Raw genomic sequence first — 71702 nt, 5'->3', positions numbered from 1 at the left:
TTAGGAGTCTCTATGTTCTGTCTCCCTTTGTGATATTTCCCACATATTTCAGATTAAGGGATTTCTTGGGCATCATGAAGCAAAGAAACTTTCACATTATTGTGGTCCCAGATGGAGAAGAGAGGGCAGAAAACATAGTTGAAGAAATATTCTATGAAAACTTCTTTCACAGACATCCAGATTCAGGAAGAATGAAGAGCTCAAAAAAAGCAATCCAAAGAGACCCACACCTGACAAAATAATGAAAATGTCAAAAGTTAAGGATAAAATAGACTTAGAAATAGCAAGAGACAAAACAACAAGTGCTATGTAAGGGAAATGCCTTCCGGCCATCAGTTGCATTTTTCAGGAGAAACCTTGCAGCCCAGAACAGAGTAGCAAAGGAAAAATCCTACAGCCGAGACTACTCCACTCAACAAGTTGATCATTCAGAATTGATGGAATTGAAGAGTTTCCCGGACAAACAGGACTCAAAGGAGATTATCGCCCCTAAAATGGCACTACAAGAAATGCGAAGGGACTTCTTTTATGTGGAAAAGAAAAGGTCATCACAGACTTAAGAATATTAGGAATATCTTTTAAAAAGGAGAAAAAATGAGTGGGAAATATCAGAAAGGGAGACAGATTATGAAAGACTCCTAACTCTGGGAAACGAACTAGGGGTGGTGGAAGGGGAGGTGGGCAGGGGGTGGGGGTGACTGGGTGACAGGCACTGAACTGGGCACTTGACGGGATGAGCACTGGGTGTTATTCTATATGTTGGCAAATTGAAAATTATTTTTCCTCCCTGCCACACTCCAGGCACTTGGCTGGTTACCTCTCTAGAATAATCGCAGCCCTGGTCAGCTTTTGATTCATTTCCTCCTCCTCATTTCCCCATGTATCATTGGCTCCAAACTCTTTCATGATCCCTCTTCTCCCTCAAACCTGTCTTGCTCTCCAGTCAACTCTCTGCCTCCTTCATCACTGGATTCCACGGATTCCATGTGCCAACCATCTGTTATTCCCTCTTGTAGCCTTGATCATCAACCCCTGCTACACCTTCATCCAGGATACTGCTGCATCTAGTCTCTTTCAAGAACCATACTGCACATTCCCACTTCACCTACAGAATATCTGTATTTGAGGTAAACAAACAAATATGTAGAGGATTCCCACTCAGCAAAGTTGTGAGAACAAACTAGCTCACTATGTATTTCCTCTACTGAAGTCCATTGCAATACTGAGCTTCTGTTCACATGAGTGAGGTTGGTGCATTACAGATTTTGAAATATGCCACTTAATATTTTCTTCTACATGCCAACTTGCAAAACAGTACAATATGATGGCATCTCATTTGTGTAAAGATGGCATACACATGGTCAGATAGGGGTACAATGATTGAAGGAAACAAAGACTGAAAACAACCCTGTAGAAAACTGCTTATATAGCTAACAGGATTAGCAGGGACATTAACTTTGCTTTAAATGTTGCATATATATCAGTGTTTTTTGGATTCATTGCTTCATAATCTAGATTGCTTACATTTTACGTACTACCTGCACTCAGGTCAGAAATATTTAACAACAGAAGAAAAATATAGAGAATCAACTGAGACCCTATAGTTGTTCACAGGACTTTACCACTGGAATGAAAATCTACATAATTTATCTGCATCTGAGAACTTCACTACTGACTAACATCATTAATTAGAGTATCATGACTAAAGAAATGAAATTAAAAGTGAAAATATTTTATGCAGTGAGAATCACACTTTTCCTTACATTTAAACGATGATGTCCAAATAAAAGATTTCACAGAATGGCAAGACATATCAAGGGCAAAGTCTCAGAACATGTAGCTCAAGGCAGAAATTAAGAATGAGGGAGAGAACCAGGATCCAACAAGTTTGATGGATGCCTTTTCTATTAGCGATTTTAGTTTTTAGCTTCACTGCAGAATAATATATGTGCCAATGCTGCACATTGAATATGTACATATTTAGGAGCGAGAACATAACACACTCTGATGCGCGAGTGGAGAAAGCAGTTTCTCCACAGACCAACGGTTAACGTAGGCAGACATTGGGATATAAACATTCTGTAAGGCTGATCTAAATGTGTCCACTTCACCAACAGCTCGTAATAGTAGAGGCAGGAGTCCAACCCACCTTGGCCTTCCACTAGGCCCTCATCCAAAGGGCTATATGTCCTGCACCACAGACTTTGGAGGGCTAGCATGGCTGGCGAGAAGCTTTAAGACTTTATATCCATGAGGCAGGATAAATACTGGCTTGTGATTTCTTGGATGTTCCTCCCATTGAGAGGTGGGGATACGCACTTCGCTGTAATCAAAGAGGAAATTGGCGCTTACTTGCCACTGCAAGGTCCCCTGGACACAACATGGTGTAACATTCAAGTTTATGCTGCAAAAGCTCATCGTTTCCATTGGCCACTTGGGTCACTGCCCTGAGGAGCCCTCAGCCATCAAGTTAGAGGTTGGCTTGCTCTGAAGAAGCCCTGACAGTGGCAGGGCTCCTGTAGGCCTTCTAGCCAAATGCAGCCTCAACGACAGACATGGAGGGAGTCACCTCCAGAGGATTCCAACCCATAGCCAGAGAGTCTTCCTTACTGAGACTCCCCCAAATCATAGAACAGAAATCATGCATTCCCAAACTATGCCCTGTTTGATTTCCTCACCATGACCAGAGTAAAGTGGGTGTCTCATGCCACCAATTGGAAGGGGGGATACGTTAAAGCACACTTTTTATAATAAGGTCGACAAAAATAACACACATCTAGAAAATATAAATGCTATCATAGACCATACACTGACATCACAGTTTCCCTTCTGCTCCTCTCTGCTGCCTTCCAGGTTCTCCTGCTGGAAGCAACAACCATTGCCCTTCTGGACATCCCTCCAGATGTATGAATTCAGAAATTAGTAGCTATGACACCACAACAAGTATTACCTAAAAGCCTCTGCTTCATTGCGACTGTTCCCCCCAAATGAGAGTAGAGTCTGAACATTTTTTCATTGCTCTTTTAATGCTGCTCCTCTGGTCAGATGATTACACTTTCTTAAGTTTCCTGTAATTGATTTTCGTTTATTCCCTCAAGTTCTCTACACAGGCACACACTTTTTGATCTAGCTGAAGATCATATAAACTCCCTCATTCCTTTCTTTCATTCATTTATCTTTTCAGTCATTTATAAAGAATTTCAGGTAGTCCTAAAAATATTCTAGCACTATGAGTCATATAATAGATGCAGAGTATATATATTCCATGATATAACCAATTGGAATTGAGTTAATTCCTCGCATTACCTAACTGGAAGTTTGCTCATCTGATAGTACTTCAGATGGCAGTGTGGCTGCGCTTGCCCTTACTCCTGTGTCCCGCTGCCACCCTTTGTCCTTCACTCAGATCCGTATGCCTGGCTCAGTTGTCATGAGATCGTCCTTAGAGGGCACTTGCAATATCGAATCCAGCTATGGGAACTTGGGCAGATTGCCTGTGGAGAAAGAAAAATGCCCTATTCTGGATTCTCCTACCACATGTGGCTGCCACAGTGGATTTTACCATCGACACCCCGATACAAGAGTGGTTTGTGTGTGTGTGTTTGTTGCCCCTGTTCTGGCTCTTGTGTCACATTTACTCCATTCCCAGAGACCAGCACAGGGTCTGCCTAGGGCACATTAGCAGATGGGTTTTCAGTGAGTGATTCATACTATCCTCATGTGGAATACAATGTAAGCACAGCATTCCTTCTGCCATACATGGGATACTATTTGGAACCAATTTTGCGACTTACTGGCAGCTATGAAGAACCACGTCTCCTACAATAGGTCAGTTCAAGCTCCTATCGGCCCATGCATCTTGGCTCTTTGGCTGGGGACCAGGCACTGCCCAATGCTGCCACTCCGTTGGATGGGTGGGGAAAAATCAAAAGACTTGAGGCCGTGGCATCATCAGGTATTAGGTACAGAGAAGCTCCCTTGCAAATTTTAAAAAAGAAAACCGTATCTGGGGGCATCACAATGCCAGATTTCAAGTTGTACTACAAAGCTGTGGTCATCAAGACAGTGTGGTCCTGGCACAAAAACAGACACATAGATAAATGGAATAGAATAGAGAACCCAGAAGTGGACCCTCAACTTTATGGCGAACTAATATACGACAAAGGAGGAAAGACTATCCATTGGAAGAAAGACAGTCTCTTCAATAAATGGTGCTGGGAAAATTGGACATCCACATGCAGAAGAATGAAACTAGACCACTCCCTTGCACCATACACAAAGATAAACTCAAAATGGATGAAAGATCTAAATGTGAGACAAGATTCCACCAAAATCCTTGAGGAGAACACAGGCAACACCCTTTTTGAGCTCGGCCACCTTAACTTCTTGCAAGATACATCCACGAAGGCAAAAGAAACAAAAGCAAAAATGATCTATTGGGACTTCATCAAGATAAGAAGCTTTTGCACAGCAAAGGATACAGTCCACAAAACTCAAAAACAACCTACAGAATGGGAGAAGATATTTGCAAATGACGTATCAGATAAAGGGCTAGTTTCCAAGATCTATAAAGAACTTCTTAAACTCAACACCAAAGAAACAAACAATCCAATCATGAAACGGGCAAAAGACATGAAGAGAAATCTCACAGAGGAAGACATAGACATGGCCAACACGCACATGAGAAAATGCTCTGCATCACTTGCCATCAGGGAAATACAAATCAAAACCACAATGAGATACCACCTCACACCAGTGAGAATGGGGAAAATTAACAAGGCAGGAAACCACAAATGTTGGAGAGGATGTGGAGAAAAGGGAACCCTCTTACACTGTTGGTGGGAATGTGAACTGGTGCACTGTTGGTGGGAAAGGGAACTTGTGCCGCCACTCTGGAAAACTGTGTGGTGGTTCCTCAAAGAGTTAAAAATAGACCTGTCCAAGACCCAGCAATTGAACTGTTGGGGATTTACCCCAAAGATTCAGATGCAATGAAACACCGGGACACCTGCACCCGATGTTTCTAGCAGCAATGTCCACAATAGCCGAACTGTGGAAGGAGCCTCGGTGTCCATCGAAAGATGGATGGATAAAGAAGATGTGGTTTATGTATACAATGGAATATTACTCAGCCATTAGAAATGACAAATACCCACCATTTGCTTCAATGTGGATGGAACTAGAGGGTATTATGCTGAGTGAAGTAAGTCAATCAGAGAAGGACAAACAATGTATGTTCTCATTCATGTGGGGAATATAAATAATAGTGAAAAGGATTATAAGGGAAGGGAGAAGAAATGTGTGGGAAATATCAGAAAGGGAGACAGATCATAAAGACTCCTAACTCTGGAAAATGAACTAGGGGTGGTGGAAGGGGAGGAGGGCAGGGGGTGGGTGTGAATGTGTGACGGGCACTGAGGGGGGCACTTGTCGGGTTGAGCACTGGGTGTTATTATGTATGTTGGTAAATTGAACACCAATAAAAATTATTTTATTAAAAAAATAGAAAGATGAATGGAAAAAAAATAAAATTCTATGTTTAGAACAATGTCCTATTACCTGCTCTTTCCCACCCAATCACCCCTCAATGAGGTAATTGTTAGAGAAAATAGAGAGCCATGAGTACTAATGCAATTTTCTGTGTACTTCCTAAATGACCCAATGATTCCTTAGTTCTAGATGCTTGGAATGAATCTGCAATGTCAGAGATTTGTCTCATAGCATTCTGTAGTGTCGTGTATCTCCTTCATTTTAAATTATGGCAACTCCCTCGGTGTATGCTGCAATGTTCACTTCTTCTATTTTTTGGGCACTGGTCACTTACATCTGTATGGCGGGGACTTGTGACCACAACACGAGGATGGGGTTACTTTCTGATGCATGATGAGTGTGAACACAAAGATAACCCTAGAGTTTCGTTAGCTAACATGCTTCGATGAAAGAAAGGACTGACCCTGTGTTTTCATGGAACCCTCCAGTGAGGCTATTTGGAGTCTCGTTTTCTTACTCGCTCAGTGAATAGTAGGTCATCAATAGGCATAGCACCAGGGAAATACTCAAGCAATTCATAGCGATTGAGATAACTAAGTGTACAAGTTAAGTTACATACTAAGGAAAAGGATAAAACTTAATAGAATAGGGGACTTTATCTAATTTGATAATTATGTGTTGAGAGGGAGAAAATGGCTTTTTAGGTTTTGAAATTCATTTATTGATTTATAATTCAAAATTTATTTTAAATTCTAGTTAGTTAATGTATATATAGTGTAATATTGCTTTCAATTGTAGAATTTAGTGATTCATCACTTAGATTTATCACGTAGGACTCATCAAATGGAAAGGATTTTAAAAACTCAATTCAAATTACTGTTCTCTATTGCTCTTACAGCAAATGTTAATGTTGTCTCTAAAAGTGTCTGATAACTGAGGAATAGCAGATATGGGAGGAAGGAGGATTTCTAATCAAGAAAGGAACCTCTTTTGATACCTAATATGATTGATCCCTCTTGACCTTGCAAGTTTTTACTGTCACCTCTATTAGAGTGTGGGTCACTTTCTCTGCTATCATTGTTCTCACAAACAGGGAACAGGGTGTTGGCCACCTTCCATTTTTGAGAAAAGACATGTCCTCTTAATGCCACACTTGGTCTGTGAGGATACCACTGGGCCAGACAGCAGCATCTGGAGCAGCACGTGCAGACCTGCCTTCACTCTGAAAGTTCTATCATGACCCATCACCACGGTGATGTGATGATGCTCACCTTTAATTCCAACTGTCACTCTCTGAGCCAATCAAGTGCAGTTTTGTAGCAGGTGAGACGCTCCCTACAATGGGAAATCTGAAATGCTGTTTTAAAGGTATGTTCATTCTGATTTTCTGAATTCTGTTCTCTCAAGTTGGCTTGCTGACTGGTTCAGAAACTCTTCTTCTTCTTCTTCTTTTTTTTTTTTTTTGCATTTTCATTTCCACTGTCCCATTTGTCCACATTGTAAGATGAATGTATTTTTCTGGTTTTCCTGCATTACTTAATTTTGATTGTTTGATGAAGCTGGCTTCCTTATATATCTTCTACATTTAAAAGAATGTCTACTTCTATATGTCAACTTTGTCCATATTCTTATAAAGAACACACTCAGGAAACACACCACACTGCTCTTATGGATCACCTGGCAACATATGACGGGGAAAGGTCAGCTCTTCTCAGTGTAGATGTCAAAATCTGAAAGCAAATGTGAGCAGTCTAAATCCAGACATCTTCAGATGGAAGGAAACTGGGATTCCCTGTGGTATTTTCAGGGGTTGATGTGGATGCTTTCAGTGGCTGTCTGAGCAATGCCTTGGAGTGAATGAGAAGGGACCTGGCCATCGGGGAGGTGGAGTGAACATCTGTAGGCGAGTCATGGATGGTTGGATGGTCCTCAAAGAGAGTCCTGGGATGGAGTCTCGAGGCCGTGCATAGGCAGGGGACTGTCTAAGAGGAGACAGGAGCCTGTCCCCTGCCCTGACAGGGTCTAGAGAGGATGAAGAGAGCTGGGAGTAGAGAGAAGGTGTGAAGGAGGGAAGAAGGAAGGAGCAGGGAGGCACTCCCTCCAGCCAGGGTAGCTACATTTACCCTTGGACAGGCTTTATTCCAGGTCCCTAGACCATACCTTAGATCAAATGCAGAACAGTCAGCATCATGAGTTTAATTCCTGTCCATGATCCATCACACAACAGTGTGGCCACTCTGGAAAGTTCCCTCATTTCCCTATCTATCAAAGCCTACATTGTAAACCATGAGTTATCCCCCTGCTTCCCCTCCTGATGGTGCTACTATGGGCATTCCAGCAGCGGGTTGTCACGTGGCCTCCATGAGCTCTAGAGCGTCATTTCCATATGAAGGCTAAAGAGGGAACTTCCATCCTTCCATGCTGTGGAGCCATCTGAGTCCCCTGTCTAGATCCACCCAAGACCAGACCTCTAACTCATTCTGTAGCCATTTGAGTGCTGCATACCTACAAAGCAATTGTGAAGCATCCAACCTTCACTGTGCCCAGGGCTCTACTTGCAGTCAATCCCATTTCGCCTCCTAACAGCACTCCAGTGAGTAGGTGGTATGGACACTTCCACATCTCAGAACAGGGAACCGAGGCACATTGGGCTTTCTGGAACTCTGTCAGGTACGTGCACCTTCTAAGTAGGATGAGAACCCAGGACATAAGGCCTGCTCATGGTGCTTTGCTGCGTTGCTTTTTTGTTTTTTTAAACTTTTATTTATTTATGATAGTCACACACACACACAGAGAGGCAGAGACACAGGCAGAGGGAGAAGCCGGCTCCATGCACCGGAAGCCGGACGTGGGATTCGATCCTGGATCCCCAGGATCGCACCCTGGGCCAAAGGCAGGCGCTAAACCGCTGCGCCACCCAGGGATCCCTGCTGCGTTGCTTTAATGTCTCTGATAAATCGGGGTATTTGCCCACAAAACCTGTCTATGGGGGTGGTTCAGTGCACACCTCAATGCAAAGTCTTCCTAAGTCCAAGTTGGAGGCATGACACTCCATGGGGCAACAGTTGTGTAGGGGGAATAGAAGGCTGAAACAAGAGTCAATTTGGACTAATTCCCCATGGACTTCTGCCCACAAGATGCCAACACTGCTTTCTATTGCTATGCATTTCCCAGGAACCTGTGGGGAGGATGAGACAGAAGCTGCCCAGTCCACTTCGAGAAAGAAGAGATTTAAGAAAGTGCGCTTCTCTCTGCACAACTGGGTATACCCGATCAGTGACACAGAAGAAGGTATTGTGAGAATTTACTCATTAAGTGGATTTAAGAATAATTCTTTCACTAGTGACATACAAATAGCAGAACAGTACAAAATGCAGTGACACATTTTTCCATGACTTCAAATGTACAAATTTAACTGTTTCAAGTCGATCACCTTACTATAACCATGGAAGTCAACATGCATTTCCAAGTGTAATCTGGGCACCCATGTTCGCGACAGCAGTCTTCCTAAGAGCTAGAGATAGGCACAACCCCCCAATCCAGCATGGGATGAAAGGACACCTAAAATGTGATATGCACACAGGACAGAATGTAACTCAGCCATAAAAAATCCCCAAATGGCTCAATATGCTACAAAACGGATAGATCTTGAATAACCAATATGCTGTTTGAAAGAAGGCATAGGGAGAAAGAAGTAAATTACTTGACCCCACTTAAGGGATCAAATTACAGTAGGCAAACCCATAGACCCAGAAAATCGACACTCGGATGGCTGGAGGCAGGAGGTGAGGGGAGGAGGAACATTCATCTCTTTATGGGGACAGAGATTCCTTAGGATGGAAAGGTTTGGATGTAGATCAGATGGCAGTGCTAAGTACACAGCACCATGACTGTAAACAGGGCTGCGGAGCATTACTTACTTATTAATAATAGCATCAACAACGTCTATTTCATCACACAAAAATAACCATCCAAAGGAATAGAGGACACGTACGTAGCAGTATGTGTGAAGGCATGGAAGCTGAACTGGTCCTCTGACAGGTGAAGAAGTGGGAAGGTGGCTGGCCTTTACAGTGGGAAGGATGACTCAGGGGACACAGTCATGAAATGCAGAATGCATCGAATGTTTTGCATTTTGAGACTGACAATTGCTCACTATATAGATCCATTAAGCTTGAAAGCAAAGTCCAGATTCCTTTTCCTTCTTGCTCATCTGCTCTTCATTTCTTTGTCCATCGAGGAAGTTAGCCCAACAGCAGGTCGGGTCTTGCTTGCTCACTGTTCACACCTGAGCACCGTGTCCCCGTGTTCACCTCAAGCAAAACTCCCTAGGCCATTCCTGGGCAGCAAAACCTATTTCCTGACAGATACCCTGTGTCCTTAGATCCCACGGAGGGACCAGCCGAGGACCTTCCCACGGACGAGGCAGAGGAACGTGCCTCATCTCTCCCTGAGGTAAGCTTGCCTCTCTTTCTCTGAGAAGGAAGGTTGCTTCATTGGTTTCTACTTCAAGGAACACAGGACCAAATTTGGATAATACACCTGAGGGATGAGACAAGCAATCTCCTTTGTGGGGAGAATGGTGAATGAAAGACTATTGCCAATGACAGCAGACACAAAAAGGGGGGTATAACAGGGCAGCCTGCCTTACAAATTCTGTGGCATACAGCACCCTCAACAGCAGAAAGTACTTCCCTCTCAAAAAGAATTTTGGATCAGTTGATCAGATTGGATTTCAGAGATCTGTTATTGAAAGCTCAAGCATCTTTAACAGGGTCCTCTTTCACCGGAGCGGGGGAACACTGACCCAACCTTTGTGCTCCACCCAGTCTCCTTCAGTTCTCACCAAACAAAAGAGCTCTGCAAACAGGGTACATGATGGTGTGATCCTCACTGTTTTTCTCTTTTCTCCAATCGCAGGTGGATGCTGAGACTATCCAAAACTGTATGTATTTTAAAGTAACATTTTTGGCAGTGAAATCTCGTGTCAATAGAAGTGTGGCCTCTGATCCCGGATTCCTCCTGGGAATGAGGGTCCGGGTGTGGTGAGAGAAAACTGTCCACTAAAGCTGTGAGACCATGTTGTACAGGGCCTGGAGGAACTATGGCATGTAGGAGGTGATGGTTTGTGTGCATGTGTGTCAAAGGGCGTCTGTGTCCACACTAGCGAGTATGTGTGTGTCTGTGTATCTATGTGGTATGTGAACGTGAGTGTGTGATTTCCCAGGAGGTATTCCCACACTTGCAGCACAATCGAGGGGTCAGCTTTCCAAAGTCATCTCATCACTGTGACACCCCTTACATGCTCATCCCTCCCTCACCACAGCTATATCTGGAGGATGCTTCCATTTACTTTCCTGAGAAGGAGATGGGGCAGAGATGAATGACCCAAACCCTTGACCCCCCCCACGTTGACAGCCAAGGTGGGGGAACCCAGGGGTTGGTCCGAATGTGGCTCTGGGCTATTGATGCTCACTAATCACTCAGTCATGGTGTCATTAGCTCTCAAAGTAGGCAGCAAAGGAGATCCAGCAACTGGGTCCTTCTCTCAAAACACCGATTCTACCAAAGCCCCCTACACGGCCCAACATTACCCAGAGGCCTCCATGGTCATGTAAACAAGGGCAGCTATAGGTGTACATATCAATGATTTGGGCCTGTCACTGGTGTTGAGTGCATATAGGAAAGGCCACATATTCCTGGAGAGCCCACAGATCCTGGACAGGGTGAGGCCCCATAGAGGGGAGCGCAGTCCGTACTTCCTAGCCACCCACATGCACACACTTGACTCCTGTCCTCATCCTTCCAAACTCCCTGACAAGTTCCCAGGCAGCCCCTCCAGCATCCTCACGCTGGCTCTGTGTCCTCCTAGCTCCAGTTGAGTCCCTGACTCAGGAAATTCCCAACTCAGAGGCGGAAGAAGAAACCTCAGCTCTCTCAGGTAAAGTCATTTTCTGCATAGGAAATGCAATTGATGCTTTCTTTCCATTTCCAAGGAATTAATTTCCTTGGCACTGCCAGTTAGTCCCGAGTTTCAATCACCCCCTGATACCAAATTTAGAGGGGCTTTTAGAACCATCACCATTGGTTACACAACAAATGGCATCAAGCATTTTCTAGGAGTTGCTTTTCCTTCATGTCACATAGCTTGTTTGCTGAACAAAATGGAGCTATGAGATCTGACATTCAAATTTGGAGCCTTTCCTGCAGGTCACATTTACTACTTTTTTGTGATCTTTGACTCGAGGACTGTACTCCAAGTCACTTGCTAATGTCACCAAGAGAACAAAAGTCATGTGCAGATGTGCACAGAGGGATGTGATCCTCATAGTGTTTCCCTTTCACTAACTGCAGGAGGAGGGAGACCAAGATGGTTTCTTTATCAGACACTTCTCGAGGAGGAATGTGACTGATGCACAAGGTGGGTCTTTCCCCTCTGCTTTGGCCTGGAGAGCCTCCCTGATCCTGGGTTCCTACTGCGATGGAGGGTGGGGTGGTGGGAAAAAATGACTGTCCAGTAAAAAAAAAGGTTGACTATGTTCTACAGACTCTGGAAGCAAGCAGGTCATTTAGGTATTGTGGCTTGTGTGTATGACGGCTGGGGGTTGGTCCTATGTGAGTGGATGGGACGTGACTGTGCCGGTCAGTGCGTTGAGTGTGTGTGTTCCTTCACGAGACATTTCCCAATTATGCAAATCAACCCTAGTGTCCAGTGATCAAAAGTAAACCTCACCCCCACCGGGCACACTGCTTAGGATGCCACATTCCTCCCTCACCACAGCTGCACCTGGAGGTTTGCTTAGTATTCCCTTTCCTCAGAGGGGGATGAGTCAGTAACAAAGGGCACAACATCAGTCCTAGCTGGGGATGTGTCTCATGCAGGGTCCAAGCAGAGAAGATTCAGGAAGATATTTCAGAGTATTTCCTAAGAGCTTCGTTATCCTTAAAAATAATGCTTTCAACTTATAAGCCCACACTGAAGTGTGAGGGGCAAATAGGAGCTCAAAGTAAAGCTTTGTCATTAACTTGGTGCCCAACACCAAGTTGTTGCAAATCGCCTACATGGCCTGGGCCAGGGCCAGGTAAAAGTACGCCAGTGCTCATGACAGGTGCCCCCACACCCAGTCACACACTTGCCACTGGCTGGGTGGCTCCTGAGTGAAGGGATCCCCAGTGACCTGAAGGACACCGGCATTTTGCAGAGAAAAGGACTGGAAAGAAATAGGATGTAGGCCTTGTTAAAATGCAGGGATGTCGGTTGGTTGAAAGCTTATATACTTAATTTTCCTTATGATGAATGATTAATGAACAATTATAAAACTCAGCGGAGGTTTCCTTGGATTGAATGAGCCTGCAGCAAAGTGTCTTTGAATCAATTCCCATCTTATGGATGAGCTGAGATGCAGGTAGGAACGGTGCCTGTTGAACCGGAGCAAAGCAACGGTCTTGAAGAGGTCCGCAACGCAGTGGAGCTTTGCTGAACTTCAAAGCGGCGCCGGGCTCACAGGACTCTGTCCGTAACAGGCCCTGTGCGTTTGGGGTGTACCCTCTTTCAGACAGACTATTTCATAAGGATTCGATTCCCTGTAGGAAGGAGTCAGAGGCAGTGTTTCTACGCACTTTCCTGCTCGTTTCCTCGGACCTCCTTCCTCCAGCAAAGATCGCCTGGCATCAGCTCGGTCCATCTTGATGACCTCCCTGCCTAATAACATACAAAGCCTCAAATTATCTACATCCTCAGGAGCATTGCTGTGGGGTTCACTTTCGGGATGCCTTTTCATTCTGTTCCCTGTTGAAGAGGGTATCCTTTACCCATCCTGTGGTCTCCTCAAGGATTAACAAGGCATGAACGAGTGAATTTATTCTGGAACTCTCTATTCTGCTGCAGTGTGTCCCTACTTTTATGCCAGCACCGTGCTGCTTGCCTAGTACAGCTGTCTCAGGTACTTTGAAATCTGCAATAACCAAGCCACCACCTTCTTCTTGTTTCTCAACAACGTTTTGGCTATTTGTGTTCCTTTGTGGTCACATTTGCATTTTAGCAGGTTTTCCATTTTTTTTAACGTGACATTGTGACTGAAGGCTGTGACATCGCCTCTGGGGGCCATTTATCCTAGAAACGAGGTGTTCACCTCAGCCTTTTAGTGTTCAGTGGGCTCACATAGTGCCTGGCACCTGTGTGTGTGACCAGGACAACCTACACGTGGATGTTGCTAACGGGCCAGCAGTTAAAGCAGGAGGAATGAGCAGGGGTTATGTCTTGCTCGTTGTTGGACGCTAGTGCTCTGCAGTCCAAGGGGAGTCTGTCTATACTCCATCTGTCACAATCATTACCTCGATAACTACATGAAAACGATTACAGAAAATAAACCCTCCAATGCTCACTCACCCTAGCCACATGTCAGGGGTCTCCATAACTGGTGGAATTTCACATGCCACATTTGGAGGGGAACAGTGTAAAGGGCGAGTAGAATGGACATGATGAAGTGGATTCCACAGCTGCTTGGTCTCACTGCAAAATTCGAAACTGTGATCTCTGCCCCGTTGAAGGTCTCTGACTCCCCTAAGCACAGTGCACATCTGAGAACACACCAGAAAGGTCAGGCAGGTAGATGCCGCATGACCCGCAGAGAACTCAACTAGAGTAGGATGAATGGGTGAGCCCCTCCCTCCAATAACAGGATTGCTCATGCTTGTGTTCCTACAGATTTGTGTCTGGAGAGCATAGACGGCTCCAGCAGTGGGGAGGAAGACTCGGCAGGTAGGGAACAGGGCTCAGGTAGGGAACAGTGGCAGAGGGCTCCTGGGAACCTGGGGTTGCATCTCCTACTCTGGAGAATGCAGAGGGTGGGCAAGAAATCAAAAATGAAAGGGAAATACTGGCTAGCAATCTGATTCGTTCATCTCCTATTTTACTGACGTCATAGGACCAGAAATTGTGTCCAGGGGCCTTCGGTGTGTGCCGCATTTCTAATCCCCCTCCCTGGGTTTGCTGTCTTATGATCTATCCCATACAATGTGCACTTCCCACCCTTCTCTGCTGCCAAACGTCAAAGCTTGGTTTTGTTGCCCAGCACCACTCAGCAGTCGTGTGGCAGAGATTGGGTATCGTTCTTGTCATTGCCCTATGATGGACATGACCTGGGTGCCAGAGCAACCCTCTCCCAAATCTGAGAACCAGGAAACTAAGTTGTCATGTGAGCTCAGAGGTGGATGAGAAGGAAACTCTGTCCCGTGTAAGATACATGACGTGTAATGGACCTTCATGCTCCTGACCCATTTCCCATACCTTAAAGTCGACTCCCAGAGTTGGAGATGTTAAGGGGCATCTCCCCTATGGTCACTACATACATGCCTGGGTTGCTTAGGTCATGCCAGCTTCACCACACAAACCAGTCTGTCATAAACATGCTTCCATGAGTGAGAGGCCACATACTGAAGACCTGGAGATGCTCCTTGGCCACAAGGCACCTACCGGCCTGTGTGAAGGTGTGGCTGGGCCCGCTTCTCTCTCTCTCTCTCTCTCTCTCTCACACACACACACACACACACACACACACACACACACACACAGTCTTTCCCAAGCATCCCTCGGACCTGTCACCGAGAACGGCCGAGGCTGAGGACAGAACATATGCTAGCAGGGCTACAGGGTCACTGTTCTTCTCACCATCCAATTCTCCAGCCTCACAGCATAGGCCTTGTCCCCCTACACCCTCCTGATGCCCACCCCGTCACCTGTCCTCAGACCTGCACCAGGGCCCTACCACCCTACCCTCCCTGTAAGGTTCAGCGCCAGGCCTGGCTGGCACCATGTGTTCAGTGGGCTACCCTATTGGATATTTTCCAGCACTTCACTTGAAAATTCAGGGGGAATTTTGAAAATTGACTACCCTCTCATTTCCACTTCTGCTCTATAACACTTCTGGGAACAGATGAGGTTGCTTAAGGCGGGCTCGTGTGCCAAGAAAGACCATCTTGTCCCAAGAGCAAACACTGGATATGTGGACACGTGTGGCACCGTCTCATTCAAGTTCCCCAGCCATCCCAGACCAAGATAGTTTCTCCTCACACAGAGGGTTCAGGGGATTGACTGAGTGGGTGCCAGTATATCTCCTGCCAGTCCTTGGCTACCAATATTTAAGAACAATATGATTGTTGGAGGATGGAAAGGGGAAGGAAATGGAGAGTTGTTAGGAAAGGAGGAAGGGGAGTAGGGAGAGAGAAAGGTCATGTCCTGGTCACACTGTCACAGGGACAGTACCTCCCAGAGGAGGGACAGGATGACACACACATCATTCCTAGGCATGGAGAGAACCTACGGGTGGGACACGCAGCTGGGAGACGAGAGACCCACTTCCACCCTGTAGACATGAAGGGACTAAGTGCAGGGAGGCCCCAGGGCTGAGGATCCATCATCTTGAGGTCAGAGTCCCTCATCCCAAGGGGAGCAAGCCATGGGTTCTCACCCCTGCTAAGTTTCCATTTCCTTTCCCATGGCCATGCCAACCTCATTGCTGCCCTGCGCACTGGAAGACAACTCCACGGATACCGGGGATTCACGTGAAAGGAGCAACACTGTGCCTGTAATTAATTCTTCTCCTCCACTCTCTCTTTCACCTCCTCGCTCTGCTGCTCATAAGCACTTGTTCCTAGCTCTTCCCCAGCTCCCACCTTGATGATGCCCACCCTGAAGACCATTGTCTGCTGCAGGCATTGGGTCTTGGCACCTGCTCCGTCTATGGAATGATGCTACAGCCCTCTTTACCCCTCTTTCAGCATCACACTGACCCTTCACCACTGAGTCTGGGGATCAGACCTGAACAGCCCAGCAGGGAGTGGGGCTGGGGTCAGCAGGATGGAGTCCACCCTGTAGGAGAAGCCTAGGGAAGGGTACCTGCTGGGTGACCCCACTCAGTGTCCCCACTCCCTGCTTGGTTATGTGGTCATGCCCGATTCTGCCTCCCTTTCAGCTCTCAAGAAGCATCCCTTCCACGGACATCAGGGAAGCAGCGAGGGAAGAAATATTTAAGTTGGAAGAAAAGGAGGAACTAGGAACAAGGTGAGTTTGGCAGAAATAGAGGAAGCAACACAGGCACATGTTCTCTATCACCTCCCTGACCTACTTGTTGGCACCTCAGGAAAACCACCCAAAAAGCCTGGGTGCTGCCCTTCTGGGCTGAGCAATAAGAGGAGACAAGAGGAAGGCCATGATCCCTACAGGCGCTGAAGGATGACCTGAGTACATCTTACAGGGAATGGGACTCAACCCATAGAGGCCCTGAGGGGGCTGAGCCATGACCAGCAGAAGCTGCTGAACCTGGAGGGACAGGACTCAAGAATGTCTGTGCACTGCACCCCTGTAGCAGAGGGCCCCCAGAGTTGTGCACCCCCTTGTTGTGCAGGACCCAGCCCTGCCCTTCCTACTGCTAATGGCAGCAGACAGGTTGCCCCAGAACATCATTAGTTGGGGTGGTGGCCTGATCCCACACTTCAGGTGTCTGAGGAATGAGTGAACATCACACAGAGCCCCAGGGCCATGCGAGCAGCACAACTCAACTCGACTAGGGGTGCATCCCTGGGGCACAGAGCAGACCCGGGCATCAAGCAGGGACATGTGGATTGCCACTCAATTGGGAGCTGCCCATCTCCCGGGGTCTCCTGAGCCTCAGCGAAGCCTTGGAGGATGTTGGGGGGTCACCTCATGCACCATTTCACCATGTGAGTGTGAGGCTCTATCGATTGTTCTCAATCTGCAGGCGGCCATCGGGGTGAAGGACCCGCCGTCCACTCCCAATTTCACCCATGTCCATCCCTCAGTGTGAGCACCGTGCAAAGTCACTTCCTGTGCGAGACCAGAGCACATCATCCCTGCCAGGCTGCCTGCAATGCTCATGGGCACAAAGTCTCCTCCACGAAATGGGCAGGTTGAGGGCTCCCCAAGACAGTGGGAAAGGCACAGCTAAGCAGGAGGAGGACCCGGCAGTCACAGTGGGCCACAGTCAGGGAAGGGGCCCCCGGGACACTGGGGATATAGCCTTCATTTAGCCCCGGGGGCCTGGAGGCTTCACTTTGCTCATGCCACACATGCGTCTTGCAGGCAACCTCCACCCCCAAATCCTCAGAAGGCAGGTCCAACAAGAAACCCTAGACTCCTAGGTAGAGCTGCCCCAAACAGCACAGCACTCCATCTCCTACAACTGCCCCTGATGTTTCCCGCAGCAGCACAGCAGGACAGTCTGACCTCATCCCAGAAGCTCCAGATTCGCCTGAGGTCCTCAGAGACGGCGAGCCACGAGATGCCTCGGCCTAGGTATGCAGCTTCGGTGGGGACTCAGAGGCTGGAAAGGCGTGAACTGGATGCACCTGGACAGAAGGAGAAGAAACACGCCTGGAGGATCTGTTCCCCTGGACGTGACATGGCAGGCCTCCACAACAAAAGACCTTTGTGCTTCTCACAAGCAGAATGGATCCCAGAGGACATGACAAAGGGACCCTCGGAGATGGACACCACACCCAGAGCGGGGGGTCCTCATCACTGCTGATGATGGACACTCTGAAAAGGAAGCAATGATACAGGCTGTCAGGCATGCATTTTTGGGGTGAGACTGGCCACCTGGAACTGCGTTCAGCAAGCAGCCCTCCTGGCTTTCCGCCTGTCTGCTGGAGGGGCTGTTCCTCCTCCAGCTCTCCGGTCCTCCCCTGGGGGGACCTGTCCTCGCAGTGAGCGGCGGCCTGGCTCCCATGGTCGAGGGCCAACCTGTTTGCAGGGTGGCCACTAAACGCCTCCCGTCTGGGACACATGTCTGCCTGCCTTGATTCCAGAGGCTGTCCCAGGATCCTTCTCATAACCATCACTTACCTATCCCGATACAAGCTGGTATTTTGGCAACTAGTAAAAAAGATCACTGGCTAACTCATCGGTTGGGGAAAGAGCGTGCAATACAGTGGAAGCTGCTGGACAACAAGTCTTGTCTGACCCCACACCCCCGTTGGAAAGTCCCGAGTCTCTGACAGTTTGGGTAACTCCTCACCCTTACTTTCCTTATTTTCTTTGACAATGTCACAGCAGGGAAAATACTATCATTTTCAATGTTTATTAATGTATTCCTCACACAATTTTAATGATTATTAATAGAACTATGAGTTAATATACTTGATTAATGTGATTGTTTCTGCTTTTATTTGTAAGGCCTTTTAAATAATAAGAATATCCCAAATTGCAAAAAAAAAAAAAAGGCGGCAGGTGGGGGTGACTGGGTGGCGGTCAGTGAGGTGGGCACTTGGGATGAGCACTGCGTGTTATTCTGTATGTTGGCAAATTGGACACCAATAAAAAATAAATTTATTATGAAAAAAATAAAAAAAATAAAACCCTTAAAATAAATAGATAGATAAAACTCAAGCAAGCAAACGAAAAGCTGATTGGGAGGAGAAAAAAAGTAAACAATCTTGTGGAGCCAAAGACTTATTAATGTACATGGAAAGAGGACAAAGATTTAGTTTCTAACTCCAAGTATCAAAATACCTTCTCCATGAGGCAGTCCTGAAATTTTATTTTATAATCTTGATCTTTGTGGTATTTCAAGAGATGACATCTCTTAACTTTAAGAATGTCACAGAAGATTAATCCCATTTACACAAGATGAGTACTTCTCTGAGCAGTCGGTTTTCAACCTCAAGTCTTTTGGGTAGCTGAACCAACCCATAATTAAAGCGGTCTTTTCTCTGACATCGTAACTTTAGTTTTCACATGAATAATCCCATAAAGTTGCTTAGCTCCACTTGGGGGGACAGACACCGTAGAAAAGCCAAACTCAATGCCAGATACCATCCTTGTTACATTGGACTATTTTGAAGGTTAGAGTTATCAGTACTGGTAGGAGAGAGGACTAGGAGTAGGGTTGGGCTGTCCATTGGGGTGTAAGGAGCCCTGGGGCCAATTTCACTTAGTGACCACCCCAGAGAGGGGTGATGTAGAGAAGGCTCGTTCAAATTATCCTTGAAGTGATAAAGATTGGGGATGTCACAAGAAGACTAAAATTATCCTAGGGGATGGACTTTGAGGGTAGTATACAACTCTCTCAGCTTCTATTTGAAGCAAAATGGTCTGCCCCTGGCCCCCAACAATAGAGAACCAGTGCCTTGGTGTGTTGGTACAGTGCAGCTTTGAGCAGCACACATGCGCATTATACATTTAGGGAAGAGCATGCTAACTACCTTGGATGTTTCGGGAGATGCCAGCACTATGTGCTCAGCCCACTGGATCTCATGCCACTAGACACCAGGGGTGGGATCTACATGTCTCACAGGGTCAGGGGACAAGGTGCTAGTCCAACTAGCAGACTCCTTTCAGCTCCAAATGAAAATTATGGAACTGAGATACTGTTTCAATTCTGCTGTTTCAATTCACATTTCTCTTTAGAGATCACTCTAATGACTTTAAGATGCCTTGAAAGCCTAGAGCAGTATATTCTTAAATTGAGGGGTTATGAGACGTTGATTGGTCTTTTGTCCGAGTTTAAGTCCCAGTGTGCAGCCAGTCCTCTAGGGATTCCAGTTCTGGTAATGGGTGTAGTGCATCTGTAGGTGGGCTCTGAAAAATATGCTGCTAAGAACGGACTGTCTACCCTGAACTGATTCATTTCATATGTTTTTAAAGATACTATTTGTTTGAGACAGAGAACAAGAGAGAGAGAGAGAGACCTTGAGCACAGAGGGGGAGAGAGAAGTAGACTCCCCACTGAGCAGGAAGCCTGACTCAGGGCTTGATGACCCATGATATTATGACCGGAGCCACCCAGGCTCCTCTAGTTTCAGATCTTTACCAACAGGTAATCTCATTATCATTAAAAGCCAGCTGCGTCCTTGATCATGTGGTATGGGAGATGAAAGCCCGTCCCCTCCTAATTCTAACCAATGTGTCATTCTCACGATTTAGGTGGTCAAGAGAAGAAAGGGAACGAACTTTTTCTGAGTGTCCACTAAGAGCCCATCTCTGTGCCAGGAATGTTATATATGATACCTTGTTCCACCTAATTTAATTATCGTGATTTTTAACCATAGTCCACATATAAGAAAACAGAGGCTCAGAGATATTAAGTAAATCATATAGAGTCATAGTGGGCAGGTGACAACAACAGGATTTGAAACCATGTTTGGCTGACTCCAAGACCATGACTTTATGGATAAATAGCAATGACTTCTCAGGAGTCCCTAGCAAATGCTACCAAGGAATTATAAGAAGGGGTCCTAGCTTTGCTAACTGAGAGGACCAATGAGAAAAACAACAGGCTTTTAGCATCTCTTAGCATCATTCTTGGCTCCCGTGCCCGACTGATACTGTTGGTGCCTTTTGTTGTTTCAGTGGTGTTGTTTCCACGATCCATTTGAGCCACCCGGGCACCCCAGGATATTTTTCTTTAACCCAGTGTACCTCGGTGCCAAATTCCCAACTTACCTCACTGACCATATATCCTTTACGTCTTTAGCGTGTTTCAGGGCTTTGGTCTGTTTCCCAGCATGATGGTGGGGTCTCTCTTTGGTGGCAAGTTCAACATAAAGATACTAAATGATCAGAGAATAGGGATCAGATGTTATAGAGACAAAACATTTGTTATTTAGTATTCAGTCATTTTCATTCACTTCTAACCCTTAAATGGGAGTGTCTACTTGTTTTCGTCCTGATGTTTTCACGTATGATATGCATTTCTTTTCATTTGTTTCCCTCTGTTTCACATTCGGAAACACATACACACACATCCGAGTCACCTAATACCCTTACTGTTGAGTGTGGCCTGATCTAAATCCATGTGATAAAGAATGCCGATGGAAGAATGAGAGGATTCTAACAAAGCTCTCAACACATTCTCCCCCCATTTTGTCTGAATGCATAAAAGTGGTCACGAACAATAGATGGGTCCTACAGAAGGAATCAAGCAGTTCGGTCCACAGACCGTTCATCCACCCAATGACGAAAGTTGTACACGATTTAGAAAGACAGACGTGGTATTGCTTGCTTAGGTAAAACACAGCCACAGTTATGATGGCCCCAAAGAGAACTGCTTGAAGTTAAGGGCCACGAGGCTGCATCAAGGACAACCCAGTGTGACAATCTGTTGCTGGGCTGCAGTGGGCAAGTATACATAACCACCCACTGTGACGCCAGCGCTGCAGGTTTGTGAGGCTCTGCTTATGAATCTCGCCTGACTCTGAAGCTTCTGCCCTCGCTTGGCTCTTCAAAGATCAGGAGTATCAGGAACTGAGGTGAAGACTGACTTCTGCTTTTTGCCTGCAGCCCTGTACAATACCTGGACATAAAATAGTCATTATCATTATTTCTGCTTTATTTGCATGTTATGGTCTCTGCTGAGAGATGCCTTTACTGCTTACTTCATAGAGAAATCGGGGATTGTCCTACTGTCCTACTGCAACAATCTTGGTTGCTGCTCAAAAAACCAATAATATATTTACCTCCTTAGCCCTCCCTTTCTTTTATCCTTTTTTTTCTTTTCTTTTCTCCTTTGTGTCAAACGAAGACACATTCTGTAGCTTGCCCATGATTCAAGCCTCCTACTGTGTTCTTGGGTCCTGCTCTCCCCTGTCCCATTCTAGGAGCCTCTGCCAGCAATTATCCGCTTCCCCTCTATATCTTCTCTATATCTTCGACCTTCCTGTTTCTTCAGTCCTTCATCTGCAAACAAAGTTTGCTCCCTTCCTTCACTAAGCCTTTTCCAATCTCTACCAATGATTTTGTTTCTTTCTACCTTTCACAGCCAAGCCGACTACGTATTTCTTCTTTTTCTCCTTAATTAATTTCTCAAGGTAACAGTATGGCTTCCGTGCAACCACACCAAGGTAGTCACTGTCCTTAGGACCGCCAAAAACTTCACAACGACCAAATGCAAGAAAGGTTCTCTGTAGCAACTGAAACTGCTCAGCTGTTTCATTCCTGAAAATGTTCTTCCCTGCTCCCCATCCTGGTGCTCTCTCCTAAGTGGCCTTCCTAGGAACTCCTCCATCTATGGTTCTGCCCTTCCCCAAGGTTGCCACTAGCTGGAGTCAGGGTTGGCTTCTTTTACCGGATACGTTCCCCTTGGGTAATCTCGTCTGTTCCTGTGACTTCAATCATTAATGTGAGATGGAGGATTTCCAAATGGATATATCCAGTGTTTCTCCTAAGTCAGGCCCAAATTTTCTTTTCTTTTCTTTTTTTTTTATTGGTGTTCAATTTACTAACATACAGAATAACCCCCAGTGCCCGTCACCCATTCACTCCCACCCCCCGCCCTCCTCCCCTTCTACCACCCCTAGTTCGTTTCCCAGAGTTAGCAGTCTTTACGTTCTGTCTCCCTTTCTGATATTTCCCACACATTTCTTCTCCCTTCCCTTATATTCCCTTTCACTATTATTTATATTCCCCAAATGAATGAGAACATATAATGTTTGTCCTTCTCCAACTAACTTACTTCACTCAGCATAATACCCTCCAGTTCCATCCACGTTGAAGCAAATGGTGGGTATTTGTCATTTCTAATAGCTGAGTAATATTCCATTGTATACATAAACCACATCTTCTTTATCCATTCATCTTTCGTTGGACACCGAGGCTCCTTCCACAGTTTGGCTATCGTAGGCCCAAATTTTCAAAAATGTTCTGAACTTAACCATGTTCAATGCAGAATTTTTTATATTATCTCCATCTCCAGCCCAATTTGCTTCCTTATCTATTTTCTCTACCTTGCTAAAAGACTCCTTGATCTCCCCGTCATGCAGACCAGACACTTGGGGGAGTCATCCTAGACTTTTCCCTCATTCCCACAACAAATGATCACGAGTTCGGGGCTCCTAACTTTGTGACAGCCTTTAAGTCTGACCCACCTTCTCCTTTTTCACAGATACAGCCCTAGTTCGGCCTCTTATATCATTTCTTCTCAACACATCTTCAAAAGCCTCCCAAAACACCTCCTCCGTTGGACCACTCATTCATCTTTCACAAGTCTGAGAAGGAGATTTTCTTAAGGCTCTGATCTAATCATATCTTAATGCTCAGAAAGAATTCTTTTTTAATTAATTAATTAATTAATTAATTTATGATAGTCACACACACACACACACAGAGAGAGGCAGAGACATAGGCAGAGGGAGAAGCAGGCTCCATGCACCAGGAGCCCGACGTGGGATTCGATCCCGGGTCTCCAGGATCGCGCCCTGGGCCAAAGGCAGGCGCCAAACCACTGTGCCACCCAGGGATCCCGCTCAGAAAGAATTCTAATTCCACATATGAGAAAGGTCATATGATATTCGTCTTTTTCTGTCTGCATAGTTCACATTGCTTATGGCCTTGAGGTCCATTCAAGTTGTCACAAAGGGCAAACTTTCATTCATTCTGATATTTGTAGCTGCCTCCTACAGGACACCTCTTAGTCACTTGGCTCTGAAGGTCAAGGAAGCTTGTGCTCTTGATCCCATGAAACTCTTATAACAAAGAACACCCAGAAAGGAGCTCATAGCCCTGTCTGGGGTCTGATTTTTAAAACTGTAACCAGGAGACACCCCTCTAAGATCTAGGTCTGGTGGCTGGTATGGCTTACTCTTGTGGGTCCCCTAGGACTGTAACCAATGGAGAAAGAGTTCTTCAATAGCAACCACCCCCCAGGGCATAGCTAGAGAAAACAGAGTCAGGAGCTCAGTCTTCCTGTAAAGGAGGCGTGTTAGCTAATCGTTGTGACTGCAGCTTGAGGGGCAGGCTTCTAATTAAAAATGCATCTTGGGGCGGACTATAATCCTTTTCAGAGAATTTAGAGGACATATTCTATCATCGTCTTTAACCCTCTGGTGTGCTTCACAGTGCCAATATATCCTGGAAGGAAGATTTCTACACACCTGGTCCCTGGTTTATGCAGCTGCCACAGGGGATACCCCTTGATTGCCTGTCACTGGTAGCCTGGGGGGCTTGTATTCCTGAGTTCCACAGGACTATGGTAATTGGAAGGACAGTTTTTAGCAGGCTACCACCCCAAAGGCACTGCACAGACAGCATACTCGGGCAAATTCCCAGTCTTTCTGAGCAGGAGGCCTCTTTTCTTGTCCTAGATCTTTGGCCTGAGGGGTAGGTCTTAGGTCTGACACACATCTAGTGGTCAATAGAGCTGCTAAAAAGGAACGCAGGTTGTTGAATGACCTACAGTATTCATTCATGAATGAATGAATGAACATAGTAAGAATGTCACAAGAAGATGGAAAATATAGGAAACTATGGAATAGAAGACACAGAGCTGAATAATACAAAACTGAGCTGAAAAATACACTAGAGGGTTTCAACAGAAAATTATAGATAGGGCAGAAGATCAATTAACTTGAAGATAAGACAGGGAGCTCACCTAATCAGAACAGCAAAGGAGAAGGAATGAAAAAAAAAGTGAAGATAGCCTTATAAACTTGTGGATAGCATAAAATGGACTAACATTTGCATCATAGGGCTTCCCAAAGTAAAAAGAGAGAAAGGGACAGAAATCTTATTTGAAAAAATAATGGCTGAAATACTAAATTCCCTAACCAGGAGAAAAAAAACAGACATCCAGATCTAGGAAGCACAGAGGGTTTCAAATTAGGGGATCCCAAAGAAATAAACACCAAGACACATAATAATTAAAATGTTAAATTTAAAGACAAGAAGAAACCATTAAAAGTACCAAGAAAAAAATAATTCGTTACATACAATAGAACACACCCCTCTCCCTGCGGCTCCCCCCCCCCCCGCCATAAGAGTATCAGGTATTTTTCAGCAGAAACTTTGCAGACCAGAGGGAGTAACACAATACATTCGAACGGCTGAAAGAGAAAACCTTCTGACCGACACTAGTCTACTTGGCAAAGTTATCATTCAGAAGTGAAGGAGAGAGACTTTTCTAAACAAGCAAAAGCTAAAGGACTTTCTCACCATTAATACAGCCTTACAAAGGATGTTAAAGAAAAAAAAAGCAGAAACAACCCAAGAGATGCTAAAGAGATTTCTTTCAATTGAAAAGAAAGGGTGCTAATTAGTGTTTAGAACACATATGAAGAATAGTTCTCACTGGAAAGGTGCATATGTGGTAAAAGACAAATAATAAAAATAACTGATTACAATTAAGTAAGGGATACACAAAAGAAAAACATGTAAAATGTGACATCAGGAACATAAAACATGGGGGGAAATAATGTTGAGCTTTACAATGGGATCAAACTTAAGTTGTTATCAACTTAAATAGACTGTTATAGAAGTTGCTTCACGATAGCCATAAAGGAAAAACCTATAGGAAATATGCAAAAGATGAAAAGAAAGAAATACAAGCATGCCACTAAAATAAATCAAAGCACAAAGGAAGAGAGCAAGAGAGGAAGAAAGGAAGAGATCAAGACTATACAAACAGCCAGAAAACAATTAATAAAATAGCACTAAGCCTATAATACATAATCAATAACTAGTCAAAATGTAAATAGACTCAATTCCCCAATCAAAAGACAGAGTGGCGAAATGGATTAAAGAACAAAATCTACCAGGGCACCTGGGTAGCAAAGTCAGTTAAGCATCTGATTTTTGGTTTAAGCTCAGGTCATGATCTCAGGGATGTGGGATTGAACCCCAAGTCAGGTTACATGCTTGGCACAGAAACTGCTTGAGATTCTCCCTCTCCCTCTGCCCCTCCTGCTCACGCTTGTTTGCTCTTTCTCTAAAATAGGTGAATAAATCTTTAAAAAATAAAATAAAAATTAAGACCTATCTGTATGCTGCTTACAAGAGACTCACTTTATATGTAAGGACACAGAGAGACTAGAAGTGAAGAGGTAGGAAAAGATATTTTGTGCAAATGAAAACCAAAAGAAACGTGGAGGAGTAGCTATACTTATATGGACAAGACAGACTTTAATAAGAGACAAAGATGGGCATCATATAGTGATAAAGGAGCCAATTCAACAAAACATATAACATTTGTAAATATGCACCCAACATAGGAGCACCTAGATATATAAAGCAAATACTAACAGACCTAAGCAGAGAAACAGCAATACAATAATAGCTGGAGACTCTAATTTCGCACTTATGTCAATGCATAGATTATCCAGACAGAAAATCGATATGGAAACACTGGCCATACAGTAGACCAGATACTTAAAAATATTCCATCTAAAAGCATCAGAATACACATTCTTTTCAAGTGTAGGATACTGAACAACAACGGGACAAAGAAGAAATCAAAAGAGAAATAAAAAAAAAATCTTGAGACAAATGAAAATGTAACATACCAAAACTTACGGAATGCAGTTCTAAGGCGAAAGTTTATAACAATGCCTACCTCTAAAAACAAGGACATTTTCAAAAAGCAGCCCAACTTTACACCTAAAGGAACTTGAGAAAGAAGAATAAATAAGCCCAAAGTTAGAGAAAGGAAGGAAATAAAGATCAGGGAAGAAGTAAAATACAAACTAAAAATACAATGGAAAAGATCGATGAAAGAGCTGGTTCTTTGAAAAGATAAACAAACTCGACAAACCTAGACCTAGACTCACCAACTAAAAGAGAAAAACTCAGAATGAAAGAGGAGATGGAATACTGGATACCACAAAAATACAAAGTATCAAAGAGATTCCTATAAACAATGATGTGCTACACAAACCGGACAACTTGAAAGAAATAGATAAATTCCTAGAGGCATACAACACCCCAACACTGAATAATGGTGAAATAGAAAATCTAAACAGACCAATGATGAGGAAGAAGATGGAATCAATCATCAAAAACCTCCTAACAAACAGAAGTCCAAGATCAGAAGGCTTCATTGCTAAATTCTACCAAACATTCAAAGAATGAATACCAATCCTCTCAAAGTCTTTTAAAAAATAGAGGAGGTGGCTCAGTATTTTATCATGCTCACATCATTGTTCCAGTGAGGCAAGTGTGGGAGAAAAGGAATGACTAAAGGATAGCCAGTCTTATTCCTCAATGTGGATGCACAAGACACACAAAATCCTAACAGGAATTGGGAAAAGGAGAAATGGAAGATTTAAATAATTCTGAATCCAAATAGCCAAGAAAAATAAAGGTATTTCAGAGATCCCAATAACCATCTCAAGTTACCATACAATGTTTTACGACGTGGTAGCTGGAGGACAGGCGTGCTACTTAAAGCAGTGCTTTCCAACACTGGCTGCATATTAGAATCATTATTAGAATCATGGAGCAGCTAAAAGCACGCAGATGCCTACATGCAGAGAATCAGAAAGTCTGCTGTGAGGCTGGGGAGTCAGAGCCCACTCAAGGGGAGTTTAGAAATACTTCCCAGGTGGTTCTAATATATGGCCAGTGCAGAGAAGCACTTTGCTGAGATACAAGAACCTAGGCATTCCTGGCTAAGTGCTGGTGCCAGGGGAAGGGACGCAGGTAAGCTTTCAGCAAAGCAAATGGGCTCAATTTAGCATTTATGAAAGCTAAAGAACTTATCACCCTCTGCCGCTAGCTCACTAGGAGTGTAGGAAGCTGCACACCCCCACCCCCTCACTGCAGGCAACCTTTGGTGTGCCAGGACATCTTTAAGTCTAAGAGCATAAGTGATTCCTAATAGGCAGCCACTAAAACTATTGAAAATGGGGAGTCAGTCAAGTGGCCTGACTGCCAATGTGTGGCTTCGCTCAGTGAAGTCTGATGAAGCTACACGACAAAGATGAGTTGAATGAGAATAGCCAACTCATCTGTAATAGGAAAAGCATTTACATTTGTGGAACGCCCTTACCTTTAGAAAGCACATTTAATCACTGGCCAACATGGACATCTATTACAGCCAAGGCACTATGGGACACACATCTAAATAAGACGGGGTCCAACCCTCAAGGAACGAGGAATGGAGGGGAGAGCACAAGATCTATACCCAACTAGCTGTGATAGACTGGAAGCCCCGAGGCCAACTGACAATGAAACAAAATAGTTCAGAATTTGGTGTGTGGGCTGCAGAGCAGGGAGCCATGAAAGACTTTTCAAATGGCACCACCAAGGTTAGGGTTTCTGATGACAGGGATTAAAGAGCAAGTTTTGAAATAAATTAAATAAATTTGGTTTGGAGACCACAACAATAGTGTAACATAGGCCTTTCCAATTTATAAAATTAACTCTCTGCAGCTCCAGTCACAGGTAGTCAAGTACCAACATCCTTATCTTACCAAAAGGGGACAAAATAAGGAAACTGAGGCAAAACAAGGTCAACTGACTTGCTTAGTTAGACACGGTAGGCACTCCATAATTACATCAGAGGGGAGACTTTTTTTTTTTCTAAGCGCAGTTGCCTGTTTGACAGAGGAATAAGTCAGTTGCAGTGACAGGTTCAGCATCCTTACCTCGCTCAGCTGTGTCTTCAGTTCCTGTACTTTTCTGTATTCTGGAGTGTCAAGCACCACTTGGTATCTGTCTCACATCTTCCTCGCCTTATCAGTGTACAGGTAGTTAGACCTAAAGAAAAAAAAGAAAACAGAAGCACAAGTTAATCAGTCATTGAAAGAATTATATTGAGGCTGGTGACGTGGTAATGGAAGCTGTGCCAGGGTAGCTATGTGTCATGAAGATGTGCACTCGCCCAGAACTTGCGCACGTGCCGGCAGCGGACCATGTCAGGAATGTCACACAGGAAGCAGCCCAGTCCCGAGGATCTGCAAGTCCTCCTTATATTAAATCTGTGTGGCAGAAACAGAAATAAAGCTGGCCAGGATTAAATGCAAACCAGGAACCAATAAGAGTAGTGAGACCTTCATGTTGATACAGGTTTCATTTTGGTTGAACACGTCCACCCTATACTCTTAGTTGGCTTGCACTCAAATGAATCACAGGTTTTTAAATTTAATCCTGAGCTAAGGAAAATATTGCTATTTGTTGTTCTTATACTGATGGGAGGAAAGCATGGATTGAATGGAGTGGCCTTTCAGGAGATGGAAACATTTAAGGAGAAACAAACATGGGAGGAGGAAGTTGCTAATGAGGATGGGCGTGGGGATGAGCAGGAGAAGGATACTACATGGGACCCAGGACGAGACGAGGTAGGGTGAGGGGCCGGTCATGGTTCAGTGTTGAATTCAGAGTGGTGGCCAGCAATGCTTGTAATTCCTAAACGTTCTTCCTACTACTGTTTCCGTGGTTGGAGAAATGCGGGGTCCCGCTTCCACACAATTTCACCTCCAAGCTGTATACCCAGTGTAGAAGGACTCAATGCAGCAGGCAGTTCAAAGATCACCAGTTGGCTTACATGTACACAGCCCCTTGGTATGAGCTTTTCTGAAAGACCCAGACGAGATGCTTACGTCACTGGTGATGTCTCCCACGTAGCGGCAACGGATCACTTGGGGTGTGTAAGGCAGTGAGATCACGTGGCCTTGCATCTTGAAGAAGTCTGATTTGTAGATCAACTGAAAAAATGGCCCAAAACACACACATCAGAGACCACATGGCTGACATTCCTCCCGGGGTGCCACAGCCTGCCCTCTCTCTTAAGAAAATACTCACCTCACTGACAGCCTCTTGTGTCTTCTTGACTTGGCGGATTTCAGGTGTATCAGGAGTTGTGTGAATCTTGTCTTTCAGTCTGTGGTACAATTGTCCATACACGTGGATGGAACTGGAGAGTATGATGCTGAGTGAAATAAGTCAATCAGGGAGGACAAACATTTTATGGTCTCATTCATTTGGGGAATATAAAAAATAGTGAAAGGGAATAAAGGGGAAAGGAGAAAAAAATGAGTGGGACATATCAGAAAGGGAGACAGAACATGAGGGACTCCGAACTCTGGGAAACGAACAAGGGGTGGTGGAAAGGGAGGTGGGTGGGGGGTGGGGGTGACTGGGTGACAGGCATTGAGGGGGGCCCTTGATGGGATGAGCACTGGGTGTTATGCTCTATGTTGGCAAATTGAACTCCAAAAAAAAAAAAAAACTGTCGATACTATCTCTACACTGGAAGCAAAACCACTGCAGGTATTTAGTGTGGGAAGATGAGGGCAACTGTTGACTAATCAATAATCAAATATTCTACACAAAGAGCCATTAGAGGAGCAATTAAGGATCAAGGAAGTGTCTGACAGGAAAAAAGAGGAAATGGTACTTATTTTAGTTAGGTGAAGAATTCTGAGCATAAAGTCTTCCACATTCTATCAGATGGTTGGATATGGTCAGATATACAGGCCAACCATGTATATAGAAAACCAGGGTCACGAATTAGACTAAAATGCAAATTCATTAGTAAATGTTTCATAACGAATCTCAAAAAAGGAATTAATTTACATCATAATCTGTGAATTGGGATTGACAATGGCATTGCCAAATACAAAAAGACGTCACCGATGGATACAAACACCAAAATGGTAACAAAAAGGACCCTCTCATTCCTTGATGATACAGAGATTTCTAACTAACATATAGTACAAAGCCGTGGCCTCTGAAACTCAATACCCCCCCCCGCAGAATCAACATTCACTGTACCTCACTGGTAACATTGTTCACCCTCTGGACATGGACAAATGGGATTTCTTTAGGGCCAAGTGTGTATCTGTGTGCCTTGATGTGTTCCCACTCTTCTCTGTATTTGTACTGGGAAGGCAGAGTCAGAACGAGTTCGCTGCTGGGTCACAAAGAGTAGCTGTACATTCCTCACACAGGAAGGAGCTGCTGCTTACATTTGAAAATCACTCTCCATGGATTAAGTACAAGAAAAAGTCAGGGACAAAATGTCACCAGTAAACAGGACCTTGGCAATTATTTTCTTGGCTATATAAGCCAGGTGCAGAGAGGAATAAAATTCAGTGTTGCCTAGAAAAACCTGTTGGCAGGCAGCTATGAAAATAAAAGGGAAACCGTGTGTTTTTATGTTTTTTAAAAATTTTTTCTTGGTGTTAAATTTGCCAACATAGAGAATAACACCCAGCGCTCATCCCATCAAGTGCCCCCGTCAGTGCCTGTCACGCAGTCACCGCCAACCACCGCCCACCACCCCTAGTTCGTTTCCCAGAGTTAGGAGTCTCTCATGTTCTGTCTCCCTCCCTGATATTTCCCACTCGTTTTTTCTCCTTTCCCCTTTATTCCCTTTGACTATTTTTTATATTTCCCAAATGAATTAGACCGTAGGATGTTTGTCCTCCTCCGACTGACTTAATTCACTCAGCATAATATCGTCCAGTTCCATCCACGTTGAAGCAAATGGTGGGTATTTGTCATTTCTAATGGCTGAGGAATATTTCATTGCATACATAGACCACATCTTCTTTATCCATTCATCTTTCGATGGACACCGAGGCTCCTTCCACAGGTTGGCTATTGTCGACATTGCTGCTATAAACATTGGGGTGCAGGCATCCCAGCATTTCACTGCTTCTGTATCTTTGGGGTCAATCCCCAGCAGTGCAATTGCTGGGTCGTAGGGAAGATCTGTTTTTCACTCTTTGAGGAACCCCACACAGTTTTCCAGAGTGGCTGCACCAGTTCACATTCCCACCAAGAGTTCAGGAGGGTTCCCCCTTTCTCCACATCCTATGATTTGTAGTCTCCTGCCTTGTTAATTTTCGCCATTCTCACTGGTGTGAGGTGGTATCTCATTGTGGTTTTGATTTGTATTTCCCTGATGGCAAGTGATGCAGAGCATTTTCTCATGTGCATGTTGGCCATGTCTATGTATTCCTCTGTGAGATTTCTGTTCCTGTCTTTTGCCCATTTCATGATTGGATTGGTTGTTTCTTTGCTGTTGAGTTTAAGAAGTTCTTTATAGATCTTGGATACTAGCCCTTTATCTGATATGTCATTTGCAAATATCTTCTCCCATTCTGTAGGTTTCCTTTTAGTTTTGTGGACTGTATCCTTTGCTGTGCAAAAGCTTCTTACCTTGATGAAGTCCCAATAGTTCACTTTTGCTTTTGTTTCTCTTGCCTTCGTGGATGTATCTTGCAAGAAGTCACAGTGGGCGAACTCAAAAATGGTGTTGCCCATGTTCTCCAGGATTTTGATGGAATCTTGTCTCACATTTAGATCTTTCATCTGTTTTGAGTTTATCTTTGTGTATGGTGCAAGAGAGTGGTCTAGTTTTGTTCTTCTGCATGTGGATGTCCAATTTTCCCAGCAGCATTTATTGAAGAGACTGTCTTTTTTTCCAGTGGATAGTCTTTCCTACTTTGTCGAATATTAGTTGACCATAAAGTTGAGGGTCCACTTCTGGATTCTCTATTCTTTTCCATTGATCTATGTGACTGCTTTTGTGCCAGGACCACACTGACTTGATGACCACAGCTTTGTAGTACAACCTGGAATCTGGCATTGTGATGCCCCCAGCTGTGGCTTTCTTTTTTAATATTCTCCTGGCTATTAGGGGTCTTTTCTGATGCAACACAAATCTGAAAATAATTTGTTCTAACTCTCTGAAGAAAGTCCATGGTATTTTGCTGGGATTGCATTAAACATGAAAATTGCCCTGGGTAACGTTGACATTTTCACAATATTAATACTTCCAATCCGTGAGCATGGAATATTTTTCCATCTCGTTGTGTCTTCCTCAAATTATTTTAGAAGTGGTCTGTAGTTTTTAGGGTGTGGATCCTTTATCTCTTTGGTTAGGTTTATTCCTAGGTATCTTATGCTTTTGGGTGCAATTGTAAATGGGATTGACTCCTTAATTTCTCTTTCTTCAGTCTCATTGTTAGCGTGTAGAAATGCCACTGACTTATGGGCATTGATTGTGTATTCTGCCATGCTCCCAAATTGATGTATGAGTTATAGCAATCTTGGGGTGGAGTCTCTTGGGTTTTCTATGTAGAGTATCATGTCATCAGCAAAGAGGGAACGTTTGACTTCTTCTTTGCCAATTTGAATGCCTTTTATTTCTTTCTGTTGTCTGATTGCTGAGGCTAGGACTTCTAAGACTATGTCAAATAGCAGTGGTGAGAGTGGACATCCCTGTCTTCTTCCTGATCTAAGGGGAAAGGCTCCCTGTGCTTCCCCATTGAGAATGATATGTGCTGTGGGCTTTTCGTAGATGCCTTTTAAGATGTTGAGGAATATTCCCTCTATCCCCACAATCTGAAGAGTTTTGATCGGGAATGGATGCTGTATTTTGTCAAATGCTTTCTCTGAATCTATTGAGAGGATCATATGGTTCTTGTTTTTTGTCTTTCTGATATGATGAATCACATTGTTTTATGAGTGTTGAACCAGCCTTGCGTCCGGGGATACTTCCCTCTTGGTAATGGTGAATAATCTCCTTAATGTACTGTTGGATCCTATTAGCTAGTATCTTGTTGCGAATTTTTGCGTCCATGTTCATCAGGAGTATGGGTCTATAACTCTCCGTTTTGGTGGGGTCTTTGTCTTGTTTTGGAATTAAGGTGATGCTGGCCTCATAGAACGAGCTTGGATGTATTTCATTTCTATCTTTCTGAACAGCTTTAGTAGAATAGGTATGGTTTTTTTTTTTTTTTTGGTTTCTTCTTTAAACGTTGGAATAAATTCCCCAGGGAAGCCATCTGGCCCTGGACTTTTGTGTCTTGGGAGGTTTTTGATGACTGCTTCAATTTCCTCCCTGGCCTGTTCAGTTTTTCTATTTCTTCCAGTTCCAGTTTTGGTAGTTTGCGGCTTTCCAGAAATGCGTCCATTTCTTATAGATTGCTGAATTTATTGGCGTATAGCTTCTCATGTTTTTAAAATTGTTTGTATTTCCTTGGTGTTTGTAGTGATCTCTCCTTTCTCATTCATGATATTATTAATATGAGTCTTCTCGCTCTTCTTTTAATAGGGCTGGCTAATGGTTTATCTATCTTACTAATTCTTCAAAAGAACCAACTCCTGGTTTTGTTAATCTGTTCCATAGTTCTTCTGATATCTATTTCATTGAGTTCTGCTCGAATGTTAATTTGTCAAATCTCTTCTTCTGCTGGGTGTAGGATCTATTTGCTCTTTTTCATCTAGCTCCTTTAGGTGTAAGGTTAACTTCTGTATTTGAGTTCTTTCCAATTTGTGGATGGCTGCTTGCATTGAGATATATTTCCCCCAAGGACTGCTTTTGCTGTATCCCAAAGATTTTGAATGGTTTTATCTTCATTCTCATTAGTTTCCATGAATCTTTTTAATTCTTCCTTAATTACCTGGCTCACCCTTTCATCTTTTATCAGGATGGTCCTTAACCTCAACGTGTTTGAAGTACTTCCAAACTTCTTGTTGTGATTTAGTTCTAATTTCAAGGTATCATCCTCTGAGAATAAGCAGGGGATGATCCCAATCTTTTGGTATCGGTTCAGATCTGAGTTGTGATCCAGTATGTGGTCTATTCTGGAGAAAGTTCCATGTGCACTTGAGAAGAATGTGTATTCAGTTGCATTTGGATATAAAGTTATGTAGTTATCTGTGAAATCCGTTTGGTCCAGTCTATCATTTCGAGCTCTCGTTTCTTTGACATGTACTTAGAAGACCTATTTAGTGTAGAAAGTGCTAGATTGAAGTCACCAAGTATAAGTGTATTATGATCTAAATATGTCTTAACTTTGGTTATTAATTGATTGATATATTTGGCAGCTCCCACATTCGGGGCATATATATTGAGGATTGTTAAGTCTTCTTCTTGGATAGATCCTTTAAGTATGATACAGTGTCCCTCTTCATCTCTCACTACAGTCTTTGGGATAAATTTCAGTTTATCTGATATAAGGATGGCTACCCCTGCTTTCTTGTGAGGACCATATGATTGGTACGTGGTTCTCCAACCTTTTATTTTCAGGCTGTAGGTGTCCTTCTGTCTAAAATGAGTCTCTTGTAGACAGCAGATAGATGGGTCCTGCTTTTTTATCCAGTCTGAAACCCTGTGCCTCTGTATGGGGTCGTTAAGCCCATTCACGTTCAGTTACTATTGAAAGATATGAATTTAGTGTCATCATGATACCTATTCAGTCCCTGTTTTTGTGGATTGTTCCATTGGACTTCCTCTCCAAGAGGAATTTTAAGAGTCCCCCTTAAAATTTCTTGCAGAGCTGGTTTCCTGGTCACATATTCTTTCAGTTCCTGCCTATCTTGGAAGCTGTTTATCTCTCCTATTGTGAATGAGAGCCTTGGATAAAGTATTCTTGGCTGCATGTTCTTCTCATGTAGGACCCTGAATATATCCTGCCAGCCCTTTCTGGCCTGCCTGGGTCTCTGTGGAGAGGTCTGCTGTTAATCTAATATTCATCCCCATAAAAGTTAGAGATTTCTTGTCTCTTGCTGCTTTAAGGATCTTCTATTTATCTTTGGAATTTGCAAGCTTCACTATTAAATGTCGAGGTGTTGAGCGGTGTTTATTCATTTTAGGTGGGGGAAGGCCTGTGTTTTTAGTCCCAGCACAGCTTGGAAGTTAGGACCTGCAGGGAAGAGAGGAGCGACTATTTTTGAGGCCAACAAGTGGCTTTCCAGATGGATTTACCAGAAAAAAAAGACATATTAGGTGGTTGGATCTGCAAGTGTCTGATTTGGATACTGTAGGTTTGGGTCTTTGGTTTTGTGTACTGGCTGGCCGGCAAGCTTGGGTCCCAAGACTCCGAAGGCAGCAGAAGAGGGCTGCAGGCTGTGTGCAGCACCCCCGGGCTCTGCCCTGCATGGGGCTCCCTAGCATCCCCAGCATCCCTGCAGGGTGGTGGGAGCCACTGGGCTAGGAAGCCCCAGATAGCAGGAGCCCCTTCATCCCCAGCTTTCTGCTCAGTGTGCAGAGGGCATGTGGTGGGGCCAGTATCGGAGCCAGCTAGCCCACAAGCAGTCCTGTCTGCCCAAGGGACGCACACAACATCCTGTCCCCAGGCAGCTGCAGCCGCCCATGGGGTGCCTGGGGTCACAGGGATGCTCCTACGCTTCTTGAGGCAAAGGCGCCGTGATGACCACACTCAGCGGGGGCCTCCACACACACCCCCAGCCCCCAGGGGCCCAGGTCAGCGCCCCTCCCCTGGCAGGCCGTGGTGCGGGGAGGCACCTACATAGGTGATCTGGTAGTGCTTTTCCCTGGAATGCTGGAAGGCGGCTGTGTCACCAGGGAGCCGGTATCCTGTGCACTGGTCACGTCGGCCGGCACCTGGGTACAGGTCCTGCGGAGGGCGAGGGGTCAGGCTGCGCCGGGGCCCATCGAGTCATGCGCATCGCACGCGGCCCATGCCAGGCTTTCGGTCGGGATGCAGCGTGTTCTTGTTTACCAGGCCGATGTCATGAGGAGTCAGAGGAGTTCAAAGGGCCAGGTAACTAATGCATCATCCTTGACCCCCTGCTTCGAAACCGACAGGTGCCTGCGTGCTCCACTGCCCAGGCCTTGGGCTCGGGTCACATCTCTGAGCCCATCAGTCTCCCTGCTCGACCCCCACCCTCCTCGCTAATGCTCCCTCGCTTCCACTCTGTCGAGTAAATAAACCAAATCTTTAAGAGAGAGAGACAGAGAGCGAGAGAGATGCCTGGGGGTGCTCAGGGTGTGACGCTGGGTCATGGGATTGAGTCCCCAACGGGTTCCCGCAGGGAGCCTGCTTCTCCCTCTGCCTGTGTCTCTGCCTCTCTCTGTCTCTCTCATGAATAAATAAAACCTTAAAAAAGAGAGTGAGCGAGTGAACGATGAGTGAAGGGGCCCATAGGAAATAATTCTTCTATGTTTTGAACGTATGCCCAATTACCTGCATGGAATCGAGCAAGAAAACGGGAGCAGTAGAGGGAACAGGCAGTCAGTGCCGCCTGTGTCGTGAACCCTTAGATGGCATTCACATCATCACAGTCCCGGAGACAGTCATAATGATAAGGCACATCCCTGGAACCCCATTCCTCCAATAAACACAGTGTCAGGCCATGAAGAGGTCACGATTCCCCAATCCCTGGCAGATGGGGGAAAGGAGTTTCTGACCATGATCCTAAATAGCCTGTCTTTGGGGGGGAGATCCAGGAGTAGGAATAGTATCAGAGACATCAAAGAGCAAATGTTTTTCAATATTCAGTACAGGAGAGTGACATCAAAGAGGGAAACCAATGTTGCCTGAGCAGGTAACACCCAAAAGGGATATTAAGTAAGTGAGTGGAATCCAGGTCTTTCTCTTCTGAATTCCAACAGTAATTTCTAGCCCTTTCTCTTACTACTAGTAGTCCCTTATGATTATGTGTCTTCTCTTTGTCATCTTGGTTTTAAGTTGTTTGAGAAAGGTTGGCTTTCTTTCTCCCTCGTATCTTGTAAATGTAAATGCAATGTTGCTCTAAGAATGCCCATTGCTTGCGTGGTGTAAGAATCCCACCAACCAGGAGGGAAGACAGACTGTGTACTGTTTGGGTTTTTTCTTTGTTTTTTAACTCAGGTGAATGGAATAGCATTGACAACTGAGAAGGTCAGGCTGAGATAAAGCACAAGCCAAGGAGGTTTCTGCAAAAGCCAGTGGCCTGGCCCTCGGAGGCCGCCCCTTAGACTTCTGCTGCCCCCTGCACTGGGTTCTCACTGCTCACCTCACTCTGGAGCTTGTGTGCATGAAGGGCCCATCCAGTTCCATGGTTTTCATAGTTGCAGCCACCTTGCCTCTGACGCTATCCATGTAGTCATGGTGGTAGATGGCCTGTGTCAGATAGAAGAGGGGTCAGCTGATTCTGATCACAGCAGCATCATTGGAAAGAAGCAAAGTAAATGGAAACCTAAGTCTCTCTTAAAGGAAGGAAGGAAGGAAGGGAGGGAGGGAAAGGGGAAGGGGAAGGGGAAGGGGAAGGGGAAGGGAAGTAGGTAGGTAGGTTTCCCTTTGCCTCAACAACTGATCCATCATTGTCTTGTCCACAGGCTCGCAAGTGGCATGTGGACCCCGCAGCATGAGAGAAGCAGAGGACATGGCTCAGCAAAGGGAGGGAACAGCGGCTATGGTACGGCTCTAAGTTTCAAAACAATGGGTTTTTACATTCTAACTCGCTGGTGGGATTTGATATTTACTTACTAATTTGCGGGCTTAGTTAAAAGAAAATAAAAGAGCAGCCGTGTGCTGGCTCTGCCCCCCAAGTCAGAGAGTGGATGTGGCATGGGGCCGAGGCTTGGGCACCGGGCCTTCCCAGACCACGGACGAGGGGCCCCACGAAACCCACACCGCTCACTGCACGGCCTGCCCCCTCCTCACCCTGCCATGACCAGCTCTAATTTTCCAGAGGGCTGACCAGCAAGATACAACTGCTGCTCTTGACACGAGGCCTCAAAAAACAACTTTAAAGCAAAAAACTCTAAAACACTGAGTATTCCATAGTTATAGCATTTCTACCTCCACCTTGGGAACTGATTGAACACACCAGGTTTTAGGAAATATGAGCAGAACCATAAGTACTATCTAGGACACTAACTCTGGTCTCCCAGTTAGCAAAAGCCACTTACTTTTTCTTTTCTTTTTTTTTTTTGCCACTTCTGTTTGAGTGGTGGCCCCATTTATTACTGTCCACACGACTTCCCCACGGGGACTTACATCACTCAGTTGTTTCCCACTTTTCACAGCCTGCACATAGACTTGTGTGTCTGTGACCAACTTGTAGCCATTCCTGGTCTTCTGTGTGTGAGATTTGTACTTGATCTGCCAAGAGGAATAAAAGAAGCCTGTGGTAGACCGTTTACGGTTCTAGAAATTGCTGCTTTCATGGAGGGTTTGGTTGCTTTTAACTCATGACATTTACTTTCATTAGCACATATTCAATCGACCAGGAGGCATTTGAATTTTAGGACAATCTGCATAATCGATGCTTATAGTCCTATGGAGCTTCTAGAGCCTTCTAGCAGGCTTGACAACTGCTCTTCTAGGAACATTTACGCATTTTTACTGAAACCTTTATTACAGTGTTAATTTGCTTAGCAAATTCTCTCTTTATAAATAGGTCCTGTCTATAGCGTCACAAACACCTCACAAGTGAGATTTCCCTAATAGGAGAATCATGTGCTTGATAGATCTGAAATAGTCCAAATGTAGAGAGAGGTTCCAGGGAAGGACAACAGGACAGCTCGACCGTGTTGTTGAATAGAGAGCTACGCGCATTCCAAGAAACAGCCGTTCCCTGCTCCTTAGCATTCTTCTCCAGATCAGCCATCCTCAACACCATTTAAGACATAGCTGGTCTGTGACAATGTACATAACTCCCCCTTTGACTTAGACTACGTAGAAAAGGAAATACACTTTAAAAAAAAAAACCATAAGATAGGGCAAACTCCCATGGTTACATAGAACATAAACATGCTTGGCATGAAGAATTTCAGGAATGTCCGAGATGTAGCATCCAATGCCCTTTAGCCAGTTGAGGTCATCCTTGTATACAATCTAAAGATTGCGGTGGATAGAGGGAATTAGAAAAAAGAAACTGACCGTAACTCAAACACCAAAAACACAGACACCCAGTGGGCCTGGGAGGACTTTATCGAATGACATTCGAAGGGTGTTATGCAATGAGGCTGTGGGTGCCGTGAAAACACTGGCACACAGAGCCCTGCTTCCAGGGACAGACCCATGGGTACAGAGGACAGCAACGCTGGAAGAAGGCCAGGGTACATGCAGGTGGGTCTGCTTCCCCTCAGGATGGGCATGTGGAGCCAGCGCGGGGGACCTTCACAAGCAGTGGGCTTACGTTGCTGTAGATCTGATCTGTGACTTTCCTGATGTGGCTGTTGACTTGCAAGTCAGGGTGGCAAATCCACTCACAGAGGTGTAGGCAGTAATCAATCTCACTGCCTTTCTTCTGAGATTCCTTAGCAGTAACCATCTCCACCATGTCAGGCACGATGTGGATTCTCATCTTGTTCTTTTCATAAACTGATTTATATAGGCGCTGGGAAGATAAAATAATATGCCAATTATGTAGGAAATTGTGCAAGGTCTCAAGGCAATCTGGTTCTTAAATCCTTCTTATACACCAGAGAAGTCGAGGTAAAGAATGTATGGCAATCAGGTGGGATCTGGTAAATATTAAATTAATTCCGTATACTGTCTAACAAAGTCTTTTACTAAATACGCATCTCTAGGCCAGAAGGCATTGAAAAATTTTATTGGACCACTAGCATTTAAACGAATGGAATAGAATTGAAAAGATCAGAGTGTATTGCCTTTAGTTTGGCAGTACATAGTCTTCTGTCATATGTCAGAAGGAAGTCACATAAACGTCAGCTGTGTGTGTGTGTGTGTGTGTGTGTGTGTGTGTGTGTACTTGATACAACATTCTCACTGGTAAAAAACAGGGTTTGAGAAATACTGATCTAAAATGCTATGTAAGGGACGCCTGGGTGGCTCAGCAGTTGAGCATCTGCCTTCGGCTCAGGGTGTGATCCTGGGATCTGGGATCGAGTCCCACATCGGGCTCCTTGTGGGGAGTCTGCTTCTCCTTCTGCCTGTGTCTCTGTCTCTCATGAATAAATAAAATCTTTAAAAAATAAAATAAAATAAAATGCTATGTAAAAGGTTCACAATTAAGAGGTAAAAGTCTCTAAAGGAGGTTAACTTCTGAAAGAGAACTAGCTTCTTAGGACTGCAATGAAGGTTATAGGTAATTTTACAATAAAAGGCTTTACTTAAGAACATTCTGGGCATAAAGGGTTGAAGTTCATAAACTTTTTTTTAATATATTTTTTATTTATTTATGATAGTCATACAGAGAGAGAGAGAGAGGCAGAGACACAGGCAGAGGGAGAAGCAGGCTCCATGCACCGGGAGCCCGACGTGGGATTCGATCCCGGGTCTCCAGGATCGCGCCCTGGGCCAAAGGCAGGCGCCAAACCGCTGCGCCACCCAGGGATCCCCGAAGTTCATAAACCTTAATACGATATCTAGATAGCTCATTGTAATTTTAGATTTTCTTTTACAATATACACAAACATATAATATATAAAACACATGTGGATGGAACTGGAGGGGATTATGCTGAGTGGAATAAGTCAATCAGAGAAGGACAAACATTATATGGTCTCATTCATTTGGGAAATATAAATAATAGTGAAAGGGAATTAAAGGGAAGGGAGAAGAAATGGGTAGGAAATATCAGAAAGGGAGACAGAGCATGAAGACTCCTAACACTGGGGGTGGTGGAAGGGGAGGAGGGCGGGGGGTGGGGGTGAATGGGTGGCGGGCACTGAGGGGGGCACTTGACAGGATAACCACTGGGTGCTATTCTGTATGTTGGCAAATTGAACACCAATAAAAAATAAATTCATTAATAAATAAATAAAACACATGAATCAGTAGAAAAATTCTAGGAGCGGAGAACTGGGGAAGGTAGAGGGTGGGTGAGAGGCCATCACAATGCACTTGACTTACATTGCTAGCCAGATGCTTCTGGTTCTTAGCATGCATCAGGGACATGGTACTGGTAGGCAGGATGTAGCTGGTGGCTTCACTCCATCCCAAGCTTCCTTGTACAGGTTCTACAGGGGTTATAAACCATTTTGTGAGTACAGAAAATGCACTCTGGTTGGATCTTTAGAAGGGGATTTTTCCTGTATCTTTTTTCAGACACTGCTTAACAACCCCTGATCTTCATACTCAGCAGGACCCAAGTCCCCCTCAGTAAATAATGGGTTTAATGCTGTGACCATAATTTTCTGGTCCATTATTCTGTTCTCTTCCATAGTACTTATTTCAGTTTGGCAGTTATCATGGAGCACTGCATCTTGACAACAGTGGTGAATGTATGAATATGCATTTGTACAGCTATAGTACTGTAGGCCACAAAGAGTGACATTTTACTGTATGGAAACGAAAACAAAGTTTTTGACGCTGTGTTCCTTTGCTCTAGGTCTAGGAATTCCTGAAGGGTGAAAACCACTAACTTAAAATCTATTTATCCTATCTTACATTTTTGTAGCTAGTGGGAGCTCAAGAAAGATTTCCACTCCTAGGTATTTATTTACTCAAGAAAACAAAAATTACATATGCACAAAAACCTATACTCAAATGTATATAGCAGCTTTATTCATAATTGTCACAAACTAGATACAATCCAGGTGTCCTTGGACTGTGAATGAATAAATTGTGGTATATTCATACAATGGAATATCACACTCTGCAATAAATCCAATAAACTACTGGTTTTTACAGCAATGTGTAGAGTACACATGTGGATTTTACTAAGACAAAGAAACAGACCTGACGGCTGCAGACTTCATAATCCCATTTGCAGGACATTCTGGAAAAGGTTTTTCAAAGTTTGTTTCTTTAAAAATAGGTCCAGAAAATGCTTCTATGGGTCTCAAAGAAGGAAAAGGAAGAGGGTAATTTTGAGGTGATAGATTTTCTGTGGCTTCACTGGGGTGAATACATGACTTTGCATTTGTTAAAAGCCATAGTCCAGAGGCACCTGGGTGGCTCAGTGGGTTAAGCATCTGCCTTCAGCTCAGGTCAAGATGAGCTTGGAGAACGCTGCTCAGAGGGAAGTCTGCTTCTCCCTCTTCCTCTGCCCCTCTTCCTGCTCATGCTCTCTCTCTCTCTCTCAAATCAATAAAATCTTGTTTTAAAAAACATCCTGTAGTACTATATACTACAAAGAGTGATTTACTGTGTGTAAATTAAAACAGAATCAAGCTGAATGGGGAAGAGGACACCAATGGAATAGAAATCATAACAAATAAACCTAACTGTGTTACAAATGCATAACAAGACTATGCTGAAGGAAGTGAGTTAGAAAACAATTTAGTTTATTTTTGAAAATGGTATTTTGACTCATTAAGCTATAGACAAAAATAACCAATAAGATACTGTAGTTACTACATTTGTTTCTCACAGGAATATGGGTTAGCAATTCTCAAAACTATGTGCCGATAAAAGTTGAACAAATAGGAGCGCCTGGGGGGCTCAGGGGTGAGTGTCTGGCTTCAGCCCAGGGCGTGACCCTGGGGTCCTGGGATCGAGTCCCGCATTGAGCTCTCCGCAAGAAGCCTGCTTCTCCCTCTGCCTGTGTCTCTGCCTCTCTCTGTCTCATGAATAAATAAATACAACCTTTAAAAAAGTTGAACAAATAAGCAAACATGTCATAGGTAATGAGGGCCAGGCTTTCTAGGAAAAAAAAAAGCCACAAGTTGGAAAAATAAAAGATAGAAGTCTAAAGTCTGTAGTGTTGAATGATATAGGAAGCATCAATAGGAACTCATGGTTCAAAGCACACATATAATTAGACAAATATAGAAATAAATACTGATATGTATGCATATAGAGGTTAGTATCCATAATATATTTCTAAGCTCTGTCCATAGAAGGGTCCCAGCAGCAGTGAGCACGCCTAGTGCTGAGATTTTTGCCTTTGAAATGCCAATCCTTAATACATAAACCAGGGCTCCTTGGAGAGGGGGTATCTGGAGCAGGTAAATACAAGATGAACATCTTGTGGTGCCAGAATGTAAGGAAGCACTCAAAAACAATGACAGAGTATGTTAAGTTCTTATAGGAGCCACCCTGAAAGGCACCCAATGGGGAAAGGTGAAATGATTTGAGCAACAAAATAAATAGCAGTATTAGACTACATCACGTAGAAGAAATTAAATATCCATGAGTTCAGATATAATTACTTACTGATACAAGTAAAAAAAAAAAACCCAAATGGTAGGAAGAAAGAGTGGTTTCTTACCGAAGAATTCCAATTGATAAATGTAGGAGGGATGAAAAAAAAAAAAACAGAAAATCACCAATAGGCATATTTTATACTAAAAGTTGTTTCAGGCAAGACCCATCAATAGATGGTAAAATACATGAGAGAACATTTGAAGAGAAACAGGCTATCTGCAAAGTCCCAAAATATCTCCCTCCATGATATGTATTAACAACAAAGGGAAAAATCACGACATTACAGTAGAGAAGCTCAGCAGCCAGCCACCTAACCAAGTCACCACGTTCAACATCACCAGTTACCGGCATCACGTCCCACCTGCCATGATGCCGGAGAGAAGCTTTTGTGTTAAACTCGCCAAAAATGGACTGTCTTGATCTAATCATAAGAAGACATCATATAAAACCAAATGGAGGGGCATTCCACAAAATAACCGGAAAGTATTCCTCAAAAGTGTTACAATCAGAAAAAGACAAGGGAAAACTGAGAAATGATCAGATTGAAGAAAGCTAATGAGTCATATGAATTAAATGCAAAATGGGATGACAGGCTGGCGCCTGACATAGAAAAGCACATTAGTGGAAAAACCCTGGTGAAATCTGGATGAAGTCTGTAAGTTACACTGCAACAAGGTTAATTTAGTTTCCATGATTGTATTACAGACAAAACTATGCTGGAATTCTCTGGACTCTTTCTGCAAGTTTTCTGGAAACCTAAAAGAGTTTCAAAATAAAGTTTTAAAAAGTTTGTTGAATTAACCAATTCAGAGGAGACAAAAAAAAAGTGTCTTTGTAGGCTGTACGCCCCTTGTCCCTGGAGAAGCCAGGGAAGGACAAGTCCAGGGTGAGGGTAGCCTAGTTTCAACAGTGCTCACCTGCAATAAGGAAGGAGCTCCCAAATCTGTGCCAATGCACAGCATGGTGTGATATTCCACTTCGGGCTCAATGAATTGTCACTAGGACTACTGAGGAGATAAAATAGGAAACTGGAAGTGCCTGAAAAAACCTGGGCGGTAAGGTGCTTATCCCAACTATTCCGTTATTGTCTCCAGGGAAGAAGAGAAAAATAACTCACTCTGCTGTAAAGATTCTTCAGGTTCTTGGTTCTGTCATAATCCACTGTTTCTAGGACTGTTGTATCTTTGTCCTTAATCTGATGATAATTTTCTTTACATTTCACCTACACACAAAAAAGATGGGTTATTCTTTTCTGCTGTTCAAAAATACAGAAGGACAGGAATGGCTTGTGTCGGGAGAGAAGTCCAAGAAGACGCACCTCACTGGCATTAATGCCACTTTGAAGAGCAGTCACCTAAAGTGGTGTATCTGTGACCAGGTTCTAATTCTGCAGATTTTCTTTACCTGCTGCCATGTACCCGTATCTGTAAAGAAAAACCAGGCACCGGAAATGGTAAAATACACGTCTGCCATCAGCATGAGCAGTTTGTGCCAACTTAGATGAGCCTTTACTTCATTCTGGGTTCCTGCTTTAATACTAACAGAGACACAGTCGTTCTGTGTTCCTGCCAACTTTGTAGGGTTGTCAAAACCTGGCTCTTTGCCAGATCTTCTTCACCATTTTGTTGCCTTTTCCATGCATGCACCCCCATCCCTGAGTGCCTCAACCGTCCGTGAACCTGCCCTAGGAGAGCTAAACCATATCCTGGGGACATTTTCCAAATATCTACTTTTTTACTTCAGAACTTACCTCCCAAAGGTCAAAGCATGCATTTGCATTCTACTCTCTGCAGGCTAACCTAAGCAACTTCCGTATAGATGCTTGAGGGTGGTTCACTCTGAAACACCTCACAGGAAACGTTCTGGGTAAACCTCAAATGCTTAAACCCCTGGAGAGACCAAAACCGAGAAGGTCCCACACCAGAGCAGGTCACCAGGAGAGGCTGTATCAGGCAGGGGCCTCTGGTTTCTGTGGCTCACGTACTGTTAGAGCAGCTTTCTCTAACCCGGGCACAGGGCTGGCCTGGTTGTCACCCCACTGAAAGCACCACGATTTCACTGATCCACAGAGAGCCAGTCCTTCTGGGAAGATCTCACCTGACTCTGGAGATCACAGGATTTCTTGGCCTGGAGGATCTGAGGCATATCCCAAATGTAGCATCCCATGCCTTTCAGCCGATTCAAGTCATCCTTATACACGTTCTGCAGGAAAGAAGGGATGATGAGAGGTGACAGGTACTAACTGAATTTACAATCGGGCATTTTGATAATTTCCCATCAGCCATTGGCTGTGCTGAGTGCTTAGCAGTCATAGGGTGGGCCCCGCACCAGCTGGAGGGCTTTCCCGCTCCGACCTAAAGAAGCCTAGGAGGAGAGGAAGAGCTAAAGTTTTGTCTGGAGTAAAAAACAGGTTAAATATTTAACACAGGGGTCACATGGCTCAGAGGGGATTCTCACACCAAAAAGTGGTTACGCGTGCCACTGTGCTTTAAAAAGCAGTACAATTTATGAAAACGGGGACACGTGGAGCATAGGGGGCCAAGACACGGTTGAGTGAAGGTGTAACTAAGTCAAGCTGCAGAAAGGGCATCGTACATTGCTCAGGATGTCCTGCATGCTGTGGGCCCGAATTACGCCGGGTTCTTCCGGGAGAGACATCCACTGGTGGAAGTAGTGTTGGTACTCTAGGTCACGGAGGATGTACTGACAGTGTTTGGCCAGCCCGTGATTCATCATATCGATGGGGATGTGCACATTTGCTTTGGTATCCGCATAATCTCTTCTGTAGTTCAATTAAGCCCCCTTTTTTTAAAGACAAAAAGAAGGATTAAAATGTTAATTATTCAGATCCATCTCTCTCGGGGTCTTATCCCTAGTATAGATCAGTACCTTTAGGATGAACAAAGGCTAAAGAAGATACTTTTTAAATAGATTCTTCATTCCCAATGTCCCTTCCTTTCAAAACACAGGGGTAAGTAGTCACCTTGTTGCTTTCTCCTTTTTCCAAACACAGGTACTTCACTGTGGGTTTGGAAGTGCAGAAGGGAAGGAAAGGGAGGAAAGCCCATAGTTACCAATGGTAACTGGCAGGGGTGGGGATGAATCTCAGGGAAGGAATGACTCCTTCCTCACCACCCCATGCCTCTCTCAACCGAAGAACGGGTCACAAACAGACCCCCTAATAGCACCCTCCAGGGTACAAATCCTCCGTCACAGTGAGCTTTGCTTTGCTTACTGCACTACTCGTCTTTTGGAAATCCAGGCACTGGACCACACCAGGGAACTCACTGATTTCTTTTCCAGCCAGGTAGTGGCCCTTCTGCTTCTCATATGTCTCTTTGTATTTAAGCTGTGAAGTAGGCACAACTTAGTTGAGAATCTCTGGGATTTTTGGACCAGCTCCCCAGAGAAGACTCTTAAATGCACGGAGGAAAAACCACCACTGACCTCGCTGTTCACATAGTTGGCATGCTTAGCTCCCACGATGGGAATGTAGCGCCTATGCAAGGTGCAGCCGTAAGCGTTGGTCCCTTCTCAAGCCCCTTTGTACAGTATCTGGAACAAAGGAATATGTGTCAGCAAGTTTGCAGTCAACTTCCTTCAGGTATTGCTAAAAAGAAAATGGTAAAACCAAGGTAAAATATTTATGTTTAAAGGCCAAGAGCCCTTACTGCGTCTACCTAAGAGTATGGGAGAATCTTCTATCTTACTGCAGATTGAATCTACAAACACCAGGGTGTTCTAGGACATCTATAACAGAGAATAACTGTATTTAAAGTTATGGTAAAAGTGGAAATACATTTTCACATAGGTAGAGAATCACCAAAGACTGCTTCCCATTGGGCATACACACAGACACAGGGCACGCGCGCGCACACACACACATCATCCTTAAATCAGCTGAATTAAATTAGTCTTCCGTCTGTTGGCTGGAGATATTTATACATGACTGCCAGAGAGGGACTGGCCTTTCCTCTCTTTTCCCTGTTAGTGGGTGTTCAGTCCTCTGCGCACCTACAGCTGGTATAGCACCTGCTACCTTATTATCTATTTGCCTGTCCATCTCCCTCATTGGCATGGGCTCCTGAGGGGCTTCTCTTACTGAGTGTTAGCCCCGTAGCACTTCCTCCAATGCCTGGCCCATTACTGGAGCTCAAAAAGAAAAATACCAGCTGAATAAATGCTACTTCTAATAAACAACAGCAGTTATTTCTAAGAAGATTAAATGCAATGATAGGTCTTTTAAGTTCAGTTGTTCACAAAATCAGCCAAGAAGATGAATTAAGAGCTTAAAATTAAGAACTGAGTTGTAAATCAAATAAAATAGAACTTACAGTACTGTAGAGTTTTCTCATGTCTTTGGAGTGGGTGATATATGGTGTATCTGGAGAAAATAGATACTTGCCCTTCAATACTTTATTAAATGTTTCTTTATGTTTTACCTAACAAGAGAAAACAAGACAAAACCAATCCACATCTTTGGTCAATATAAATGCATATTTAAAGTTTCATAGTTTCGGGGCAGCCCGGGTGGCTCAGCGGTTTAGTGCCGCCTTCAGGCCAGGGCATGATCCTGGAGACCCGGGATCGAGTCCGGCATCGGGCTCCCTGCGTGGAGCCTGCTTCTCCTTCTGCCTGTGTCTCTGCCTCTCTCTGTGTATCTCTCATGAATAAATAAAATCTTTAAAAAAAAATAAAAAAATAAAGTTTCATAGTTTCTACCCAAAAAGATAATAACCAGTCTACATTTGGAGATTTAAAACAAACTAATTGGTTAGATTTCAGTTCATTTTGCCTAATACAATAATTTGGACAAGAATATGGATGCTTTTTAAAAGAAGAAATGGGTAGGAAATATCAGAAAGGGAGACAGAACATGAAAGACTCCTAACTCTGGGAAACAAACTAGGGGTGGTGGAAGGGGAGGAGGGCAGGGGTTGGGGGTGACTGGGTGACAGGTACTGAGGTGGGCACTTGATGGGATGAGCAATGGGTGTTATTCTGTATGTTGGCAAGTTGAACACCAATAAAAAATAAATTTATTATTTAAAAAAAAAAATAAAACCTGCATTCTCACTCTGAAAAAAAAATGTTCGTACAGTACATCTCTTACTAGGGACTTTAAAGACATGCCCACCAGAGATGATCTTCTAGTTTCCTGCCCCACTGTCCATTTTCTTACAAGCAGTTACCTGGAGGTGAGCAAATGCAGTCAATGACACACAATGAACTCCCCAGTCCATGCACACATCACTATACACAAAGAAAACTTACATCACTTTGACTGACTGAGTTAATCTTCACCAAAACAATCTCTGGAGGATCCACCACACTTGTGAAGTTAGGACAGTTGTCGAGATCAGCCTTCTTGTATTTTATCTGCAAGGAAACAGAGATGATTAAGACTGGTCTCCTTCCAGTGGGTACCTGCCCCCACATGACAGGCAAGGCGGCCAGGCATTAGGTAAGAACAGGGTTTGTGTACCTGATTCACCATTTCCTGGTTCTTCGTAACCCTCACGTAGTCCACAGAGTCCACGGGTATCCAGACAATGCCACGGAGCCACTCCAGGTCAGCCTTGTAGACATCCTGAGAGCAGGAAGAGAGATACAACGCAGGCATAAATGACTCAGGCACAGGATTCCAGACTGTAGGTCTGAAGCAACTTTTTCAGGAGCTTTTTAAGGATTTCCCTCTAGTGACTGTCATCTCTTGATGCAATCATGATTTCACCTGTTCACCAGAGAGGTATCCTGTGAGCCTATTATTATGAGCAAAGTACTGTACTAGGTGCTTTCAGAGATAAGTACAAAGGAATCTGGTGTGAAGACAAGTCCTTTATAAGTGGAGAGTGTAACAGCAAGAACACTCAAGGGCTATGGGAGCTACGGGCAGGGAGCCATTGTATCTAGCATTGAGTCCAAGGAAGGGTTTTACCAGGGAGGGTGGGTTTTTAGAAGGATTTATATTTAATTACTTGGTACGTGGGAAATTTAGACTAACTACACAAAGGAAGTGATACAACTAAATGCTCCTGTATGGTAGAGTAGGGGACACATGCCCCTGGCCAGGCCTAGCTCTCCCCCTCCCCACCCCACATCAACCACAATGGAGCTGCTGATCTGGTTAAATGTCCATGACCATCGTTCTGCTGCAGCAACAGGGAGGTGGCAAGTTCAAGCTCACCACCTGGTGGCAGGCAGCCTCTGATTTCCTGTTTCCAAAGTGGTAATGAGAAGACCAGGTGGGTTAGCTCCAGGGTATGTCTGAGCATCAGGTCGATGCATGGAGTTTCTGTTCCTTAGGAACTGCTGGCGGCAGCTACACGTCTGGGCTCAGGCCTCACTGCAAGGTGGCCTAGGTCATGTATTCTCTTCCCTACCCTCACCCAAAGCTCTGTGCAAGCAGATTCTGGGCCCTCAGGTAGTTTATCAGGATTTTGTTTCTCTTTTGCTTTGATTCTTTGCAAGCAAGTCCTACATCAACGCCTGAAGAAGAGACGCTTGGCAAAGGGCATACCCAGGTCTTTGCCTACACTAACTACAACCCCCATTTACTCTCCATTCTCACCCCAAGCCATTTATTATTTTAAATCAGCTGATAATCTCCCAGGCCAATGTGAGATGTTCGTGATGTCAAAGATGATGCAAAAACAAAAAAAAACAACCAATGAAAAAAATTGGCTTTGAACGATACTCGGAAATAAGTCGTCAAAAAGGCAAAGCTGTCAATCACTGCTCCTGGTTTTTCTCTACAAAAGATTCAGCCTCAGTTCCCTTCTGGGAACAAATTCAGTATTTATGGCTCAAAGTTTCAAAGCCCGGTGCTTCCAGAGTACTGCCTGTAACTCTCTGAGTACACCATACATTCCTAGGTCATTAAGAAACAAAAATTACTTACATTGCTCTGTAGGTCAGAGGCTTTCCTTGCCTGGATAATGTCATTTTGGTCAGGATGACACATCCATTGGTGCAGGTAATTACGGTAATCAATATCACTGACGAGGTCCTGCCCATGCTTGGCAGCCAACACCGACACCATATCAGTGGCTATATATTGATCTTGGCCTTTGTTTTATGGTAGTCCTCTCTGTATAGTCTGTCATTCTGAATCTGGCCTGTGCGCTCAAACCAAACCAGTTTAGGATCATCTCTCATCGTCGAACACCAACATAATGACCTCTTTGTTTTACATGTTCAGCTTTGTAGTTCAGCTGGTGGGAGAAAAAAAAATAGAGATTCCATCGGTTGTGACAAGCTCTCAAGGAAAAGGGGAGCTTGAAACATCAGCACACACAGCCCCTCAGCCTTTTGTCACCTGCCTCCCCGAGAATAAAGAACAAAAAGCACTGACATAATAAATATGAAGAAATACAGATTTAAAAGTAGGAAAAATACATTCGTTTTCTAATTCTGCCTATGTTTTATTGGAAAGCTTAGAGATTTTAAGGAAGTGAGGGAATAGAAGAGAGTAAACACTCAGACCATAGCTTTTAAAGAAGCCAACAAAACAAACACTCTCAAAGCCCAGAGAGGACCAGAAGGGTAGAGGACTCCAAACATCCCCAGGCCTCCTAGCTCCAGGAGCCCCCAGCGTGCGCTCCTAGAAGGATAAATGACCTCGCTCTGAATGTCACCAGAGTGATGGGCGTGAACAAATGGTACGCGTCTAGAGGCAAAATGTAACCCGTAGCCCGTAGCTTTTTGTTTCTCCCAGCCTTCCTTGTAGAGATAGTAAAAGACAGAGAGCCACAACAGAGCTTAACCTAAGGAGTCAGAAGGGCGCTGGTCATGTGCATACATCTCCCCACTGTTACATTCCGGTCCTCGGTTCCCCCGCCCAGGAGTATCAGGCATCTGGCTGAAACCCATACCTGGTCCAGCATCTGGGCTGTCTCCTGGGCAGTGTGCAGCAAGGGGGTCTCGGTGAGGGTGTACTGTGATTTGGCATCATTCCAATCTTTCTGGTATTTACTCTGGAATTGAGAAGCCAGAGGTTTAACATACTTGATATTAAGAAATCATAATGTTGCTCGGGAAAATGCTAGCATCATCTCATGATTACAGTCTGTGTCTCAGACAATGACTGCACGCTGAGCTAAAGTAGGTGAAAATCTTTGGAAATGACATTTCATGATCGGGTAATTTTAGAATGACAGGTACTCACATCATTTAGGATCTCACCGCTTTGTTTTGCAGTCTCGTAATCAGCTCTATCATCCACGGGAGTAAAGTTGAGAGTTTCTATTTTTGGGCGGTATTTTTTCTATTGGAAAGAAAATATCTTTCCTCTCAGGCAGGACAAAGACACACTAGATTTAAGGGTCTTTCTCTACTAGAAGCACAGAGAGCCATATCTGAACGGCACCCTTCGAGACAATTTGACCTTTTTCTTACCATTTTATTTTATTTTATTTTATTTTATTTTTTAATTTTTTATTGGTGTTCAATTTACTAACATACAGAATAACCCCCAGTGCCCGACACCCATTCACTCCCACCCCCCGCCCTCCTCCCCTTCCAACACCCCTAGTTCGTTTCCCAGAGTTAGCAGTCTTTACGTTCTGTCTCCCTTTCTGATATTTCCCACACATTTCTTCTCCCTTCCCTTATATTCCCTTTCACTATTATTTATATTCCCCAAATGAATGAGAACATATAATGTTTGTCCTTCTCCGACTGACTTACTTCACTCAGCATAATACCCTCCAGTTCCATCCACGTTGAAGCAAATGGTGGGTATTTGTCATTTCTAATAGCTGAGTAATATTCCATTGTATACATAGACCACATCTTCTTTATCCATTCATCTTTCGTTGGACACCGAGGCTCCTTCTACAGTTTGGCTATCGTGGCCATTGCTGCTATAAACATCGGGGTGCAGGTGTCCCTGCATTTCACTGCATCTGTATCTTTGGGGTAAATCCCCAATAGTGCAATTGCTGGGTCGTAGGGCAGGTCTATTTTTAACTCTTTGAGGAACCTCCACACAGATTTCCAGAGTGGCTGCACCAGTTCACATTCCCACCAACAGTGTAAGAGGGTTCCCTTTTCTCTGCATCCCCTCCAACATTTGTTGTTTCCTGCCTTGTTAATTTGCCCCATTCTCACCGGTGTGAGGTGGTATCTCATTGTGGTTTTGATTTGTATTTCCCTGATGGCAAGTGATGCAGAGCATTTTCTCATGTGCATGTTGGCCATGTCTATGTCTTCCTCTGTGAGATTTCTGTTCCTGTCTTTTGCCCATTTCATGATTGGATTGTTTGTTTCTTTGGTGTTGAGTTTAATAAGTTCTTTATAGATCTTGGAAACTAGCCCTTTATCTGATATGTCATTTGCAAATATCTTCTCCCATTCTGTAGGTTGTCTTTGAGTTTTGTTGACTGTATCCTTTGCTGTGCAAAAGCTTCTTATCTTGATTAAGTCCCAATAGTTCATTTTTGCTTTTGTTTCTTTTGCCTTCGTGGATGTATCTTGCAAGAAGTTACTATGGCCGAGTTCAAAAAGGGTGTTGCCTGTGTTCTTCTCTAGGATTTTGATGGAATCATGTCTCACATTTAGATCTCTCATCCATTTTGAGTTTATCTTTGTGTATGGTGAAAGAGAGTGGTCTAGTTTCATTCTTCTGCATGTGGATGTCCAATTTTCCCAGCACCATTTATTGAAGAGACTGTCTTTCTTCCAGTGGATAGTCTTTCCTCCTTTACCGAATATTAGTTGACCATAAAGTTCAGGGTCCACTTCTGGATTCTCTATTCTGTTCCACTGATCTATGTGTCTGTTTTTGTGCCAGTACCACACTGTCTTGATGACCACAGCTTTGTAGTACAACCTGAAATCTGGCATTGTGATGCCCCCAGCTATGGTTTTCTTTTTTAAAATTCCCCTGGCTATTCGGGGTCTTTTCTGATTCCACACAAATCTTAAAATAATTTGTTCTAACTCTCTGAAGAAAGTCCATGGTATTTTGATAGGGATTGCATTAAACGTGTATATTGCCCTGGGTAACATTGACATTTTCACAATATTAATTCTGCCAATCCATGAGCATGGAATATTTTTCCATCTCTTTGTGTCTTCCTCAATTTCTTTCAGAAGTGTTCTATAGTTTTGAGGGTATAGATCCTTTACATCTTTGGTTAGGTTTATTCCTAGGTATCTTATGCTTTTGGGTGCAATTGTAAATGGGATTGACTCCTTAATTTCTCTTTCTTCAGTCTCATTGTTAGTGTATAGAAATGCCACTGACTTCTGGGCATTGATTTTGTATCCTGCCACGCTACCGAATTGCTGTATGAGTTCTAGCAATCTTGGGGTGGAGACTTTTGGGTTTTCTATGTAGAGTATCATGTCATCGGCGAAGAGGGAGAGTTTGACTTCTTCTTTGCCAATTTGAATGCCTTTAATGTCTTTTTGTTGTCTGATTGCTGAGGCTAGGACTTCCAGTACTATGTTGAACAGCAGTGGTGAGAGTGGACATCCCTGTCTTGTTCCTGATCTTAGGGGAAAGGCTCCCAGTGCTTCCCCATTGAGAATGATATTTGCTGTGGGCTTTTCATAGATGGCTTTTAAGATGTCGAGGAATGTTCCCTCTATCCCTACACTCTGAAGAGTTTTGATCAGGAATGGATGCTGTATTTTGTCAAATGCTTTCTCTGCATCCAATGAGAGGATCATATGGTTCTTGATTTTTCTCTTGCTGATATGATGAATCACATTGATTGTTTTACGGGTGTTGAACCAGCCTTGTGTCCCAGGGATAAATCCTACTTGGTCATGGTGAATAATTTTTTTAATGTATTGTTGGATCCTATTGGCCAGTATCTTGTTGAGAATTTTTGCATCCATGTTCATCAGGGATATTGGTCTGTAATTCTCCTTTTTGGTGGGGTCTTTGTCTGGTTTTGGAATTAAGGTGATGCTGGCCTCATAGAACGAATTTGGAAGTACTCCATCTCTTTCTATCTTTCCAAACAGCTTTAGGAGAATAGGTATGGTTTCTTCTTTAAACGTTTGATAAAATTCCCCTGGGAAGCCATCTGGCCCTGGACTCTTGTGTCTTGGGAGGTTTTTGATGACTGCTTCAATTTCCTCCCTGGTTATTGGCCTGGTCAGGTTTTCTATTTCTTCCTGTTCCAGTTTTGGTAGTTTGTGGCTTTCCAGGAATGCGTCCATTTCTTCTAGATTGCCTAATTTATTGGCGTATAGCTGTTCATAATATGTTTTTAAAATCGTTTGTATTTCCTTGGTGTTGGTAGTGATCTCTCCTTTCTCATTCATGATTTTATTAATTTGAGTCTTCTCTCTCTTCTTTTTAATAAGGCTGGCTAATGGTTTATCTATCTTGTTAATTCTTTCAAAGAACCAACTCCTGGTTTTGTTGATCTGTTCCACAGTTCTTCTGGTCTCGATTTCGTTGAGTTCTGCTCGAATCTTTATTAACTCCCTTCTTCTCTTGGGTGTAGGATCTATTTGCTGTTTTTTCTCTAGCTCCTTTATGTGTAAGGTTAGCTTTTGTATTTGAGTTCTTTCCAGTTTTTGAATGGATGCTTGTATTGCGATGTATTTCCCCCTTAGGACTGCTTTTGCTGCATCCCAAAGATTTTGAACGGTTGTATCTTCATTCTCATTAGTTTCCATGAATCTTTTTAATTCTTCCTTAATTTCCTGGTTGACCCTTTTATCTTTTAGCAGGATGGTCCTTAACCGGAGGTTTTCTTTCTTCACTCATGAAGCATCAGGTTAATTTCAGGTCACTTATATTCTTTCCACGGCCTAAACCCTCCTTTCTTCCTAGGCTTCCTAGGCTTTCTTCCTACACTTCCTAGGGAAGTGTAGCCCCATCCCATTACCCTCCAAGGCCACCCAGGCTACAGAGCAGATCTTTGTGCTGTGACAGAGATTTTCTAGACCCGTGCTGTCTGATGTGAAAGCCATGAGACACATGTGACAACAGACCACTTGAAATGTGGCTCATGGGACTAACTCAATTTTTAGTTTTATTTAATTTCAATTAATAGCTACATGTAGCTACATGCTACATTTTTGGACAGTACAAAACTAGAATCTATAGAAGTCAGAGACAGGAAACATTCATTCGTAATCTCACCAAGCTATGAAATCCACTCCTATGATGCTATTATGGCGTTGGCAAGAAAACTGAGAAATATAATATGTCCCTTTTTAAGGAACAGTGAATATTGGCAATTATTGGCCAATCTCACTTTTGTATAAAGATATTTATTTATTTATTTATTCATTCATTCATTCATGAGAGACAGAGAGAGAGAGAGAGAGAGAGAGAGAGGCGCAGAAGCAGGCTCCATGCCAGGAGCCCGACACAGGACTCAATCCCAGGACTCCAGGATCACGCCCTGGGCCAAAGGCAGTTGCCAAACCGCTGAGCCACCCAGGGATCCCCTCACTTTTGAAGCTGGATGTAAAAGTCCTAAACAATGAAACACTGACAAATCGTTCTCTTAAAAAGATGATCATGTATGATTGATACCAGGAATGCAAGAAGGGTTAATGTCATTAATTATTTAACTGTGTCAATGGCGACAGGAAAATCAAGTAAGGGATAGGAAGAAAATTCCTGAACCTGATATTTAGTAGTGGTGTTCTATATACACTGCCTTTAAAGTCAAATAAGAGCCACCATTCACATCCTGCACACCTGATGCACCCTGCACGTCCAATTCAGGGAGTGTCACTGATCCAGGGCCCACCCTGTTGCCCACAAGAATCCCTGGCAGCCTGGAGCAAGGGCCACACCTCACATGTGTTGCTCTGCACCAAGGACTGCGTGCAACAGACTAGCTCCTGGGAGACACTTTGGTTTGAGGACTTGCCAAGGACTTTGCTGAACCTGCTTGAGAGTGCCTGGTGGATCTGGCACACTTCCACCTCACCTTGCCTCCCTAATTGCCTCATCGCCTATGTCCATCTGTAGCTCTCCAAGCCTTCCTTGGCTCCTTCCTCATTTTCCTTCATAGACAACTCCCCTAGTAAAATCCTTGCACATTTTCCTATCTTAGCATCTGGTTCCTGTGGGGCCTGGACTAACTCAGATGTCATATCGCCGCTTCTATTCAACACTGTACTGGACATCCTGTCACACTTTTACAAGGAAAAAGGTTGTATGAGAACAGGAAAAGAAGAAACAAAAGTGCTAATAAATGTAGATCATATGACTCTTTACACAGGAAATCCAAGACAATCCTAGACAAACCTACAGAATAATAGAGTTCAGCCAGGTTGTGTCACATAAGATTGACATATAGACATCAGTGGTGCTAGTATGTATCAGTAACAACCATTGGAAAAATGTAATCGTCATGATTATAAGGTCCCAATCACAAGTGTACTAGATGGTCCTTAATAAAAGCAACAACAACAACAACAACAACAACAAAATAAATAAATAAATAAATAAAAGCAACAAATGTTTCTCAAGATGTCTTTAAAAGATTTCAAAATTTTGGACCAGAGTATATATAACGTGACAATCACTTAAATTGACTTTTAACTTTCTTATAAGTTTTAGATAATAACAACCATAACACACAGATTGTTAAGACAGCAAAAGGACACTGCTGGGGGGCTGCATGGTGGTGCAGTCAGTTGAGCGTCCAACTCTTGGTTTCTCCCAGGGGTTGTGGGATTGAGCCCTGCAGAGGGCTCCAGGCTCTGCGCTCTGCATATAGTTTGCTTGAGACCCTCTTTCCCTCTTCTTCTGCCCCTCCCCACCACCCTCTTGGGCTCTCATAAATAAATAAATAAATAAATAAATAAATAAATAAATAAAGTAATTAAAAAAGTACACTGTTGGGAGAAATAATTTTTTTTGGGGGGGGAGAAATAATTAAATAAAATCTCCTGTCAGGGGATCCCTGGGTGGCTCAGCGGTTTAGCACCTGCCTTTGGCCCAGGGCGGGATCCTGGAGTCCCGGGATCGAGTCCCACGTCAGGCTCCCAGCATGGAGCCTGCTTCTCCCTCCTCCTGTGTCTCTGCCTCTCTCTCTCTCTCTGTCTATCATAAATAAATAACTCTTTAAAAAAAATCTCCTGTCAACCCAGTACAACCCCTTCACAAAATGTAGACAAGAATGAAAGTTTTGTTATTAAGCATTAAACCAGACCATGATGCATATCACAGGCATTCAGCTAAAGAAATTGGAATGATAAAGAAATCTCACCCTTTTAGATAGCTAGGCAGAAACAATCCATTACATACATACAACTGTCTTAGTCCAAAGGAAAAATTAAAACTTGGAGCCAAGTGCTTGGACAAAACTTCCACAGAGTTAGGGAGACAGAACCCCACACTCCTCTGTGTTCACCTTTCACAGAGGTGGCTCCAGAAAGACACACCTAGAATGCAAAACTGGCAAAAGGCTTGTTCAGCTTTTTAAAAGATTACATATGTGTGAAAAGAACAAAGAAGATTAGGATCACAAATTTTCAAAAGGAAATGCTGGAAAGAAAAGCAGGGGAAGAAAGTGTTCTTTCCCTTTTGGCACGAGGGACACATCAAAGTTCTTGAGACTAAAGCAAAGTTATTTGTTTTGTATATTTTTTAATTGGAGTTCAATTTGCCAACATATAGTATAACATCCAGTGCTCATCCCGTCAAGCGCCCCCCTCTGTGCCCATCACCCAGTCCCCCCGTCCCCCCGCCCCTTCCACTACCCCTTGTTTGTTTCCCAGAGTTAGGCGTCTCTCATGTGCTGTCACCCTCTATGATATTTCCCACTCATTTTCTCTCCTTTCCCCTATAATCCCTTTCACTATTTTTTATATTTCCCGAATGAATGAAACCATATAACGTTTGTCCTTCTCCAAATGACTTACTTCACTCAGTGTAATACCCTCCAGTTCTATTCATGTTGAAGCAAATGGTGAGTATTCATTGTTTCTAATGGCTGAGTAATATTCCATTGTATACATAGACCACGTCTTCTTTATCCATTCGTCTGTCGATGGACACCGAGGCTCCTGCCACAGTTTGGCTATTGTGGACATTGCTGTAAAGTAAAGTTTTTAGTTAGAGGCAAATTCATAGTCAGATTCTTCAATTACTAAAGAACACCGAACATATAAACTCTACAATTCATTTAATAAGAATAAAATCAACCACAAAGGCAGCAGAAGAAAGGGCATAATTACGAGCACTTGAAGATAAAATAATTAGCAGAAAAACAGCATTAGGAGAAAAATAGGCAGACTGTAAAGAAGAGAAAAAGAACTAATCAGAATTAGAAATGGCAAAGTGACTATACCTATGGACACGGATCATATCATGAGAACCAAGAGAAACAAAGACAGAACGAGCAGCACTATCAGTATTTTGTTGATGTTTGAATTAGGACAAGCATACACACTATCAACATTGGGAAAGCTGCGGCCAATGCAATATGACATGTAATGCTGGTGCTCTCAATAGCAATTAAAAGAAAAAGAGAAAAAACCCATGTATTTCAGTGGAAAACTATGCATCCTTTATAATGTATACCCTTTTAGATTATCAGATTCTAGATTATCAGCTCAGATTCCTGTTCATTATCTTTGTGCGATTTTGTAACTCCTTGTATGTTGTAGGTAACTGATAGATATATAATTCTATCTAGCCTGGTAGTGACTTTCCGCTAATTTCCACCTGTGGAAAAGCAGTTTTATCTTTATTCATAATTCATCTCACCATCCCTTTATGTCATATAACTGCACTGTTTGGATTCTTCTTTTGAATTGGCTATAACATCTGCCTCATATATTCACTTTATAACTCTATATGAGAGTCATGATTCTACCTTTTTTACCAATAGAAAGCTAAAAGAAAAAAAAATTTTAAAGGCTAATATAATAAGAATATTTTTATTGATGTGACTGGATGGGAATGTTGAGTATATCCAGCAAGAACTGAATAGTAAATGTACAATGGCAAAGTAACTTAGACACATGAAAGAAACCACACCCTAACCAGGCTATCACTAGGGATGACATTAATAATAAATATGTGAAATAAAATTAAGAATAGCAAATTATTGATGTAATGGAATAAAATTAACAAAACTAAAGACTTGTCAATGGGCAGAAAGCAAATATTGAAAAGATATAAATTCTTAACTTATTGTTATAATCAGAATATTTTTGGTAATCTGTCTAAATAATTATAACTTTAATCTAGAAGAAACAACAAAATAAGAGAATGCTAAAAGATACTAACTTTACCAGATATTTGCATAAAGTAATATTGACCCAAGAACAAAAACCAACTGATGAACATAAATAAAGGAAGCTCTCCCAAGAGCTCACTGTATTATTGAAGGATCTAGTCTTCAGGGGATCCCTGCATGGCTCAGGGGTTTGGCGCCTACCTTCAGCCCAGGGCGCCATCCTGGAGTCCCAGGATCGGGTCCCGCATCGGGCTCCCTGCAAAGAGCATGCTTCTCCCTCTGCCTGTGTCTCTGCCTCTCTCTCTGTCTATCATGAATAAATAAATAAAATCTTAAAAAAAAGAAGGATCTAGTCTTCAGTATCCAGATTGTTGACTACAGATAGCTAAGACAAAAAGACGAGCTTCTTTGGAGAAGATTCCAGTGAAAGGTGGCTCAGCAAAGTGAGGGAAACTGCCTGTCACAGTTAAGGTTTAGGCAGCAGGAGAATCTGGCAGCTAACTCTTCGTCCTCCAACCTCCACTCTCAGAGCTTTCCCACAAATCCAGCAGCAACAAACCCTCCGCAATGCTTCCCTGTCTCAGGGACACCTGGGTGGCTCAGGGGTTGAGCGCCTGCCTTGGGCCCAGGGCATGATCCCGGATTCCCCGGATCGAGTCCCACGTCGGGCTCCCTGCATGGAGCCTGCTTCTCCCTCTGCCTGTGTCTCTGCCTCTCTCTCTCCCCCCCCACCCCGTGTCTCTCATGAATAAATAAAATCTTTAAAATAAAATGCTCCTCTCTTCACAAACATCGGATAGCTTTGAGAGAGATGAATTTGTAAGATGCGGGCAGCCCCGGTGGCGCAGCGGTTTGGCGCCGCCTGCAGCCTGGGGTGTGATCCTGGAAGCCCGGGATCGAGTCCCGCGTCGGGCACCCTGCATGGAGCCTGCTTCTCCCTCTCCCTCTGCCTGTGTCTCTGCCTCTCTCTCTGTGTCTATGAATAAATAAATAAAATCTTTAAAAAAAAAGAATTTGTAAGATGCATCACATAGGAAAGAAAAAAATCCACTACCAATAAAACACCCAGTGAGGGTAAGGCCCATACTGATTACTGAGATGCCAATCCCTGATGTATCCATGATGCACAATGAATAGGACTTTTTGGTAGGTGGACGTATAGCGTGAAAAAATAATTTTCTAGAGGGACACCTGGGTGGCTCAGCCGTTGAGTGCCTGCCTTCGGCCCAGGGCGTGATCCTGGAATCCTTGGTTCGAGTCCCACATTGGGCTCCCGGCATGGAGCCTGCTTCTCCCTCTGTCTGTGTCTCTGCCTCTCTCTCTGTGTGTCTCTCATGAATAAATAAATAAAGTCTTTAAAAAATAATAAATAAAGTATGTTAATTTCATTCATAAAAAAGTCTTTAAACACAGGCTAAACAACATTGGTTGGGGCTTAAGAATGCATTTATTTCAGGAATAGTTTCTGCTTGGGCATAACTGATAACATTCAAAAGGCAGAAAGTGATTTTTCCGTACAAATTATTATAACTCTAAAGTACCAAAGGCCATTCTGGAGATACTAAGACATTTGGGGATAAAAAACATATGTAGTTTCCATAGCTTGGCTTTATTCCTGAAAGACTCCCTCATCCTTTTGACAACAGAAATATCCCCCGCTCGCTAAGGCCAGTTGTATATCAAACACTCCCATATACAAAGACTGGCCCCATCCCCATCCACCAATTTTCCAGTGATAAGAGAAGCTACAGGAGACAGCAGGAAGCAGACCAATAGGGAGATCTCTCAGGAACTCCAATTTGCTTCGCTGGAATTTTCTTAACCGTCCAAATACGTCTTTTGCCAAAGAGCCATAGTTGTCAATAGCAGTCAGGGAATAAATGACGCCAGGGGCAACACAGTTGCTCCTTACTCCGTTCTGGCCTATTCTACAGCCAAGGATTTGGTGAGATTGTAAACACCTGCTCTGGCAGCTGCACTATACACAAGTCCTGGAAATCCATTTTAAACAAGGATAATATTATTCAGAATGGATCCTCCATGCTCTTTCATCCAGGAGTTGTAAACTGCTCTCCACATGTAGAAGGTGCTCATCAATTTGGTTTCGATCACAGCATGCCATCCCTTTGCACTGATGTGTTTTGCAGGAGACCTGAACTGACCTCCTCCATTGTTTACAAAAAATTGATCTTACCATAAATATCTAAGGTGGATTTGACCAAATTGTTCACCGCCTTTTCTTTGCAGATGTTGCATTTTATGGGAGTGACCTGAGCCTGGTGGGCTCAGTTCATCTGCAGTAGATTTTAGTCAATCAAAGTTACGTGACGCAATGACCACATTACACCCCAGCTGCAAGATCTTGGTCATGATGGCCTTTCTGATACCTGTGTCCCCTCTGGTGATGATGGCCAGTTGGTCTTGCAGCAAGCCAGCAACCAGCCAGCTCTTGCCCTTGTCCCAAGTGCCCATCTCCACCAAGCATCTGAGTCTTAGGAGTGCTAAAGTCACTTACATGGTAAAAAAAAAAAATAATAATAATAATAATATTTTTTACTTTATTCTTGAGAGACACATACACAGAGAGGCAGAGACATAGGCAGAGGGAGAAGCAGGCTTCCTGTAAGGAACCCAATGTGGGACTCCATCTCTGACCCCGGGATCATGCCGTGACCCGAAGGCAGAAGACACTCCACTCCTGAGCCATCCGGGTGTCCCTACAGGAAAATTTTTATGTTTAAAAAAAAAATCAATAGCCTGTCTAAATTATCTCATTTTATTAAAAATAGATTATCATTTTAAATACTGATATTCCGTCAGAAGTCTCTTATTGACAGTTATTTTGAATTTCAAACTATAAATAACCCAGAAATAAATTTTGTTAAATGCCTTTATCCAAATTTCAGGTTATTGAGTATATGCTTCCTTTACATCTTTTTCTCCTTTATGGAGATGATCATGTGGGATCTCTTCCTCTCTTTTGTGTCAATATGGTGAGGTTTGGTTTTGTCTTTTTTAAAGACTTTATTTATTCATGTCAGAGAGAGAGAGAGAGAGAGAGAGAGAGAGAGTGACAGGCGGAGGGAGAAGCAGGCTCCATGCAGGGAGCCCGATACGGGTTCGATCCTGGGTCTCCAGGATCAAGCCCTGGGCCGAAGGCAGGCGCTAAACTGCTGAGCCACCCAGAGATCCCTAATATGGTGGGTTTTATTAAAAGATTTCCTCATATTGGACTATCCTTGCATTTCTAGTATTTCTCACTTAGTCACATGCTATTATGACTATCAATGCCATTGCACCAGTATTTATCAATGAGATTCGTCTGTAATTTTCTTTTAGAGACCGTTTTGTGAATTTGTGTTTGGGATTTTTTTTTTTAGTGAAATAGCTCTGTCAATTTTGATCTGTGTTGGACTTTGACTTGAATCTAGTGTGGTCTGGGGTGAATGAGCTGGCTGAATGACAGACCCTATCCTGTGATAGGTGGAAAGAGGATACTTCCGTGAAAAACTATGCATTGCTCATATCTTACTTGTTCAGTCTAGTCTTCACTATTTCCTAGTCTTTCATGGTTTTTAAGCTACTTCAGAAGACAAGTGATAGCAATGCAAAATAATTCTTGTCTCTGGACATGTACATTCTGTCCTATTCAATTGACTTCTCCTCACTAGCCGGTTAAATAAATCTTTAACACTTGTTCGTTTTTGTATCTGCATGAGTCATGATTTTATCATTTTTAAATAATCTATTTTTATTGTAAAAATATATTTATATTATGTATATTTATGTAAAATATACATAAAATTGCCATCTTAACCATTTTTTAAAATATGCGGGTCAGTGTTAAGCATTAAGCACATTATTGTGCACCCATCACCACCATCCATCCCCAGAACTCTTTCATCCTACTAAATTGAAATTGTACCCAGTAAATAATAACCCTCCATTCCTCTATCACCTAAGCTCCTGGGAAACCACCCTTCAACTTTCTGTCTTTATAAATTGGACCGCTCTACATATCTTTGTAAGTGTGCTAGGAGGAAACACTTCCTACCAATTCAGATGCAGTGATCTAGAGACTATTAATTAACTGACAGATTTGGGATCCCTGGGTGGCGCAGCGGTTTGGCACCTGCCTTTGGCCCAGGGCGCGATCCTGGAGACCCGGGATCGAATCCCACGTCAGGCTCCCGGTGCATGGAGCCTGCTTCTCCCTCTGCCTGTGTCTCTGCGTCTATCTCTCTCACTGTGTGCCTATCATAAATAAATAAAAAAATTAAAAAAAAATTAACTGACAGATTTACAGGAGAAAAGACAAGATTAATTTACACACTCACGCAGGAGCATTCAGATGAAGAGGCTCCCTAAAGAGCTGGAGATAGACGTTTATATACCAACTGAACAGGGGAAAGCGATGGAAAGCAAAGAAAGAGCTTCTCTGGAAAAGACTAAGGAGCTTTTAGGAAAACAAATGGAAAGTATAATATTGTCATGTTTGCCACTTCTCAGATGCAAGTGGTCCAGGCTGAGAGTGAAACTACCCCAAAGAGGGATTTATGGCAGCTTCTCTCTCAGAAGGATAAGCCTTTAGTCAGATACATGAGACCCAGAAAGGCTTCTGCATTTGCTGTGTCATAAATGACTTCAGTTTAAAATAACCTTGCTCCAACTCAAGGGGTATAAGTGGATCCATACAAGTGGAATCATATAGTATTTGTCCTTCAGTGACTAGCTTATTTCATTTAGCATAATGTCCCCAAGGTTCATCCATGCTTACAATGTGTTAGGAATTACCTTCCTTTTAAAGACTGAAATAAAATTCTGCTGTACTTATATATTACATCGTGTTTATCCGTTCATCCATTGATGGACACTTGAGTTCCTTCCGCCTCTTAACTATTGTGAATAAATGTGCTTATGAATACAGCTGTACAAATTCTTCAAGACCCTCCTTTCAATTCTTTGGGGTATATACCCAGAAGTAAAATTGCTGGATATATATTTTTTAAGATCTTATTTATTTATTCATGAGAGACACACACAGAGAGAGAGAGAGAGAGAGAGAGAGAGGCAGAGACACAGGCAGAGGGAGAAGCAGGCTCCATGCACCGGGAGCCCGATGTGGGATTCGATCCCGGGTCTCCAGGATCGCGCCCTGGGCCAAAGGCAGGCGCCAAACCGCTGCGCCACCCATGGATCCCCCAAAAGGTTTTAATATTTAATTGTAAAGGTGGGCAATAAATCTAAATTGTGGTATCATTATGATTTTTTCTTTTTTAAAGAGTTTACTTATTTCTTTTAGAGAGAGAGAACACAAGTTGAGGAGGGAGAGGGACAAGCAGTCTCTGCACTGAATGTGGAGCCTGATGTGGGATTTGACCTCATGACCCTGAGATCATGCTCTGAGTCAAAATCAAGAGTTGGATGCTCAACCGAGACACCCAGGTGCTCCTCATTGTGATTCTTAAAACGAGAGATACACAGTGACTTATTTTTCATGGCAAATATTTTTAGATCCATAAAGCTTTATGGTAATTATCCATGTGTTATTTGTTTTGGTCATGCTGTCAAATTTGTAATAAAGCTTCTTAACCCAAAGGAAAAATAAAGTTATGTGTAGCAAAAAAATTTTTTCTCTCTGTAGTGTGTTTGAATCTATTAAGATATATATGCTCCAGGGGCATCTGGGAAGCTGTCAATTAAAATGTTTGCCTTTGGCTCAGGTCATTATGCCAGGGTCCTGGGATCAAGTCCCGTGTTGGGCCTGCCTGCTGCTCCCCCTACTATTCTTTCTCTGATTGATAGATAAATAGATAGATAAATAAATAATCTTTTTAAAACAGATATATATGCTCCAAACAAACCTTAAAGAAAAAACAGCAAAATGTTATTGTTTTCACTCTTCACACACTGCTATAAACATTCTCATTAGCTCACACAGTCCTTCCAGCTGGCTTACGTATACTTACTTCCCTTCGGCTTCAGGGATTGGGGGAATGGCTGGAAGTGCACACGAGGCTCTTTTTGTGATAAATTGTAAGCAGGCATACATTCAGCCAGAAGCCTTCCAGACTGGTCATATAAAAACATGGAGAGCAAAAAGAAAATGGAACTGAATGACTACCAAATTTCTACTCAGTACAGAACATTTTAGACTTACAACAGTAACTCTAAAAGCTCCCATTAAGCACGTTCAATATTAGTTTATAACCATTATCTCATTTAATCTTCACACACATACAATTTATGTGGTATATAGCATCTTAATTCCCATTTCAGAGCTGAGGAATGCTCTGCTTGAGGTCATGCAGCTAGTAATTGGAGCTAGGGGTTCTTAACATTGCATACTCTTTTCACCCTGGGGATGCTACTGAACTCAAAGGGCAGTTCTGAGGATTAGATGTGCTGAGGCACATTGTTTCCTTAGCCTCCTGCCTGCCATGGAGTAAGTAGTCATTATATGATCGCCATTAGTATTGAATCATTACTATTTAATATTAAATTATATTAATACAAATAAAACAATTAAGTTATTAATTGTGCATATCTGGGTCCTATGTATAGGTTTTCCAACCGTTTTATTCAATTCCTGTACTTCAAGATCATATAGCACACAAGTGAGAATATCTCCAACTTTGTGATTATAAATTAATAAAGGGTTAAGACTAGGAATACAGAAGTACTCACAGTTCAAATTTTAACTCACCATTTGTGAAATTGTGGGTCAGGATGATGTTGTAATAGGTAATAGGGCCATCCTAGTTGCTGGACAATGTTCTGGTCAGGAGTCCATCGGCAGCACTTTGGGATGGGTACTCCATTCTGGAGTCTGACTTTCAACACTTGCAGTCCAGAAACTCAACTTAGTCAGTCTATGGAAAATTACTGAGGCTCTTGGAAATTATTAAAATGAACCAAACTAACCAAATAAGTAATCTTTAAATCATATTATCAATTGCGTATATATAATTAGAGACATAGCTCTCCTAGAAGGGGCTATTCTATCCCCTTATTGTCCTAGCAATGAGAACAAATTCTTGCTCACAGGTGGTCCATTGGAAATCACTTCCCTAACCAGAGTTAGGGAATCTCCCTAACCAGAGTTCTTCCTCCCCAAATCTCTCCCCTATTATGTGTTTTGTTTTCTGGTAGCAGTTATCACTACCTAAAATTATCTTACTTCCTCCTAGATTGTCTGCCTTCCTCCATTAGAATGGCAGGTTCTCTGATGTTTGTTCACTGCCATATCCCTAACTTCTAGAACAGAGCTTGACACATAGCAGGAACTCAATATATGCTTGAATGAATTAATGTCATCCGGAGGTTGTAAACCCAAGTTAGATGCAAGTCAACTTAAGCTTCTTTCCCTCAACAGGAAATAGTTGCCCTGTCACTGAACTGAGTTTAGGGACAGTCCTCAGAGATGGGTCGGCCCCCTCGGACTCAGACCCCAGAGCAGGTGGAACCTGGCCCAGCCCAGTGATCTGTGTGTCTGCTCTCTCAGCTGCCCTCCAAAGCCCTGGGATCGACTTGCCACACTCACTTGCACCCTGAGCCACAGCTTCTGGTATAAGCAGAAACCACGGAGCCTCCCAGTTTCTCTTATTCCTTTCTTCAGGTTCAAGGACCCCTAAGGCTCTGGGTCCCTAGTTGGTGTTCTGGACCTAAAGATATGGGCATCTGCTTATATCTAACTCTAACCTGTTGTGGCCCAATGATCTCCTCCCTGCAACAAAGAAGGACTGAGATATGTAGATTGAGAACTGTGATCCTTCTTGGTTGTTAAAATAACTTACAAGTTATTATGGTACTAATTTTGGGGAACAGCAATGGATACTGAGTTTGTGCTTAATGCTCATCGACTGTTCCCCTCCCATATTCCCATTAAATATGTTTGAGAACTCAAAAGGCTAACTCCCAAGACCACCCTGAAATAGAGTCCTCCAGTCTTTTTTCTTTTTTTTTTTAAGATCTTATTTATTTGAGAGGGAGAGTATCTGCACACAGGAGTGGGGGGTAGAGGAGACGGGAGGGAGAGGGAGAAGCAGGCTCCCCGCCTGAGAGGCTGCAGCGCCTGGCATTCCAGTAGTGCTTTGTGTGGACTCAGGGGACCATTCCCCCGGTGACTTTGAAGGGAAGCCTTCTGAGAAGCTTGGGACCAGAAGAGTTCAGGTGCAAGAGGAATAGGGATGGTGTGGACCTTGAAGACCCTGATCCCATCATAGAGTGTTGTGGTGTCCTGGGGGTCTCATGCAGGACTGGGGTGCCAAAGTAGCAGACACTCTGTTCAGCTTTGTCGGGGCACGATGGCACTGTGTATCCAGGCTCCAGCTGTTTTCTTTTTTTTTTTTTTTCCGGCTGTTTTCTGAGAGCCACTTGTTATTGTCTTCTCCTCATAAAAGTGAGGGGAACTGATTCTTCAAGTTGGTTTTATAAGATCACTTGAACTACTTCTCAAATGACTGAATTCACAAGCCAGGTCACAGACTATCCTAGTTCCGGTAACAATGACCTGCAATGCACACGTAAACCTCTTATCCACCAAGTCCACTGCGTACTCCTAGCCACAGACTCTTTTACTCTGGACATCACCCTGATCCTGGGTGGCTAAATACATGTCCATCGTTTTCACCAGATTGTCCCGTCTTTTCATGGTTCTACTTCTGGTTTCTTCTGCATCCTGTTCTGTGCAGTTCCCTGCTGCTCTGGATCTATGCAGTCCCTTTAGGGGAATGTGCTGACCTCAAGATGCTCCTGGCACGAAGGTGGTAAGTGACAGCATCCAAAACCTGGTTCAAAGTTCATGCTATTCCATGATGTCACAGGAGCTGAGGCCTGTCTACACAGTGGCCTACTTCACAACTCCCATAAATAGCCTATATTCCATAAAACGCAGGGGTTGGTCACTATCAGGAGATTGGAATGAAACTTAAAATAACTCCACCAATCCAAATAGGAGGGGTCTGCCCTCAGTTTGTTTTGATCTTTTTTAAAAAAATCTTTATTTTATTTTATTTTTTATTTTTTTGAGAGAGACAGCATGACCAGAGGGTGAAGGGCAGAGGGAGAGGGAGAGGCAGAGAATCCCAAGCAGGCACCACACCCAGCTCGGTGCCTAACTAACATAAGATCTGATCTCATGATCCTGAGGTCATGACCTGAGCCAAAATCAAGAGGAGGGCACTTAACTGACTGAGCCACCCAGGTGTCCCTCAGTTTCTTTTTCTATTAACCCTTTAAGATAGAGAGCTTTTGTATAAGTGAGCAGTAGGTAGAAGAATTGGTGGCACCAACAAAGACCAACAGGACTCACAGCAGGGTCGTCTGTCTTCAGTGGTGCTGGGAGCAGGTCTCTGCAGACTTAACACTCCCTGCATATCACGGGGAGATGGCTACCTATCGCTCAGGTCCTTAAAAATGTTTGTTAAATTCGTTTAGGCAGGGGTAGAAGTACTTTCTAGAAACTGAATTTAATAGCACCTGTCAGGGAGAAGAAAAGCCTATTGTTCAGATCGAAAAGGCTCACAGAGTCAGAAAGTCTGAGGAACTCAACAAAATAGCCTCTGATGTGCGGCACCATGGGGGGAAGGGTTCCAAGGTCCTGGGGGAGACAGGAGAACCGGAAGTCAGCATCTCTGTTGCCTGAGACCTCAGCCAGCTCACTCCTCCTGCCCCTTCCCCATCCTGGGCAAGTGGCGCCTCTAACAGTGAACCCAGGAAAGGAAAAGACAGCAGGAAAGGGAAAACAGGAATAGAAAAATGGAAGGAACAAACAGAATAAAAATAGTAAGATGAGAAGAATGTGGTTTTTTTCCTCGGATACCAAATATGTGTTGTTTTCCACACCAACCAATTCTGACACTAACTGGGTATCTAAAAATTCAATTTAATGACACCGCCTAGCTGGAGTTACCATCACATTCCACACAGGTTAAATGGCTCAGTCCCACAAGACTATGTGCACTTCAGATGCCAGATAGGAATGGGGGGGGGTGCTCAGGCTACCTGTGCTTCTGCCAACTGCAAATGTGGGGGCTCCCCTGACCCCTCAGGTATGATTACGACTCACCTTAGGAATGCACTTGACTTACAATGACTGGTTATAAAGGATCTACCTCAGACACAGCCAAAGGGAAGTGATGCATAGGACACTGTAGAGGGTGGGTGCCACAGAACTTCCAGGGCTCCTCCAGGGTGCCACCCTACCAACACATCCATGTGCCCACCAACCAGAAACTCTCTAGAACTTGTTTTGAGGGGTTTTATGGAGGTTTCATTACACAGGCGTGACTGGCTGAATCAGTGGCCATGGTGATTGAGCTCAATCTCTGATGCCTCTCCCCTCCTAGAAGGTTAGGGATGAGGCTGAAAAATTTAACCCTCTCATCACCAAACCTTCACACAGGCAAAAATCTACATATACATTTGGATTTCCCAAAATGTAACTACTAATAACCTAATAGTCGATTAACACACATTTGGTATGTTACAAGTATTATATACTGTATTGTTAAAATAGAGCTAGAGAAAATAAAATCATTAAGAAAAATCACATTTATACTGTTGTACTGTATCTGTCCAAAAAGAGAAAATCCACCCTTGCGTTAAGTGGACCTTTGCAGTTCAAACATGTTGTTCAAGAGCCCTGCTGTGGGGCACAGCTACAGCAGTGCTTAGAAAGAAATTAAGAGATAAGTGCTTAGGTAATAAATATACCATAGACAAAATGACCTTACTGGATGTGAACTCCATTCTGTGGGAGATTGACTAGCCTTCTCTTGAGGAATAGACACCCACCTATGAGCCTGGCTACTGGGTTCCTGAACTTTTCCCATAACTACCCAGAAGAGTTGCAGTAGGAATGACTGGACAGAGACAGAAACTGAAAGCTATGACTTTATGTGGCCAGAAACCCAACATAATCTTTGTACAAAGAGAAAAGAGAAGAAAAAATGGCATTGGCAGAAAAAGCAGGATTGTAGCACAGGATGGTCTTGATCCATTGACCATTGGGTTAGGGGTCCAGCACCCTTCTGCTACCTTTTCCTCTGTTGTAACAAAGATCCCTATTGTCGGGGCTATAGGGAAAAAACACTTACGGCATGCCTGTAGCACAGTGAAGGGGTTGATTCAAACTAATTGGAAGCCCAGGGTCCTTAAGCACTATAAAGCCATCATACCATGAGGGAGGCTCCTAACCCTGAGGGTGCTAACTGGAAAATTTTTGGAGAAAGAAATTTATACAGATGAGAAGAAATGTAGGAGAATCACTGAAGTGTATACTGAGTGTCTAGAGGAAGGAAGAAACCTGACAGTGAGGAACTGAAGCAAAGCTAAAATAAGGATCCACCACTTGATCCAATTGGAAATTCAAAATCTACTAAAAATTTCATATGATAACTGTGGGACCCAAGGAATTTAACAAAAATCCCCTACCCCTGGACAAGCAGAGCAGGGCTAACTCCATTTTGTGCTACATCCGCCATCTCATGTATGACCCCCACAAGACCT

The 71702-nt window shown here is 43.5% G+C and overlaps 2 protein-coding genes, 1 long non-coding RNA gene and 1 pseudogene across 3 annotated transcripts; all 4 read right to left on the bottom strand.

The window, feature by feature from the left end:
* Nucleotides 1-17704: 17704 nt before the first annotated feature.
* LOC144309557 (nebulin-like) lies at nucleotides 17705-46749 on the bottom strand. Its single transcript, XM_077890642.1, has 9 exons — nucleotides 46612-46749; nucleotides 46114-46218; nucleotides 38956-39060; nucleotides 37970-38076; nucleotides 30017-30143; nucleotides 29815-29919; nucleotides 28861-28972; nucleotides 20951-21057; nucleotides 17705-17856 (listed from the first exon to the last, which is right to left on the bottom strand). The coding sequence occupies exons 1-7, from the start codon at nucleotides 46747-46749 to the stop codon at nucleotides 28967-28969; spliced, it is 693 nt and encodes a 230-aa protein (XP_077746768.1). The 3' UTR covers nucleotides 17705-17856; nucleotides 20951-21057; nucleotides 28861-28966.
* Nucleotides 39715-51058, bottom strand: LOC144309556 (nebulin-like). Its single transcript, XM_077890641.1, has 11 exons — nucleotides 50918-51058; nucleotides 49502-49606; nucleotides 49291-49395; nucleotides 48351-48458; nucleotides 47464-47571; nucleotides 46114-46218; nucleotides 45335-45440; nucleotides 45134-45238; nucleotides 41779-41885; nucleotides 40100-40300; nucleotides 39715-39795 (listed from the first exon to the last, which is right to left on the bottom strand). Exons 1-5 carry the CDS (start codon nucleotides 51056-51058, stop codon nucleotides 47551-47553), a joined length of 480 nt encoding a protein of 159 aa, XP_077746767.1. The 3' UTR covers nucleotides 39715-39795; nucleotides 40100-40300; nucleotides 41779-41885; nucleotides 45134-45238; nucleotides 45335-45440; nucleotides 46114-46218; nucleotides 47464-47550.
* A 7681-nt stretch (nucleotides 51059-58739) lies between these two features.
* LOC144309567 (uncharacterized) lies at nucleotides 58740-67034 on the bottom strand. The gene is made up of 3 exons (XR_013375525.1): nucleotides 66898-67034; nucleotides 66161-66255; nucleotides 58740-59042 (listed from the first exon to the last, which is right to left on the bottom strand). It is a non-coding gene; the product is annotated as an uncharacterized LOC144309567 (long non-coding RNA).
* Nucleotides 61854-62692, bottom strand: LOC144309571 (peroxisomal trans-2-enoyl-CoA reductase pseudogene; annotated as a pseudogene).
* Nucleotides 67035-71702: the final 4668 nt, after the last annotated feature.

Source organism: Canis aureus, unplaced genomic scaffold (assembly GCF_053574225.1).
Source record: "Canis aureus isolate CA01 unplaced genomic scaffold, VMU_Caureus_v.1.0 ptg000086l_RagTag, whole genome shotgun sequence".
Taxonomy (NCBI): domain Eukaryota; kingdom Metazoa; phylum Chordata; class Mammalia; order Carnivora; family Canidae; genus Canis; species Canis aureus.
This window is presented reverse-complemented; position numbering and strand designations above follow the sequence as displayed.

Coding starts and splice junctions, on each gene's coding strand:
- LOC144309557 (XM_077890642.1), bottom strand. CDS start 46,749: ATGAATCACGGGCTGGCCAAACACTGTCAGTACATCCTCCGTGACCTA. Junction 39,061..46,113: donor CCTGTGATCTCCAGAGTCAG/GTGAGATCTTCC, acceptor TCCTCTTGGCAG/ATCAAGTACAAATCTCACAC. Junction 30,144..37,969: donor CACACAAGCTCCAGAGTGAG/GTGAGCAGTGAG, acceptor TATTTCACTCAG/CATCATACTCTCCAGTTCCA.
- LOC144309556 (XM_077890641.1), bottom strand. CDS start 51,058: ATGGTGTCGGTGTTGGCTGCCAAGCATGGGCAGGACCTCGTCAGTGAT. Junction 49,607..50,917: donor CCTCTGACCTACAGAGCAAT/GTAAGTAATTTT, acceptor TCCTGCTCTCAG/GATGTCTACAAGGCTGACCT. Junction 49,396..49,501: donor ACCAGGAAATGGTGAATCAG/GTACACAAACCC, acceptor GTTTCCTTGCAG/ATAAAATACAAGAAGGCTGA.